This window comes from Mustela nivalis (genome assembly GCF_964662115.1).
Source record: "Mustela nivalis genome assembly, chromosome: 11".
NCBI classification, from domain to species: Eukaryota; Metazoa; Chordata; class Mammalia; order Carnivora; family Mustelidae; genus Mustela; species Mustela nivalis.
Window position 1 is genome coordinate 17,434,743 of NC_139030.1, and position 72,089 is coordinate 17,506,831.

At 36.8% G+C, this 72,089-nt stretch overlaps 1 protein-coding gene across 2 annotated transcripts; it reads left to right on the forward strand.

Moving 5' to 3' along the window:
- The first annotated feature begins 18,250 nt into the window (after positions 1–18,250).
- On the forward strand, positions 18,251–55,357 carry SLC35F5 (solute carrier family 35 member F5). 2 transcript variants are annotated; one of them, XM_082689266.1, is made up of 16 exons: positions 18,251–18,553; positions 19,440–19,530; positions 19,670–19,811; positions 22,921–23,064; positions 25,734–25,796; positions 27,878–27,959; positions 28,765–28,955; positions 33,063–33,144; positions 33,805–33,892; positions 36,858–36,922; positions 39,138–39,242; positions 42,492–42,651; positions 47,095–47,185; positions 51,559–51,713; positions 52,217–52,310; positions 54,537–55,357. In XM_082689266.1, the coding sequence occupies exons 1-15, from the start codon at positions 18,514–18,516 to the stop codon at positions 52,290–52,292; spliced, it is 1,575 nt and encodes a 524-aa protein (XP_082545392.1). In that variant the 5' UTR covers positions 18,251–18,513; the 3' UTR covers positions 52,293–52,310; positions 54,537–55,357. The 2 variants fall into 2 exon arrangements, with proteins under 2 accessions (XP_082545392.1, XP_082545393.1); XM_082689267.1 differs by lacking the exon at positions 19,440–19,530.
- The last annotated feature ends 16,732 nt before the right edge of the window (positions 55,358–72,089 follow it).

The following is a 72,089-nucleotide window of genomic DNA, read 5'->3' on the forward strand; positions in this document are numbered from 1 at the left end:
ACAGGTTGCCTCAGACTTGAAGCCAGGCATTCAACACTTGATTTTATAATAGATAGATCAAGTGAAGGAGGGTTAACTTCATTTTTAATATATTTGAAGGCAGTTTATTTTTAGTTGAAAGATTAAGTAATTTTGTGACCAGGAAAAATTGGGTATAAAATATGCTTTAAAAATTCAAATTTTTACATATGGTGGTGAGATTGTTTTCACTGTATTTCAGAAGGAAAGCCAAAAAGCCAAGCCATACTTGGTGAGCGTTGACTTCAGAGAGAATGAGGGAGGAAGATCACCACTGTATCTTACGTCAGCTTTATCCTCTCTTCAGAAATGAAACCAGGGCACAGAAGGTAACATCTTGCTATGTTTGGCTTTACCCAAACCTTTTAGATGGCACAGGTACATCTTCCTGTAGTCGAATATATTTAATTCATTAGTCAGTACAATTCAACAAGTACTAACTGAGCTCTAGCATTGTGTAAAAGCAACCAGCTGGGCTCTGTGTACAATGCAGAAGAAATACATGAGAAATACAAAATATATTCCCTGCTTACACAGTCAAGCTGGAGGGACAAGATAAATGCAGGAAGAATTAGATTACGATCCAGGATAATATGCAATTACATGTTCAAACAAGTGACACTAATACTTATTGCTGTAGGATTTCAGAGGACAGAGAAAATAATCAGCTTAGCATGGTCTGAGATGGATTTATGGAGGGCTCATTCCTTAATACAAACCCTGAGATGGATTTATGGAGGAGTTTTTCCTTGATCCAAACCCTGAAAGATGAGTGTCATTTCCATGGGTTGAAGTAGAGTGGGGGTGGACATGGACACAGTTTATAAAGATGAGAGTAAAAATGGCCTGGAAGACAGTGGGGGTGCTGGTGACCTTGCAGGAGAAGGCTCAGGCTGGGAAGTTGGGCAAATACATTTGGAAGACAGGGGCCAGGATCAGTCTCCTGTCAAGTTTGAATGCCAGGCAGAAAAGCTCAGATGTCAGTTAAGTATTTGTGCCTTTCATCTCAACTGCCAAGATGTTCACTGTTAACTAGTAGCTAGCATATTTATTTCTAGAAAAAATCCAGGTGTATGATTAAAGTAAGAAAAGATCTATCAGAGTTTGAAGTGGAAATAGAGTATGCAGAATAGAGACTTAAGTGAATGGCAAGGAAAATGAGGTAGTAAATTCAAAGAGCAGAGTCAGTCCATTTATTTAACAAATATTTATTGAATACATACATAGTTAATGCTGCAAGTCATGTAGAGACATTGAGGATGGAGAAGAGTATCATTCATTGAAAACCTATTAATGGTCTGAATAATCGGAGAAGAATCAACATCTTAATGTAGATGACTTAATAATATAATTCTTAGTAGTAGAATTTCAGGCTATGTCCTCGTCCAGTAGAGGAGGTGTTTTTTGTCATACTTGCCTTTCCTGTCATCTCAGATGATCCCACATGTTCACACCTATACTACACCCATGTGTTCTGTCACACTTGAAAAGTGAGTTGATCTCCTCCGAACTGTTAATCTCTTCCTTTATCCTCTCATAATCCTGGTTTTTAAGAGCTCCTAGGAGGAACAGGGAGCAGTAACAGCAAGGGTTCTGGAAAGCTGAAGACAACGCCAGTGACTCCAACAACCTTAACTGTAGGCTAGCTGCTGTGGGAGCGGGGAGCTTCTTTAGGAAACTTTGTCAAAGAGCATTTGACATGCATTCATTCCATTAGTTAATAATAATTTAGCTCTTTTCACGTTTTAGACAGTGATCCAGAGGCTGGGGATGCTGTGGTGAACAAGACAGAAGAATTTCCTTGACTCATGGGGTTGGTCATCTGATGGAAAACAAAGAAAATAATAAATCATATGGCATTTTCAGCTAGTGCTAAGTGCTACAAAGGAAAGGATATGGTGAGGTAGGATAATGGAAAGTGATGGAGGTGTGTAGGTGTGCAGTGATGGTAGGACAGTGGATTAGGGAAAATGTTTCTGAGGAGTTGACTTAGAATTTTTCAGGAATAGAGTTCCAAGGAAAGGAAATGGTGGATGCAAAGGCCCTAAGGCAGGAAGGGCTAAGGATAATGGAGCGACTGACCGCTAGAAGGTGGTGTGGCTGAAACCTTCTGAGCTAGAGGATAAATGGCAGTAGAGGTGGGTAGGGGCACCTGTATTTAGGGCCTTGTAGGTTCCATAAGAATATTGGATTATTCAATGCAAAGAGAACTGTAGATGACTTTGAGAATGGGAATGATATGATTTGATTTACATTTTTAGAAGATCATTCTAAATGCAGCTTAGAGAAAAGGCTGTTAGGGTGCAAAGGCCTATCTATAGGACTTTATAGGCCTATATAGTGCAAAAGCCTATCTACAGGAAGTACTTTTCATAGTCAAGGTGAGTGAGAGGTGATGGTGGTTTGGACTAGGGTGTGGAGGTGGAGGCTGTGATAAGTGCCTAGACGTATTTTGAAAGTAGAGCTGGCAGAACTTGTTGATGTACTTGGGTGTGAGAAAAGAGGTGAATAAAGGCTAACACTCCCCAACCCCAGGGTGAATGATATGCCCATTTACTGAGATGGTGAAAGACTGGGAGAGGAGGAGGTTTGGCACTTATTAAATGTTTGTTGAATGATCCAGTGAATCAAACAATCAATGATGCTCCAAATCAGGGTGATGGGGATGATAAGTATTTTCCTTCTTCACTATGATGAGATGATAAGTGTATGCGATAGCTGGGAATCGTTCTAGATCATCATAGAATTTCAGGCATTGGGATATAGAAACTTTTGAAAACACACAGAGTATTTAGGAGTGTCAACCAGTCAGCCAATAGTCTACAAGAACTAGCGCCGAACTGAAGCTCAGAACATTTTCAGGGCTTGACATAAGGGATGGAAGAAAAAGAATGAGACATTTCCCTCTAAGGCCTCTGACTTTTACCTTGACCATTGATCTACCACTTGAGAAGTTCAAGGGGGAATGAGAATGTAAATTTTTTCTTGACTGTGTAGGAATAAGCAATTGGATGCCTCCCCTTCAGCGGGAACAGGGAGCTAGAGAATCTCTCCATCCAGGTTTTACAGGCTTTCATCCAAATGTAGCTTTGGCATATGTTGTCTAATAAGAAAAGCACAACACTTCCTGGATTGGCTGAACTCCCATCTCACACACCAACCTTGCTGTAGCCTCATAAGGAAATCATGCTTATAGCAGATGGCAAAGGTGTAATTTCCATTTGAGGAAATTGTCTTTCACTCTTCTTTGCTGGATGCTTTCAAGCAACGGCCAAGCGTATGCTTAATTTCCAAATTCTTTATTTTGAAGACTTTCAACTTACAGAACACAGCCAAGAATTGTACAATGAACTCTCATACACTCTTCCCCTCCAGTTTCTAATTGTTGGCATTCTGCCAATTACTTCTTAATCATCATTTCTTTATAGGTATACATTCATATAAATGCACACACATGCATTTATTATTATTCTTACTTTTTGTGCTGTGGAACCATTTAGGAGTAAATTCCAGATATCATAACCCTTTACCTTTTCCTGATGTATTTCCTGATATAGTCTCTTCTATAACCACAGAACAATGACCAAATTCAGCAAACTTAACTTTAATACCCGTTATTATCTAATGTATGGTCCACTCTATAGCTAAATTGTACAGGGTGTCCCGGGGATAGCCATTCTAGCATTTTTTTCTTCTGATTCATTGTACTGTATTTAGGTGTCATCTTATAACATATTTGATGTCCTCCCTCTTTTCCTATCTCTACAGTCAGAGCCTTTATGTTAAGATATCTTTCTTTCCTTCCCTTATTTAAGTCACTAGGCATCTGTTAAATGGTTACCATTATATTAGGCCAGGGGAGGACAAAAAAAAAAAAAAAAAGGAGAGAAGAAATTTCCTATTATGTCATTTCTTGAGAAGACAATATTTCTATTCATGAAATGACAAGACCATAGCTTCAAAGCTATGCATAGTCAAGTGTGAAATAAGGTATATGCAAGAGCTGAAGGAATTTAGAGAAGAAGAAGGAAGAAAGAAGGGACGGAAGAAGGTAAAAGAGAGGGAGTGTACGATCAAGGTTAGCCTCCACTTCTGTGAGTTGGGCTGGGCATTTTTCTCCTGGATGTGAAGTTGGAGTGTAACCCATCACCGAAGTCTTTACAGACACCTTGAGTAATTCTGCCTTGGTCCTTAGGTTGAGCATCATTGCAATAGAATTTGAAAACATCACAGTGAGCAAAGCAAACTGCTCGTCCTGTGCATTATTCTGATGTTGGCTGGACCTATTTCTGTTTGTTTCAGGTCTCGGATGTCTATATTAACTTCAAAACACTTCATTCTAAGTAAGGAGTCTCAGTAGGGGGACACCTCCATGAAAAATTGAGCTTACTCTCCAGTAAATCTGTGAGTAACATAATTCCATTCATTACACCAAGATAGCTCAAGCTCAGCACTATTGACATATTGGGATAGGACTCTTGGTGGTACTACTGACATGCTTGTTTAAGGGAGTATCCCAAGTATTAAAGGTGTTTAGCAACATTATTTGCCTGGACCCACTAGATACCAGTAGCACCTCCCCATTGGACAACTGAAAAAAATCTCCAGAGATTTGCCAAATATCCTTTGCAGGGATTTAAAAAAAAAAAAAATTGAGAACGACAACATTAGACTGAACTCCTCAGGGATAGGGGCCATTTCTGATTCACTTATTATTGTGTGGCATGCACTGTATCTGGCACAGAATAAGTACGTGATAAAGAGCAAGTTAATGAATTAAAGCACTAGATTTGTGTTCATTTGCTCAGTGTCCCGATTGTGTTTGTACTCAGTTGTCCCCACTGCAGATTTGCTCAGGGATTGGACAAGGAAGGGTTGGGTTGGCTCCATGTAATTGTTATGATGAAAGTACATTTGAATTAAAATTCAAAGCCCTGGTTGACCCATTGTAGAATACAGACAGGCAAATAGAACTCAGTATGTAATTTCAGATCTTCCTGAACTTATAATGGAGTAATAGCCTGGTAAATCCATCATACATTGAGACTATAGTAAGACGAAAATGCAAGCGAAACGCCAAGCCCGCCAAACATCGTCACTTACGCTTGCTCAGAACGCTTGCCTTAGCCCATGGTGCTATGTGCCTTAGCCCATGTGCTCAGAACGCTTGCCTTAGCCCATGGTGAACAATATTATCTAGCACAAAGCTTGTTTTATAATGAAGTGCTCACTATCTAATGGAATTGACTGACTGAAAGTGAAAACCAGAATGGCTGTATGGGTACAGACTGGTTTTGAGGATACTGGTTATTTGCCCTTGTGATTGGCTGGCGGGGGGCTGAAGCCTAATGCCTGGCATCACATGAGAGGAGCCTACCGCCTATCACTAGCCTGGGAAAAAATCCAAATTCAAAATTCGAAGTATAGTTTCAACTGAATGCCTATTACTTTTGCCTCAACATAAGAAAAATTTTAAAATGATGTATCAAAAAACCCAACCATGTTAAGTGGGGGACCATCTATAGTTTCAGATTTATTCATCTCATTTATTTAAAAGAAAAGACCATTGACAATTTAAGTCTGGCAGGGAAGGTGGTGGGATGAAGGCAGCTGATATCTCCCACTGAAAATTCCTGTGTGGAATACAGAGGGGTAGGTTTTCATGCCCTTGGCCGGGGGAGGTGATCAACTTGGTCTATGAAGAAAACTGAAAGGTCAGTTACCTAGACCATCAGAAACTCCCTTTTAGCTGAAGCAGATGCACGTTGTGAAAAGAACCTTTTGTTTTTGTCAGATGGGAGCGTCAAGCAGAAATGGCTTGTATATGTAAAATCACCACATTTAAAATACTACCTTAATCTGATTCAGAATGCTGGTAGAGGGTAGGGGAAGGGCTTATATGAGAACCCTCTACCTCCCACTCAGTTTTGCTGTGAACCTAAAACTGCTTTAAAAAAAATAAAGTCCATTGGGAAAAAAAGATCCTGACCTTTGCTAAGACACTAATGCTAAATCTAGTGGGTTCTAACGACATTTTTCCTGTTTTCCTAAATTTCCTGCGTCCTATCTCATACTTCGTGATCTCAAAAATCATACCATTTCAGTGATAACAGCTGCTTAATGATGCTTACTCCTGGCAAGGGGAGAAGCTGAAGTGAATGAAGGTCATTCTAAGATGAGGATTTTCCCACAGCTTTGGCTGCCTGGTTTGCTCACCTCCCACTCCTTCCTGAATTTCAAAGCACCTATCTTATACTCTTTATTGCACTGCAGTTCAAAACCCTTGAAAGCACAACACAGAGGATTTTGGAAGGTGAAGCAGTGCTCTAGGTATTTTAGGTTTTGCAAAGTTCAGCTTTTAAAATCTAACCTAACAAGAACCATATACACAATCGTTTGCTACTTAAAAACAAAAACAAAAACAAAAACAACAGGAGACTTAAGATTTAAATGCATCTTTTAGGAGCCAAATTCAGGGTATTTACAACAGAATTTATACTCCCCTGCCTCCTGCGACACAGTTTTCTGGTTAGTACCCTCTATCATTGGTTCTTGACTCCTCTGGTTCGCAGCTTGGAGCACCTGTCTGTCTGTTTTGCCACATATCCCTCCCTCCCTTCCTTCCTTCTTCCTTCCTTCCGATTTTATTCATTTTTGAGAGAAAGAGCATGCATGCATGAGCAGGGGGAGGGATGAGGGAGGGAGAGGCAGAGTTCCCACTGAGCAGGGAGCTGGCCAGGACTCAACCCCAGGACCCTAGGATCATGACCCGAGCTGAAGGCAGATACATAACTGCCTGAGCCACAAAGGCGCCCCTATTTATCTCATTTCATGCCTGGATAGTTGACCACTAGTTTTATCTTTGATATTTTCTGGTGGCTATCATAGATATCACAGAATTGGATTTGATACAACTGTTCCATGGTTCTTGTTCAGTTCCTCTTTTTCTGCATGCTCAACCAGTTTCATTCACTCAAGAAATAGGTGCATGTTCCAGGTACTCTTTGAGCGACTAAAGATAAGCAGATCATCAGTGCTGTTGGGAAAACACTTAATATGCTTCATGTCAAGCCCACATCCAATTCATCGACAAGTTCTATTTTCAAAATCTATCTCGAGGCTGTTCATTTAGCTACATTTTAATGCCTTTTCATCAAGCCATAGACACCATCATCTTTCAGGACTCCCACAGTGACCTTCTGATCTCTCCGTTTGCTCTTGATCCACCCCTAGTCACTCCTTGGTTTTTGAAAAACCAAAGCAATTTCTTTTTTACCATCACCCAAAATATTGTCACTTCCTTGCTTAAAACTGATCAATCGCTTACCACTGCTCTAAAAAGGGAATCTTAACTTTATCACCAGCCTCAGGACCCTGCACATTGGCTGCCATCTGCCTCTCCATTCCCATCTCATACCTTTTCTTGTCCACCAAGGCTTAGGAACACCTGGTCTTCTTTCTTAAACCCACCTGTTTTTCCTCCATGGGGTTATTTCCCCACGGCCCACAGTTCTCCTTCACTGGGTTGGTCTGTCTTTGGAACCAAAGCCACCTGCTTTAGAGAAGCCCTTCCTTGATACATCTGTTGGAAACCAGCCTATCCTACTTACTAACACATCTCCATGTTTACTTCCTTCAGAATATTTATCACTTTCCATATTAATGTTTTTAGGTATTTGTTTGCTTATTTATTGTCTACTTCTCCCCTTTAGAAAATACGCTTCAGGGCGCCTGGGTGGCTCAGTGGTTAAGCCGCTGCCTTCGGCTCAGGTCATGATCTCAGAGTCCTGGGATCGAGTCCCGCATCGGGCTCTCTGCTCAGCAGGGAGCCTGCTTCCCTCTCTCTCTGCCTGCCTCTCTGTCTACTGTGATCTCTCTCTGCCAAATAAATAAATAAAATCTTAAAAAAAAAAAAAGAAAAAAAAAAGAAAATACGCTTCAGAATATAAGGGCCTTGTTTGTTTTGTTTATTGCTATATCTCTAGGTGCCTTGGGGTTTAGGTCATTCTTAGATGGTCCACTATCTTGAAGAGAGCACGGAACACTTAATAGTAGACACTTAATATTGAGCACACTCAATAAATATTTGTGGAGTTGATGGATATATCCCCCATACTGTCTAGCAATGGTCATACAAGAGACCATCAATAAATACTTTTGCTCAATTTTCCTATGAGGGTCTGTGATAGGAAAAGCATCTTTGCAAAACTATATAATTTTTTAAAAATTTTTATTTATTTGAGAAAGAGAGAGCACAAGCGGGGGGAGGGGAAGAGAGAGAGGGAAAGCAGATTCCCTGATGAGCAGGGAACCTAAGGCAGATGCTTAAGGGACTGAGACATCCAGGTGCCCCAAATTATACTATGTTTTAAGTTAGAGTTCTAGATCTTGTTCTTCAGAGTTACTAGGAATTACAATGTCATAAACCTATGATATACAATATTTAGTATAAGTAAAAATAGATACATACACACAGTTGTACGAACCTGTATTGCAATACTTTCAAAGAATGTCCTATACATGGGGAACCTGGGTGCCTCAGTGGGTTGGGCCTCTGCCTTTGGCTCAGCTCAGGTCATGATCTCAGGGTCCTGGGATCGAGCCTCCAGTTGGGTTCTTTGCTTAGCAGGGAGCCTGGTTCCCCCTCTCTCTCCCTATCTGCCAAATTGTGATATCTCTGTCAAATAAATAAAAAATTAAAAAAAAAAAAAAAAAGAATGTCCTATACATGGGGCACCTGCATGGCTCAGTTGGTTAAGCATCTGCCTTCCGCTCAGGTCTTGATCTCTGGGTCCTGAGATGGAGCCTCAAGTAGGCTATGTGCTCAGCTGAGAGTCTGCTTCTCTCTCTTCCTCTGTACCTACCCCCAACACCCTGCCCTAAGCCCTACCCCACCCTGCTCATGCTCTCTTTTTCAAATAAACTCTTTTTAAAAAGAGAATGTTCTATGCATGAAAAGGCACATTTAAATATTTAAAATTATAACATCATGGATAAACTTCACTTACTAATGTGTCCTTTTGTGAACTCCAGGAGCAAAACCAGGTCTGTGAATGCCTGGCCAAAGCGAAAGTCCCAGAGATAGCTTAAGGTTTCTCAGAAATGTAACTTTGGCCACAAAAGCAATTCTCCTTCAACAGAATTGCTACCTAGAAAACACTCTCTATTACCTAGAAAATCTACTCTAAGGAGTAACTTAGAGAAGTGAGATGGTTGTATTCTGTGACACCCCCCCCCCCCAAACACTCTTGCAAATTAGCCAGGGAAATGAAAGTGGTGGACAACACGGCTGATGGAAAAGAGCTGCTGTTAAGGAATGGACTCAGTCATTTTAGGTCACTAAGCATGGAAGTCTCCCTTTTTTGGAGTTTCTAATATTCGTAGGTTGAATATTTTTATGAATTACTTAAGCCAAAGTAAAGAGGGACTCTTTCATGTTTCCAAAACATAAGCCTGCCTCCACCTGACAGATGGTTCTTAAAAGCCAAATGGAGCCTGGGCAGACTGAGCTTCTGTGACACGAACTACTGAGCATGGACAGCTTGCAGAAGGACACCATTCTTGGGGCTTTCGGCTTATAACCGGAATTCACCCAAGCTTTCAAATGGGTACAAGTACATAATAGCCCCTAGACCCCTGGTTTTACCTGCTGATCTGCATACACACATAATGCTGCGTCTCATGCCCTGAAAATTTTCCTGTACCCCTCTAGTGATATCTGTAGTTTGAGATTCTCTGAATACATGCACATGCATGAGGTTTTTCTCTTTTTTAAAAATTACTTAGAAGTGAGAGTCATTCCTTATAAAATGAACTGTTTTAAATTGAACATTCACTACCTCCACCATGTTTTGCAACCACCATTCACATCTATTTCCAAAATATTTTCATCATCCCCAAAACCCTACACCCATTAAGCAGTTGCTCCCTATTCTTCCTCCTCCAAGCCTCTGACAACCATCGTTATATGCTCTGTCTCTATATGGATTTACCTATTTTGGATATTTTTATATAAATGGAATCATACAATATGTGACTTCTTGTGTTTGGCTACTTTTACCGTAGAGCAATGTTGCGAAGGTACATCCATGCATTATTCCTTTGTATGGTTGAACATTCCATTATGTATATGGACCTCAATTTGTTTATCCATTCATTCATTTGTGGACATTTGGGTTGTGCTATAGAATGAATGCTTGTGTCCCTGCCCCCATTCCTATGTTGAAACACTAATACCCAATGCGCTGGTATTAGTATTTGGGGTCTTTTGATGATGCTTAATTCATGAGGATGAAACAAACCACCATGAACGGGAATCACGCCTTACAAAAGAGGCTCCAGAGAGATCCCCTGCCCTTCCCTAGCACATGAGGGCACAGAGAGAAGGTGCTGGCTGTGAACTAGGAAAAGGGCCCTCACCAAATTACAGCAACGTCAGTGCCTTCATTTTGAACTTGGCAGCCTCCAGAGCTATGAGAAATGAATTTCTGTTATTTAAAAGCCACTCAGTTTGTAGTATTTCGCTATAGCAGCCTGAAGGGATTAAGGTTGCTTTCCCTTTGGGCCACTGTGAGTAGTGCTACCAAGAACATGTGTGTACCCATACCCAAGCTTTCTCTTCCTCGGGGAAACCATTACATGTGGCGTACTGCAGAGGGCTTCCACCTGTCGACATCATTGTTGTGCTGCTCTGTACCCACTTCCATGACCTTGATGGCATCAAGTTTGTGTGGCTCTCATTTTCTCTTTTGAGGTATATCCTTTTCGAATGCTGCTTGTTTCTCAATTTCTTACAGAATTTTGAAAGGTAGAAGCCCTTTCTTTGTTACTTCTCTCCAGTAGTCTTTAGTGAGGCTGAGATGCTAGAAATGAGACAAATACAAGGTTTTACTTAATATTGCTCCTCTTTTCTGCAGACCAAGTCTTTCTTACTGGGCCACAGTTGTGTTCCCTGATTATTTGTTTCTTAGGATGAACCATTTCCCAGGAAAGCCTCAGTCTTCATGTACCTGTCACTGATTCCCAGATAATCCTGAATGCCTCTTAGACTCAAGCTAGAGCTCCTGTTACATAGAGAGAAAAAGATTCACAGTTAAGTCTTCATTAATAGGAACATAATGTTCTGAGATAACTTGACTATATCAAACACACGTGGCTGTTTATTCAGATATGCCTACTGGTCATGGTCACAAATTTGACAGTTTTATAAAAGATGGAGCCTAAGTCCCATACATTCTATCCACTCCACTTCCCCACCTCTCTGGTATATGAGCTAGACTTGGTGATTTTTTTCTAATGAGTAGACAATGGTAAAATGATGATGTGGCTTCCAAAACTAGGTCATAGAAGATGTTGTGATTTCTTCCTTGCTCTCCCTCCTACTGCTTGTTCTGGGGGAAGCCAGCAAGCCACCATGTCAGGAGGACACTTAAGTAGCCTGAGGAGAGGTTCACCAAGGGAGAAAGTGAGGCCTACTACTAAGTAGCAAGGAACTGGGGCCTCCTACTCTCAGCCATGTGAATTAGCTTTCTTAGAAACATAGCCACCGGCCCCATTACAGCTGTCAGGTGATGGCAGCCCAGCCACCATCTTCTGGACTGCAATCTTACGAAGAAACCTTGAGCCAGAACCACTGAGCTAAGCCACTCCCAAATTGCTGACCCAGAGAAATTGTGAAGTAAATTTTAAACTATTAAGTTTTGTTACACAATAATATATAATTACTATGTTTATTGAAAGAGCTGGACTTTGCAGGATACAAACAGAAAATAACATTATTCTTTCTTGCCTTTTCCCCTAATAAACATGCTTTCTTGCTTTGTTCTTTGCTGTCCACGATGAAATAATAGGCATGTTGCTTAGCTTTTCTGGATACTTTGATATTAAAAAGACCACTTTTGTTTAATAATCATATTATTTGAGCTAACATTCAATTTAAGTTTCACTCTGCTGCCAACTCAGGGATATATTTCAAGCCTGAAAGCCTGTCATCAGGAGGGAAGTGTGGCTGGTTTCTTTATTTTCCATCTTGTTCTACTTCCTCTCCCTCGCTCCCTAGTCTGGCCTTAGGATGCCTCTGCAAATAGGGGATGGGGTAGAGGAAGGAAGCTCAGTAAGGAAGAGAAAAGGTTTTACTTGATTGGTTTGGCTGTAATAGGACATCATGACATTTGTTACTTCTGGGAATGGTATAGTAGTACACTAGAGTCTGCCTGTGCCAACTTGCAAGAGCTAATTGTTCAATGTTAAGCCTAGCTGTCATTAAAAATTAAATTATATATTAACTTGTAATTAAATAAATGTTTTAAAATAAGATAAATACTCATCATCTCTTAGTTAATTAACTACATTTTACTATCATCTATGTTCTTGTCTTGAATTTACTTATGTCTACTGCATCTGTTTGGTAGAAGTACTTTATAATGATGTTCTACAGTGCGTCCTTCCCTAACATCACATAGATGTCATATGGTTAGCCTGTTCGGTGTGCTGGGAGTCTGGAGCCCTGGAATCATACATGGAAGTCAGAAATGCTATAAATCTCGACCCTTTTTCTGAAGATCTATTTGTTAAACCTTTACCAGAACATCACTGCTGTAGTATATTCCAAATGCAGGTCTGCATCCTCATGGAATGCCTCTGTTGGGAAACGTGTTTCCTATAGTTACTTTGGCATGGTCCCGTCTCATCCACCCTACCACTCGTGATCTTCCCCTGAGCAGTTCTCTGTTAGGGATACCTTATCCCTATAAGCAGCCCTAGTAAATAGTCATCCTGGCCCAGGAGAAACTCACCTTCTTTTGCTCCACCTCAAAATATAGGCTGTTCCCATTTCCCCATTATCTTGCAGTCAGAGCAGCAAGACTTCTGCAGGCTCCAGTGCCTCCTGTCACTCTGACACCAGTCCGTGTGTTTTGTGTTCCTTAAACTTCAGTGAACATGTGAGAGGACCTTTGAATGATCCCTTGAAGTGCCTGCCCTCCACTCTTCCCTTGGTGTGCTAGAAGAGGAGAGAAGCATACCTCCCAATTCCCGTGGAGATGCTGATGGGGTTGTTGAGATCACGTGACAACTCTCTTCAAGCAATTATTTTCCCGTCTTTTGAATCCTCTCATAGATTCTTAGTCTACATATACAGCCTGGCTACAAGTGGTGTGCTGATGGTAAACTGGAATAGGACACCCTCTTTATCAGTCCCCCATAGACCGGTAGTCTGAGACCTCACCTTCAAACTTGACTCTCTTTTGCTACCTATTGTTTATTCTGTGTTTGGGAGCCTCTGCTCAATGCAAGAGAAAACAAGAATAGTCACATCTGTTACATGTGTCTTAGCCTCAGTCTGTTTTTTCTTTCAAATATTCTCCATGGGGAGTTGAGGCAACCTAGGCTGTACATGGGCCACATGGGCAGAGGAAGGGTTCCAGGGACTACGATGTTCAGGTTGGGTGGTTTACTTAATGTCTAAACAGCAGATGGGAGCCCAGGTGTTGGTGCAAATGATAAGAGAAGAAGCCAAGGCTGTCCTGGATGAGTGGTATCAGATATTAAGTATCAGGAACAGAATATAAGCCAAAGATGGGAGATAAAAGAACAAGTTAGAAGCTGAGGAGGTCAAGATCATGTTGGGAAGTGAGTTCTCATGAGCTCCTCATTACCATGCTCTAGCCTGTTGGCATGGGTCACTCAGCTGGCCTGGGCCTGGCCAGCTGGTTGAAGGTACAGGATGGGCATGAACAGTGCCATTTTAAATTCCTCAGGATTAGTTAGATCGTCTTGAGTTTCTTGTCTAATACCTTGTCAATTATGGAAAGATATTAAAGGAAGTAATATTCAAGTAAGGCCCTCTTCAAAATGAGCATCAGTTTGGTGGCCACCACAGTACACATTCCTAATGGGATAATAGAGAAGTACATTTAGATTCAGTATCTTCTAGCCTAGCAAATGCCTGCTGTAATTACATAATCAATTTTGCCTATAATATGAATTCCTTGAAGGCAGGCTCCTCACCTTATGCAGTGTCTCCATTATATGACCATACTAGTAAATGCAGAATGGACAGTAATTTCTGATCTACTAAAAGTGTTTCTTATTTGTAATTCTTAGGTTCTGTCTTAAACAAAATAAAAGTCCAAAGTCTCTGGCCTGGTTTCCAGAGCATGGTACAACTCCAGAACTCACCTGATCTGTCTCCTTTCCCATTGCTTCTTTACATATATGCTCAATCAGTTTTATAACTTGCTTCTGGACATACCTTTTCCAGATGCTCATGTAGGGGACCAGAATATGCCACCCCCAAATATGCTACTTTGGCATATGGACTATTTTGAGCAAATGAGAGTTAATAGATACAGAAAGAAGCCTTCCTGAGGTCTCCTTTATCTGACTAAAAGCTGAAACTTATGAAAAATGAGGACTGCTAGAAATCCCCCTGCCCAGGGCAGTTTCACGGCCTTGAAGAATATCTTCAGGTCACTGTGAAGGTGGACCTGCACAAACATTTATTCCCTCACATGTTTACTTTCCAATTTTCTAGTGCTTTTGAAAGTTTAAAACTTTTTTCTGTTGTTTTGTTATTTCTCCTTAAAATGGTTGTTTTGTTAAGATGCTATATTAGCCCAAGTTCTAGGCACTCCTTTGAGTTTCGCTTCACTGAGTTTTTCCTGAGTGATGTGTGCTATCCATGTTAATAAACTTGCTTTTGTCAATCTGTCTTTTGTCAGTCTAATTTTACAGGGTCCCAGCAGGAGAATCTAGGAGGGTAAAAGGAAAAATAATTTTCTTCCCCTACACTCACATTCTTTTACTCTCTTAGAAATCATTCCTCTCCCTACTCCCTCATCAAAAGATGGAAGTTCAGAATAGGTGCAAGTTCAGATTCTACCTGTTCCTAAAGCCTTCTCTATCTAGATCTGCTTGAGGCCATCATGCCTCCAGAGCTCAAGCCCATGCCTTCAAGGACGTGGCAATAAATGAGTATCAGTCAAGCATTGTCTTGGCATGCCTATTCTATGGGTCTTTAAAACTTTTACTCAAATTTCTGTTGATATCTTGCTCCTCTAACCTGCCTTGAAATGCTTTAAAATCTAAGACTTTGTTGTGTTCAATAAACCTTCAGACCTGAGCTATCTCAGAACCTCTCAAGTTTATGACTCCCTGTAGCATATGATTTACCCCATAAAATGCAGGAAGGGACACATTCAAAAGCAGTCTTTTATATACAATTTTTAAAATTGTAAACCTCAATCTATTAAACTATACCTTGGAAGCAAATAAAATCAAATATTTATTAAACTATGTGCCCAGCATTCCAGTAGGTACTGCAGAGAATAGGATACGTAATAGACTTTTGTGAGAGACTGAAAATACAAAAGGACAATGACCAGAGCATATATAAAAATAGAACTCTGGCCCACAACCTCTGCAGCAGTCTGTCCAGAAAGGCAACCACAGTCTCTGTGGCAATTGGCTGAAATGGTCAGGACTTACAATATTTTTGCCCATTCCAATCTAGGGCCAACTAGAGAAAGGCATTCACTCACTCCTAAACAATCACATAGAATGTCTTGCTTCTCATTAGCTTTTTTTTTTTTTTTTAAGATTTTATTTATTTATTTGACAGACTGAGATCACAAGTAGGGAGAGACGCAGGTGGCGTGGGGGCGGGGGTAGCAGGCTCTTTGCTGAGCAGAGGGCCCGATGTGGGACTTGATCCCAGGACCCTGAGATCATGACCTGAGCCGAAGCCAGAGGCTTAACCCACTGAGCCACCCAGGCGCCCGCACTAGCCTTTCTTGTGCCAAAAACCTATCAGCATGTACCCAAAGCAGTTTCCTACTGTAAAGCTTTACCCTCCGTGACTGCTTCTGGGTCTTGGCCCAATTCAAGTGAGAGTGGCTGACCACTTGCTATGGCAAGTTCTGAATAAATAAAAATATCCTTTGCTTGTTCTCATTTGGGTGTTCTTATTTCCCTTTTTGGAATTTATAGGTGATTTCAATTCTTAACTAGAGGCCCCAGACATTCATGATATAATTATTTATAATTTTACTAGAGATTGAATTTTGAGGCTGGTATACAGGAGAGTTAGGTAGTGACTGTTTTGTACACAGACAATTTTGCTTTCATATTCAAATGTGGCATATATTCTTTACAGAAGAAATTATATTCTCTGTATTTCAGGTGTTTTGTTTTGTTTTGTTTTTGTGTCAGACTCAATAGCTGATGAATCTTAAGGGTCTACTACTGAGAGAGCTCAGTGAGGAGTAATCAACTTTGAAGACTGAAAAGGGAATTAGTACAAATAAAAGATCAACCTTTTAAGCCTGTGATACCAGAATAAAGGTGGTGCCAACTAACAGAAATGGAGACTTGGGAAAGGAATTAGGTATAAAGGTCAAGAGACAGTGGGAAGTTCAAGCTCATTCAACAAATATTGACTGCCAGCTCCATGCTAGGTACTATTCTAGATGGTGAGGATATAGTGGAGAATGATATTGACAAAAATCCTTGCTTTTGTGGAACTTATATTTGAAAATGCAGACAGCTGGCATCTGGTGCCAAGACTTTAAAGTTACAGAGGACTTATCCTTAAGTACTTGGGGTCCAAAGAAAGGAATGCCTGAGATGAGGATGGTGTCACAGCACAGAAACCACACCAGAGTCTGCTGTCACACAGCAGTACAGTAGAATTTCCTTCTGAGGGTAGTGGGAAAAAATGTTAATGGAAGATTAACCTAGGGTTGGAGACTACTTGAAGAAAGCTGGTCTAAAATTACCTTATCTTCATTGTCACAAGAATATCACAGCATTTGTCCTTTAGCAGATGCTCTGGCAGTAGGTGGTAATAATGGTAACTTGCATTTACATACATTTATAAAGTACTATCATTTACATTATTTAATTAAGAAAAAGCTAACAATATCTCTATAATTAGAAATGGAGAACTGAGGCAAAATTGAGAGTAGAATAATTCTCAAGATTACATAACAAATAGTGGTCAGATTAAGAATTCGAACATAGTTCTCCTGACCCTTTGATCTTGAGAGGTATTTATACTGCTATTATTTTTTCAGTCTATAGATCATAAATGTAGCATACTATGAGCTTAACACTCTAAAGAACATTAAAAAAAAAAAAAGAATAAAAAGGGTGCTGGCAAATGTATGCAACCAAATTTTCCCAGAGTAGTAATTTCAAGTACATGGTTAAGACTTTTCTAATTCTGAATGATAGGCTTCTGAATGATTCATTAGAGGTGCTTGATGCTGATCATTTATTAGAAACTGACTGAATCGATACGAAAAATGTGCATTGGTATTTTCTCATTACTTGAATATGTATTTAATTTTAGTCAAACAAGAGAAGATTTAAGAGAATTAAGAAATGCACTACATTGCCACTATGGAAGTAGTAAAATTTCTTTGTGCCGTCTGAAGAAGTGAAAAATGCGATGGTGGTGGATAACTCCAGTTAAATAACAGAACCCTTTAGTCTTGTTTTTGTCTTCTGAGTATCAGGGAGGACTTTGGCCAAGCATTTCTTCTTATGGGATATGGATATTCAAAAGATAGGAAAATATCTATACAGCTTACTATTTTCATTTGCGTTCTCTCTATGTGCCATGAATTGATCTAAGCCCTTCACATTTGTAAACTAATGTAATCCTGGCATATATTTATATAGGTGTATATACATAGGAGTGTATATAACAGACAGATGAGGCAGGTACTATCAGTTCCGTCTATGAGGAACCCGAGGGCCGGGAAGGTGCAGCAGCTTTCCCCAAGGGACACAACTAACTCCGAGAGCTGGGATCTAGTTTACAAACAAAAGGTTCCAGAAAATAAAAATCTCCCATGCCACTTTGGTTTTCGTTCCTCTCCTCGAGAAAGGGATATGGAGAGCTTCCTGGCCGAACTTTGTAGGAAATGGAGTTGTCAGCTTTCTTCCTAGGGCGGGGCCCTTTACAGGCCCGGCCACCTCCCTCGTCCTTCATTCCGCCCCAGCCACCCACTCCCGCTTCCCTCTTCTTCCACCACGCCCTGCTTTACTTCCATCTCCGCTCCTCCCAGTGTCATTGCCTTGCCTTGGAGCTCCGCGCCCACTGCCTGACAGCGCTCCACTCCACGCCGCCGAGTCACCCTGGAGACGCGCACACGCGCAGTCCGCCGTCGCGCCGCCGTGACGTAACCCCGCGCGGCCGACGTCGGGCTAGGGGGCGGGGCCGCGGGGCTGGCTGGCCGGCTGGGGGCGGGGCCGGGGTCCAGCTCCGGGCCTCCGCGGCCATCGCTGCCTGCGCGGTCCCTTCCACTCGCCGGCTCCCCGCCCTCCCGGGTCGTGTGGGGCCGCGCGGCGTCCGCAGCCTCGCCCCGAGGGACACCGCGGCTTCAGGGGCTGGACCTCCCTCCAGCGCAATGTCAGGCACCGCGACAGTTCTGTGAGTCCGAGGCCGCGGCCGTGGCGCTGGGCGGCGGCGGGTCCGGGCCGAGGCCGCTCATGGTGCCGCCACGACACCATCGCGGGGCAGGAAGGCCAGGTAAGCAGGCAGGGGAGGGCCCGAAATTCCCCGGAACCCCAACTGGGACCGAGCGCCCATGAATGGTCCCACCCCCCGCTCTGGAGTCGGTGGAAGCTCCCTGGCCGAAGTGGCATTGGTCTCCAAGGGGCGCGTGAGGGGAAGGCTGACAGGGGCGTGTGAGCCTGGTCTGGACTCCCGACACTAGTGGGAGCTGCTCGAGCGCCGCCTCCGTGCTTTTTCTCACTCCCTGGAGGAGTGTCACCGGCTTAACTTCTTTTTCCCCCCCATCAAAAGAAGAGAAGGATTCCATTTAACAGCTGTTTTCTCACTGGTCTCCGGGGAGTTGCTCTTTCGATCTAAAGAGACTAGATGCAGTGACAGGCAAGGGTGGGTGGGGAAGCATGAAGTATTCCCGCACTCTACCACGTGAGACGATTGGTAACGCGCCCCCAAGACTCACAGCAAATCGCTTCCTGTCAATCAATCAAACTCCCCTCCAAGAGATCGAAGACAGGAAAAGCAGAAACGGGCGCCAGTCTAGACAGTGTGTCTTGGGGTGGATTCCTGTCTAGCGAGAGGCGAATGGAGTTTCTTGATTTACGAAACTCGAAACTCGAAGGAGCTTTGCCTTTTTTTTTTTTTTTTAAACCAGTAGCTGACTACTCTTACCTATTGCCGTTTATTAAAGATTGCTTTTTTTTTTTTTCTTGGACCACGTACTTTTCGGAGTATAATTTGAAACATACAGAGAATAAGGAAGCTAGAGAAGAGTGTCAGTTATATTTAATGCATTTGGTGTTTTTCTTTCATTTGTTCATTTTGAATTTTAAGAGAAAAAAGATGTGATGAACCTTTTTTTGAGTGGTTGATGTTTGCATAAGCCTCATTTTATGGCTGTTTTTAGGTGCGCTGAGTTCTTCACCTCCTTATAGGCTCAGATCTGCCAGGTGTTCAGGCATTGCCCTTGAAGATCTTAGAAAGGCCTTTAAAGTAAGGTAAGCCCCACTTTTAATCTGCTGTGTGACTTTCCAACAACATTGGCTAACAAATGTCAAATGTTTCTCTTATACTAATTTTCTCATTTTTACATTTAAAAAATCTTCTCTATTGTGATTTGTATTTTCTAAAAAACAGACTGCAAATGGTGTGTGTATTTATCATGAACCGGGTGAATTCCCAGAGCAGTGGTTTCACTCAGCGCCGGCGAATGGCTCTTGGGATTGTTATTCTCCTACTTGTTGATGTGATATGGGTCGCATCCTCTGAACTTACTTCGGTAGGTAATTTTTGTCTAGGAATGATATTGCATTATATTAATACTGCTGCTCATCTGGGGTATCTTGATAATCATTTCTATCATGCTGACTTAAAGCAATAATTTGAATGTGGTTGAATTATTTTCTTTGATAAGTGAGTTGATGTCAGTTCTAGTTGAAACAAAAGATACTGTTTTTGTTTCAGTTTTCTTAAGTCTTTTAGGGAGGGTTATTTTAAAAAATGAGGATTATTTAAAAAATTCGATTATCTTATTTTCTTTCTAAATTCAATTTCTTTGTTTATAAGTAATATTTTCTAGTGGAACAAGTATCTAGGATGTACAGCCTTTTGTCACCATTTAGTGGAAAGTAAGAATGCTTTTGAACAGGTGGGTGAAAGTGATCAGAGATTCCATGTACAGGTCACTATAATGCATTTGCATGGGTGCATACACATTTATACATCTGCTGATTCAAATATTGTGAAATACAAGGTATACGGTGATTGCATTCAGTTAAATTTTACTTTTATCAGTGTCCTCTTGATAGTAATGTGTTACTTTGAGTGCACAAAGTCGTTTTTCTTTCTAATTATATATGTAGATTTTTTATTCTATTTGGCTAATGATCTCTATAAAAAGATGTGAAATTTTATTTTCAGAAGTTACTGCTTTTCAACTTACATGTTGTAGTCTTAAGGCTAATATACAAAAGGAAATAGTATTTATAAAATGAATTTAAATGTCAAAAGAAGCAGTTTGCTACTGCTGGTCATCTCACATCATAGTTAAGTAAATAGTTGACTTAACTATGTCATTGTAGCCAATGAGTAAATGCTTTTTTCACCAGTTTGGAAGTAGGTTCTGGAATACAACAATCCATTTATTATTTTTCAATTTTCTGTAACCTTTTTTTTTTCTTTAGATGAACATTCTGTAGTTTAACCACAAAAAAATCTCTGTAATGTTGAAGGGGAAATAAGCTTATCTATAAAACTTTATTTTAATTTTAAATGAATAGCTTGTTTTTTATTTGTCAGGTAATAAAATTTAGGACAGAGAGGATCTGGTCAAATTAAAATTTAGCAATCTGTATCTCTTAGTAAGAGGATATTTTTTAATTTTGTTACCCAAGAGTATATGTAATATGTCTAATTCTTCAGCCAAATATGCGCATCAAACTTTTGAGATAACATTGTGTATTTCAACAAGTAGATCAACCTTTTCATTAAAGAAATTTTCTAACGTATACGAAGTAGAAAGAATGGTATAATGGATTTTCATATACCTAACAACTATTAAATTTTGCCCATCTTCTCTTATTAACCCTTCTCCAGACATGTTTTCCTGAAGTATTTTAAAGTCTATTCTAGCCCTTGTCAGTTCACCTGTAAATTCGTTCATACTCAATTCAAACTGAAAAGGTCCTAATTTTTAAAAATAGAATCACCATTTTATTAACAAAATTATATTCTAATAAAATTAATTATAATTTTTAAGATCATCTGTTACTTGGTCCGTATTCAAATTTATGTTGCTTTCATTCCTTAACTATATTCCCCCAACCCCACCTTTTTTTTTAAACCATGCTAATGATTTGTTGAAAAAACTGGATCATTTTTCCTATAGGATATATCACACTGTATTAGTCCGTTTGGGGTGCCACAGTAAGACTGCCATTAGCCTGGTTGGCTCAGGACAACAAACATTTATTTCTTAGAGTTCTGGGGGCTGGAGAGTTCAAGATTAAGGCACTGGCAGATTAGGTATCTGCTGAGGATCCACTTCCTGGTTCTTGGGTGGCCGTCTTTGTAAATATGTTCTCAAAAGGCCAGAAGGTCAGGAAAGCTCTCTGTGGTATCTTTATAAGGCACTAATTCCTTTCGTGAGGGCTCTGCACTAGACCTAATCACTTCCCAAAGGCCCGACCTCCTAATATCATCGCATTGGGAGTTAGAATTTTAACATATTAATTTTGGGGGGACACACAGATTCACTGCATAGAACGCATTTCAAATTTGGCTTATTTCTTTGGGGTATCACTTAACTTGCTCCTCCTTTTCCCTTATTTCCTGTAAAATGGTAGTTAAGTGTAAAGTCCTGGTTTGATTCAGGTTCAGTTTTTAGGAAAAAAATACCTTAGTCATTAAAAAAAAATACCTTGATGGTACTGGATCCTGTAGAGTATCATCATACATTCATGGATTTTTGTGTATTTCATATGTTTCAGACAATTGTAGTTACTCCTTTTGGTACTTAAACTTTACTATCTTTGACCAGTGGAGCCTCTTCAAATTGTCCTTTCAGTATGACCCTATTAATCTTTAACATCCTTTCTGGTGCAAGATGCCCCAGGTTCATCTGATAATTTTCTTCCCCATATTTAGATTTGATCATTTCTTTAAGAACCCATGGTTTCTTTTATTCCAAGATGATACAGAACACCTCTGGATTCTATAGGTGCTCATTTCTTTTGGGTTATTTTTTTAGGTCTTTCAGTGTACGTAACTAGGAAATTTTTTTTTTTAATGAAACAAAAAAATCATGAATTCTAAGCTAAATGAAGATTATAGGTTTTATATAACTTCCTAGTAATGTTAACCTTCATGCAGTTTTATTCATATGCCATTCTGCTTCATTGCCTTTCTTTATGCTGTTTCCTCTGGGCTATTATTCAGCCTTACACATGCAGTTCAAAAATAGCTTCTCTTAGGAATCTTCCACAATCCTCAAAATGGTCTGTCTCCCTTTGGTAATCCCATGGTACCGGTACACCCCTGTTGTGGTACTTAGCATATTATGCTGTGTACTTTTCATATATATATGAAAGGAAAGGCTGTCTTATTTTTCCTTAGCTCCTAGCACAAGTACTCGTGCATAGTAGAATTTTAATGAAGGTGGAACAAAATTTTTTTTGGAAGTTGATGCTGCTTTGTTTGGGAATATTATCCTTTGTATACAAGCAAATATAATATTTAGAAATGAGTATAAAGTATTTTTGTAATCTCTTCTGATCTTCCCTTCCACAGGAACTTCTAGAGTCAAAAATCATGTAATAGCCTTATTTTGTTGAAGATAAGTAATAAGATTTAAGGTCATCTCATAATTTATGTACACTTTTCCTCTCCAGTATGTTTTTACTCAGTACAACAAGCCATTCTTCAGCACCTTTGCAAAAACATCTATGTTTGTTTTATACCTTTTGGGCTTTATTATTTGGAAGCCATGGAGACAACAGTGTACAAGAGGATTTCGAGGAAAGCATGCTGCTTTTGTAAGTTTTAAATTTTAAGTATTTGTGGGAGAGGGGATTTAGTTTTACAAAGTTTAAAGTTACTAGTTTCTTGAAGGACAGTCAGATTCTGAGTGGTTCAGTTAATTGAGGATAGCATGATATAAGAAAAACGTACTTTTGTCCAAAGTTTTAAATTTATTCTTTTAATCAACTTGGTATCATAATATCTTGTGAGAAATCGAAGATATATAATCATTTTCTTTCCCTTATCCCAATATCCTCTGGATTGTTAAAAATATTGAACTAGCCCAAGTCATTAATGTGGAGAGAAAAGATAAAAGTGAAGAAGATGATGACTGTCTGGAGTCTTTGGTGATTTGCATACTAGATGAGTAGCATCTAAATAGTTGTAAAGTTGCTGGTTAGAAGTAAAGTAAAGCAAGGTTTTGTTTATTAAAATGAATATAGGCTATTTCAAGCCATCTTTCAGATGTTTGGCTAACCAAATTATATTCTTTCCTTGATGTAACATAACATGCTGATTGACACTGTTTACAGAAATGGCAGTGTATATAGTGATATATCTTCTAGAAGTAGAAACTAAATTTTTGAGAGTGAAGACTATAGAACTGACTCTTAAATTATTTTCTTTTTCAATTCTTTCCCCTTTTTAAAAAGAATTTTGATAGGATATACATTACCATTTTAGCCCTTTTTTTCTTGCCCCTCATTTTTTACTGTAGTAAAGTATATATGATATAAAATTTACAACTTTAACCATTTTTAAATGTATAGTGGCAGATAGTGAACATTTTAAATGTTTATTGGCATTAACTACATTCATTTTGCTATGCAGCCATTACCACTGTCCATCTCCAGAACTTTTTCATGATCCCAAACAGAAACTCTGTGCCCATTAAGTAATAACTACTATTCCCCATTCCTCCCAAATACTTTCTTTCTCTATTAATTATTTTCTTTTATGTGTACTTTTCTGTGCATTAACTAGTAGTATTTCTCGTCTTTTCTAATGAAAACTTTTGTTTTTTACTTTGCAAAAGCAATACATACATATTATAGAAATGCATGTACATTACTGAACATTTAGAAAATACAGAGGAACAAAAAGAAGAAAATAGTAATTCTACCATTCTCAAGGAATAACTCCAGAGTATTTTGACCTATATCCTGTTATTCTTTTTCATGTGTGTATTTTTATTTTATTTTTTACAAAAGTGTAACTATACTATTATGTCCTGTTTTACAGTTGGCTTTCTGTTCTTAGTGGTATATCATGAACAACTTTCTGTGTAATTTAGTATTCCTAGAACATTTTTTAATATTAAGTTTTTTTTTTTAAATTGTAGTAGTTGATGCATGTTCATTGTTGAAGAGAAATTTATGGTAACATGAAGAATAAGAATAGTCTGTCCATAATCTCACCATTCTGCAACCACTGTATATATATATGATACTTCTGTAGCTATGTGTTTACATGCATATATTTAAAATTATAGTAGAAGTCAAGTTAGGCTATATCATTGTCTAACTTGATTTTACTTTCTACTTAACAGTATATCATTAATACCTCTCCAGGCTAATAAATAAACATCTGCTACTATGTTTTCTATTTTATTTAACTGTTCCTTGATAGTTTGATTATTTCCACTTTTTCTTTTGATGCAAGTAAATAGGAATATCTTTATACACATCTGTAGTTATTTACTTAAGAGAAATCCCCAAAGTTTAATTGCTGGATAAACAGTAATGCCATTTTTCAGGCTTTTGCTTCCTATTGCTAAATTATAGTCTGTAATTCATATCTCTGTTAACAGTACATGAGATCAAATCCTTATCACAATCCCTATGTTTACCAGTTTGATAGGTGAATAATGATATTTTGTTTACTCTGCATGCTTTTGGTGTTTTTTAATATATTTATTGCACAGTAGAATTCTTTTTGGAGTTGTCTATATCTTGTCCATTTTTCTACATTGACTCCTTATTGTTTTTTAATATATTTGTTGCACAGTAGAATTCTTTTTGGAGTTGTCTATATCTTGTTCATTTTTCTACAGTGACTCTTTATTGACACAGGAATTCTTTTAAGAGCATGGGCTCTGGTGTTTGAGTTTTGTTCTTTCATTTGTTGATTTTATGACCTTGAGCAAGTTATTTAACCTTTTCAGACTTTAAACAAGGATAATAATAGGGTAGCTGTGGGTAAATAAAAACATGCTTGTACAGCAGTAGCACTAGCGTAGGGTTCTCCAAGTGCAATCCAGTCCATTAATCTTTTAGGGAGTTCTTGATGTTATTACTATTATCATGATAACACTAAGAAGTTATTTCTCTTTTTCACAAACCCTCCCATCCTTTACCTTCTTATCTGAAATGCTACAATAAATGGTATTATGCAGAGGTCATAAATTTTGTATTTAGATTGACTTTGGTTTTAATCCTGGCTCTGTTACTTAGATGAGATCTCTCAGCCTATTTCTTCATCAGTAAAAAGAAGATGATAATACCTACTTTGCGTAATTGAATACTTGGCCTTAGCTGCTATTATGATTAATAATAAGTATATCCGTATAATACTATGGATTTTTTATTCTGTTCCTTTGAGTGTGACTGACAACACAAAATTTTAAAATGAGCCTTACTTTATACCATGAATTTAATTGAATTTTATGTCCTGTTATTTGTAGTTTGCAGATGCTGAGGGTTACTTTGCTGCTTGCACAACAGATACAACTATGAATAGTTCTTTGGTAAGTGCTTTTTTTCTCATCAGGATTGGAACGGGTGGAGTTGAGCCCTGATAGGAAGGACTGAAATAGCTTTATAACACCACTATATTAGGATGTAGATATATCCTAATATTGGGTGCCCGCCATAAGAATTGTAATATGGTACTTTGTTTCTTGGGACCCAGAAGTAAGCAATTCAGCCCTGTAGGAGAGAGGGGAAGGGGGCATTGATTAAGGAGTGAAAATCCTAAGGGATAGTCCTTTGTCCTTTGTTTCTTACTAGGTTCATCACTTTGTGTTCATTATTATCATCACTTAGAAGCAAATACATTTGTTTGACACTGAGAATATATAAGCCAGTTGTTCATTTGTTCCATAGATTTTTTCCACAAAATTTTAAGAGCATTTTTTTTTAGATTTATTTATTTATTTTAGAGGAAGAGGGAGAGCACGAGGAGGAGGAGCCAAGGGAGAGGGACAAAGAATCTCCAGCAGGGCTCTGGCTCATGACCCTGAGATCATGACCTGAGTCTAAAGCAAGAGTTGGATATTCAACCAACTGCACCTTCCTGGCATTCTAAGTGTTACACACTTGTTCTAGGCTCTAGAAATATGCAGCTTATGTCCTAGTATTTGAGAGTGTGTGTGTGTTCAGGGAGGGCAGAAGAGACAGATAATAAGTAGTGTGTAAGTAAAGTAATTAACATATTTACTTATTTTAAGCATTTATAATCCAGTTTGAGAGAAAGTATTTAGAAATCTTTTTTTTTTTTTTTAGACCATACTTAAGGCTTCTCTTTTAAGATGTATTGTTCCAAATGTGGCATTCTATCTGAGAAAAATTTTAAAGTTACTCTAAAGTTTAACATCAGTTTATTAAACCATTAGCTTTGTGGCCTTATTGTCAGTGCAATTTTTTGCTTGTCTGGCTTTTAGAACTATAGTTGCATGCAAGGTAGGTTACCAGGTATTGTAAAGGTATTCTGAAGCTTAGAGAAAATATCATTCCATTTCTCTGGTATCTTAAGAATCAGAAAAATTAATATCAGTTGTTTCTATCAGGGTAGAAGGCAGAGTTGAGGTGATAGACTATTCTTCTACCTACTCTAATACTAATTTTTGCTGTTATCAGTAATACGGGTATGTCACATCTTTCTGGGCCAAATGCTATAATGAAAAGTTCAGTGTAACAAAGAGACTGTCAATTTTCAGATCCTATTGCCTCTTCACTTACTGCATAGTTTTTATTGGCAGAGTTCTATACCAAGAACTAAAAGAGAATTAAATAGAAAACATTTTCTGTTAATTTAAGAAACAGCTTAGTTGGACAATCATGCCTTAAATATAGATCGTTTAAAGAACATATGTAAAAACAGTAGAGGAATTCAGAAACACTTAAAAACATAGACCTTTAGAGCATGGTTAGATAAACCTGGCAATGCTGTTGTCTACCACTTGATCATTTTATATCTCTGTTTCTAGGAAAGTTTTTAAAAAATGAGGTTGTTATGAGGACTAATGAGAAAGACATGTTTAACTGCTCTGGACTTCGTAACTGGTACATTGTAAGAACTGATAAGTGGTAGCTGTTTTTTCTTGTCTGTTAATCCTCTAATGGTTTTCAGGAATCTTAATTTTTAGTTGAATCTTTAGTTGAATAAGATAAAACATTTGGCAAATACACATACATATTAGATCTTGTTTATCTTTTCATTGTCTACCTTCCCCTTTAAACTGTATGATCATTGAGGACAGAGACTTTGTCTTTTTTCAGTCTTATATCCCCAGGATCTAGAACAGTTTCTGACGTAGTAGAACCTCACCATGTATTTGTTAAAAGAATAAATGAAAAGGAATTAGAGCTAATCTGTTAGCTTGAGAAGGAAATCTGCTTTTATGACATTTAAATGTTAAATATAATGTGCCAGTGCTCTTCCAAAACGTTTCAAGAATATTCTGCTGTGGTGAACAGCAGAATATGGTGGTGAACAGCTGTGTTTTGAGTGGTATTTATGTCTACATTCCATCAACTTAAATTTTAGCCAATGTATCCGCCATTTTACTTACTGTTTATATTTATTTCTGTTTTTGTTACATTCTAGAGTGAACCTCTTTATGTTCCTGTGAAATTTCATGATATTCCAAGTGAAAAACCTGAGAACACAAACATTGATACTGAAGAAAGTAAGCAAAACTTAGAATTTTATAACTTAGAAATGGGAGGAGATTTTAGCTTCATGTAAGCCATCCCTAGACTTAGTGATTTTGTGGGGTGGACTCGGATCAACTGGCATTTCTTCTTTTCCATGTGGTATTGGCTTGGCCTCTAATCTTCCAGAGTTTGACTGGAAGTTTTTATTTAAACCGGAAATAATTTCCAAATACTAGAAATCTCTGTGGTTTCATCATACATATCTATACATATAAATACATAAAATATATATATTTAAATGAGTAAGATCCTCTTCAACCATGCCATTTGAGACTCCTAATAGCAAATTGTATGGGTTTTGTTGGTTCTGTGAATTGAGTAAAGAATACCAGCTCCAGCATAAGTGCAGTATTCATCCATAATACTCTCTTGCAAAGAATAGACCTCTAGAGGAGTGTTCTGCATGCTTGACCAGGAACATAATTCTCATAAGTTGGCTTTCTATGAAGAAAAATCCAAATAAAGTTTTACCATAAATGCTAAAATAATAACCATACTATAATTCTGATCTAGGCAGTTGTTTATGTATACAGTTGCAGAACCCTTGTTTGAATATTGGTCTCATTTTAAAACCTTTTGATAGATGAAAATGTTCTTCCTGTTAACTCTTTGAGTAGAACTGCCTCAGGTAATAATATAAGTCTGGTTTTCTTTGCTGTGCAAGTCTGATCATATGTCGATTAAAGAATATGCATTTATCAGTAAATTAAAACTTGTGACTTTCATTGGACGTGAGGGGAGATGTTAATGATTTTGTACTATACTTTTCCTTTTAAGCTCCCAAAAAGTCTCGTGTAAGGTTCAGTAATATCATGGAGATTCGACAGCTTCCATCAAGCCATGCATTGGAAGCTAAGTTGTCTCGCATGTCACATCCTACTGTGAAAGAACAAGAATCCTTATTCAAAACTGTGGGAAAACTTACTGCAACTCAAGTAGCAAAAATTAGCTTTTTTTTTTGCTTTGTGGTAGGTCTTCTCTTTTTTATATGTTTAGAACTTGAATTTTAAGACAATATATGTGCCAGCAGTATGCTATTGAAATGTAACACTGTTAGGTTGCTTAATTGTGACTTTAAAAAATACTGTGGACTTTGTGTATCAAAGTCATTGTTTGCTTATCATACCTCAAAGAAGCCAACCAATACTCTTAACACAACAACTACTTATATATATTCAGAATTTGGCATTGCTTCATGGTCAGGATAACTAATAGTTGTTTTGCACTATGATATATACAAAGGCTAGTAAATATCCAAGTAAGAGTTTACTGTATGCATTGATTTTGTCAAATAAGTGGTTTTGTAATTGTATAAATGACAGGATTTATAATTAATTTAATTAATTACTTTAATTATAATTAACTAATTTGTAATTTGTGGTCAGTTTAATTAATAATTTAATTGTGATTAAATTTGTATAAAGGTGGTCAAATATTTTAGCAAGTACTCATAGTAAACATTTCTACAGAATTCCTTATATTGTTAATACCTTTCCTGTTGTATTGATAAACTGAAAATGTGCTGAAGATTTCACATAGAATAATCATACAGGAAATATTTTGCAATAAGCTGGGATTAGACTTGTCTGAGTTTGTGAAAACTGAAATTTAGAATTTGATAATGGATTTCAGGGCTCTTTTCTATATATGTCATTGGAAGCAGTCTATTCCAAGGTTGTTTAGTATGATCCTTTAAGATTTAAATTTGTACTGAGCTCTTATTTAAACACTAGATAATGCAGTGCTTATGTCAATATCATTAACCTGATTATAAGATTTTTTTACTTCTCAGTTTTGCCTCATTGCTGAGCCCATTTTTCTCCATCCTCTTCCTGAGTAACATCTAGTTGAGTGATACCTTGATTAATATATTTACCAGTACAAGTAAAAAATCATTGTGAGTTAGAATGATATATATACTAAAATTAATTTAAAGGCTCATGGATTTGGATTATGCTGTTAATTATTTTTTTTGTTTGCTTGTTCTAAGTGAATGTGAGGCAAGACTAAGACTTACCATTTGTTACCTAATTTTTTTTTCTTTTAAATTTTTTCTTTTTTATTTTTTTATAAACATATAATATATTTTTATCCCCTGGGGTACAGGTCTGTGAATCACCAGGTTTACACACTTCACAGTGTTACCTAATTTTTGAATGACACTTGAGGTGAAGAATAATAAAAGCATCTATATAGTGAAAGTTAAAGACAAAGGGGGAAAGATAAGAGATTAAATGAGTAGTGTGTGTGTGTGGTTGAAAGAACTTGGGTGTGGAATGGGATGATTATATCAGGAACTCCGATTAAGAGGAAGAAAGCTACTTTGAATGAGCACACAATTCATCTCTAGGCAAATCGGTAAAAGGAAAGGCAAAAAGAAAAACCTCCTGAATTACACAACTTATTGCCTATTTAAAAGGAAATACTTCCCTTCATTGGATAAAGCAAACTTTTTTCCAACTCACAACTCTGAGAATGTTACATAAATACATAGGTACTATTCCATATAGCATGCTGATTTACAGATACATATGTGCATATAAAAAGCCTTTTTAAAAATTGTGGTAAAATATACATGATATAAAATTTGCCATTTTAACCTTTTTTTAAATTTTAACCATTTTTAAATGTATAGTTCAGTAGCATTAGGTAAGATCACAACCACCTATCAAGAGAACATTTTTTCATCCTGCAAAACTGAAATTCTATATCCATTAAATAACTCCCCTTTCTTACCTCTCCCAGCCTCTGACAACCACCATTCTACTTTCTTTCTCTATGAATTTGATTACTCTTTTTTTTTTTTTTTAAAGATTTTATTTATTTATTTGAAAGACGGAGATCACAAGTAGGCAGAGAGTCAGGCAGAGAGAGAGAGAGAGGGAAGCAGGCTTCCTGCGGAGCAGGGAGCCCGATGCGGGGCTCGATCCCAGGACCCTGAGATCATGACCCAAGCCAAAGGCAGCAGCCCAAACCACTGAGCCACCCAGGGGCCCCGAATTTGATTACTCTTGAGTACCTCGTGTGCATGGGCTCATACATTGTTTTTCTTTTCTTTTTTTTTTAGATTTTATTTATTTATTTGTCAGAGCAGGCAGAGGGAGAAGCAGGCTCTCTGCTTAACTGACTGGGCCACCCCCGCACCCCACTGTTTTTCATTTTATGACTGACTTATCTCAGCATAAAGTCTTCATCCTTGTAGCATGTGTCAGAACTTTCTTCTCTTTCAAAGGGTGAATACCATATCACTATATGGATATCCCATATTTTGTTTATTCATTGTTGGTGTGCACTTGGATGGTTCCACCTTCAGTAGTCTTTAAAAAAAAAAACCTTTAGTAAGTTACAAGAGTAGGAAATGATGTTAGTCTTTATTAAAGGCACTTCTGTAGAAAGTCAGGTATATAGCTTTTTGGAAACCCAACTTAAGAGTGATAAGCTTTGATAAGGTTTAGAACAGTGCTGTTCAACAGAAATACAAGCCTCAAATGCAGGGGTCATAGGTATTTTTTAAATTTTCTACAATTAGAAAAACATTAATTAAATTTTTAAAATGTTTAAAAGAGAAATCAAGAGAAACAAGTGAAGTTAATTTTAATACTATGTTTTTTTTAACCCACTGTATGTAAAATACTTCAGTATGTTATCAATATAAAAATTATTGATGAGATAGTTTTTATTTTTTTAGTACTAAATATTCTAAACATTTCCTCTCTACTTTAGTTTCCATTTCATTTCAGTTTCAGTTATAATTTCAATTTTAGTCACTAAACATTTCAATTCATTCTAGCCACATTTCAGTTCTTTAGTAGCTACATGTAGCTAGTGGCTAGTTTATTGTGCAGTGCAGGGCAGGAGTTAATATTTCCTGTATTTGCCAGTCCTCCTTGAATATATTTTATCTCATGAGGGCTTATGATGTTTTAATTTTTCTCTGTAGAATATAATTTAGGTCATAGAATGTTTACCTAGAATATTTTTAATGATAATTTTAAAATAACTTACCACTCATGAAATAAATATATAAATTATTTGTGATGTATTATTTATTACTAAGTGGTTTTCTCAACTGTGGAATAGTGAAGGGAAACATTGTAAGGTTAATTTTTATTGGAAGGTAATTGGGATGGGTCTAATTTTGTCATGAGAGTGCCTTGGGTTTGAGAACCAGAGAATGGGGAGAAGTGTAGGATAGGAAGATCTTTCTAGGAAGAGTTTCTAAATAATGATGTTTTCTTATGATTTTTGAATGACTGCTACCTGAATGATCTGTCTTTATTTCTTTATCGTGCATTAGCTGAGACCAGTGAGATTGTTTTGAAAATGAACCCAGTATTTATGTGTTAAAGTGGTAAGGAAAGTGAGTCAAGAAAGCTAATTATCACCTTGTAACTATTGTCTGTTCTTGTAGATAGATCTCCAAAAGATAATTAAAAGCAGAATCTTCTACCTTTTTTCTAGCACTTCATATATGTTTGATATTGCTCATCTTAGCAACTGCTACCTCATTTTCTTATTTAGAAAGTCCAGTGAAGTTATCTGGGAAGTCGAAAGATTACAGGTGCCATTAAAATCACTTTGCTATAGTTTTACTCTGGCTTTTGCCTTGAGTACTGTGTAGACTAAATGGAATCTATTAAACTCAGCTATCTGCTACCTTTTAGTAATGCTCTAAGATCATATTTCTTTGTTGCTTCGTTGAAGTGTCTGTACATATTTTAATATTTGAGAACTCCAAATTTAAATTTTGTTTAAATAAACTTTAGTAGAATGCTAGAAATTCTTGGATAAAGCAAATTTTAAAGTTGAGTTGATTCAGTTTTACCCTTATTTTTTAAAAAACTGAATGCTAATTTTAACAAACTGTTGTTAATTTCTTAAGGGACATTGAATAGCAAAGATCTTAAATCTAATTATAAATGCCCTCTTTTTAAGTCAGTGACTTTTCAATAGAAGACGACTTCTAGAAGCTCTTATGATAAAATACTTAGGGGGGTAAAAGAGGGACCTATAAATTATGACAGATATAAGCATGTCATTCATTAGGTTTCACTTTGTTTTCTTTTTTTTTTTAGTGGTTTCTGGCAAATTTGTCATATCAAGAAGCACTTTCAGACACACAAGTTGCTATAGTTAATATTTTGTCCTCAACTTCTGGTAAGAAACTTGTCTTTAAAATCTACATTATAAATTAAAATCTATTTCTGTTATATCTATCTATCTATATTCGGCTATATATATATTATATATACACTCTGTTTTTAATATATATATACACACACACATATACACATTTTTATCTTATAAATTATTACATTCATTCTGATGTACATTAGTGTATTGTAACTACATAATATCGGTGGTTTTATGCTGCAGCTTTGTGCTATTTATATTCCTTTAGTTATTTTACTTTTTTTTAATATAAAAACATATTAAAGTTTTATAGGCTAGTTCTTTATATTATAGCCATTCCTTTCACATTCTTTCTGAAGATCTTTTTCTAGACCCTTTGACTAAAGGTAATTGCTTATTTCAGAGCCATAATTTACCTTATGAAAGGTGTTTTATTTTAAAAAATTGAATTACCTTCCAAATCTGGGAGAGGAAAAGTATTTTTGAAGCTATAAAACTAACCTGAGCACATATGCTTGACTATGATGAGGTCATAATGTTACTCTGAGTGCCCAATTTCACTCTCTTACTAGTTTAAAGTAAACGGGGCTATATTGTTAAAATAAGCGTGGTTAAAATAAGCATGGTTTAGTTTAAAGGCTATTTTTGACAGTATTTAAACTCATGTATCTTTTTTCCTTGTAGGACTTTTTACCTTAATTCTTGCTGCAATGTTTCCAAGTAACAGTGGAGATAGATTTACTCTTTCTAAACTATTAGCTGTAATTTTAAGGTAAGAATATAGTGTAATAGCTAGTTAATTCTGCTTAAAAATGTAATGTTTAAAAAATTTCTGATAGTGACATAGGATAGTTTGTATTATAGTGTACTGTATAGGCAGAGAAAGATAAAAATAAAAGAAGGTTTTATATGGACAGCATGCTACTCAGCCTGTGTCACATCTTTGACTAGTTTTCTAGGTGTTCCTGGGGAGAGTAACTGGAGGGAAGGATCCCAAGGCGCTCCCATTCATGGGAGGACAGATGGTATAATACTATGTATTGTACTGGTGCTTACATTTAACTTAATGTGGCAGTTTGATCCTCATTACCTCCAAGTTCCTTTTTCCTTTTCCTAAAACAAGTTACCTTTTTGTTTTTGTTTTGGGTTTTACTTCTACTTCTGAAAGTCAAATATGCAGTCTTTCTTGATTGGCTCAGCCTCAAGTGATCTTTCAGTTATTTTCTATATAAATCATTTGGCAACTTTGCATTACTGTATATCATCAGTATCGTCAATAACTGTATTTAAGTCTTTTATTTTTATGTAACTTTGTGTTTGTCTTGCTTTTCTGTGGATTATAAACCTTTAAAGGCCACTGCCTTGTTTTATACTTATTTTTGCCACCAACAGTTTAGCCTAGGGCTTTGCTTACCAGCAGTACTCAAAAAAGATGTGTCAGTTTGGTAAAGCTGTTGTTTTACTGAGGAAAAAAATCAGGAATCAGAGAAGGTAGTAGAATGATTTAATAGAGAAAGTAATGTTTCCTAGCTGTCAGAGCGGGGTTTGAATCAGAGCTTTGTTCTTTGTTTCTGTCAGTTCCCTTAAATTCTCCAAGAGGGTTCCTTAGGTGAGAAAATGTTGATAATATCTACTTTCCAGACTTGTTTTTAAGTTCAGAGGGAATGTATGTAAAAAATAATTATAATGGGGACTGAGGTACTCTTATTTTGATGTGTTTCTCCTTTGTTGATATAATCATGGTAGTTTCCAAGGTTAGACTGGTTGACTAATTTACTATAACTAATTTATTATTTAGATTTTATGACCAATAGAAGTTTATCATATTGCATGATTGACTAATTGTTTTAGCCAAACGTATTTGTGTATTAGGGAAATGTAATAGATTTATATTGGGGAAGTAAATGAGGTTTTATTCAACTTTATTAAAAATTCATGCCAATTTTTAACTTTTCTTTTTACTGTATTAATATAAAGTTTTAAAAAAGAAGGAAATAGTTTTAAAATGTTGACTTTGTAAATTTTGACAGAGTTCATTAAAGTAGATCTAGAACTGGGGTCAGCAGTGTAAGGCTAGCTTGATTCCTATTTTCTTAAAGTTTTATTGGAATATCCGTTCTCATTTGTTGGCGTATTATTTATGGCTCCTTAAGCACCATAATGATAGTTCCGTTGCAACAGACTACATGGTCTGCAAACCGAAAATATTTACTGTTTTTTCCTTTGAGGAAGTTTGCTTGACCTGTGGTCTAGAAAAATTATTACTTAGAATATTTAATATATTTATTACATGTTCTTAATACTATATTGAACATTAATTATACTTTGTTTTGAAGTAGTCTTGTGCAATGAGATTCAGTTTCTGAGGTTATAAAAGGAATTTGACATAGCAACAATTTTGAAGGAAATCTGATAAGCTAAAAAGTCTCACATTATCAGTCTAGAGACAAAAAAGCGGGTGTTCCCCATCTAAGCTCTCTGGAATTCAGTCCTGTCTCCATCATTACTAGTTTTGTGGTTTGGGGCAAGTTTCTTGCCTCACTGTGTCACAGTTTCCTCACCTGTAAGTTGGGAATACTAGTGAGTTGTCTCAGAGGATTCTTACGAGTGTTAAATGAGTTAAACCTTTAAAAGTGCTAGCAACAGGGTCTGATGTATAGTAGGTACTCAATATAGTTAGTCATTGTGATTATTATTATTATCTAAATGGAATTGAAACCTCTAGTTTCTAGGATGTTGTGGGTGCTCAATAAATAATAGTTGAATTTAAACAATGATTGTTTAACAGAAAATTAAAATATTTAATTGAGAGACACGAATACTTAATGTAAGCACTAGATTTGACTTAGGATGATATAATTCCATAAGGCAAAAAAAAAAAAATGTTTTTAATATTCCTTTCCTGTGTCACTTAGTTTTTTTGCATCAGTAGTTAAAGAATTAGAATGGCTTTTAAAAAAGTTAACACTATTTTATCTGCTTTAAAAATATGTACAATTACAAGAGCCATAGAAATAGACAATAGTTATAAGCTCCCTGAGAACAGGAACTACATCTGTTCTGTTTGCTCCTGTAACACAGTGATTAGCTCAGTAAATAATAACTTGAAAATTTTTTTCAGTAAATAACAACTGAGTGAATGAATGATCTCGGATTTCTCTACATCTTTAATTCAGCCTTTTATCATCCATTAATTAATTAATCATTTAAACATTTAAGGAGAATTTTATTGCTAATTTAGGTTTTATCAGTAGGCAAGATTTAGTGCTATTGCAAGATGTGCATGGATATACTATATGTATATCTTCAAAAAAAAGTTTGGAAGAGGGTAGACAAGTTGGTTAACTGAAAAGAGCAGGTAGCATAGGAAGTCAAAGTACTTACCTAGAAGCAGACTGGCTGAGTTTCAGTCCCAGCTATGTGATTTTGGTCAGGTTACTTTGTATATTTGTGCATTTGTTTTCTGAAGTGTAAAATGGTAATGGTAGTAGCAATAATACCTTTATTATAAAGTAATTTCTACATTTTGTGAGAATTAAATGAATACAAGTATAGCACTTATTCTATCCTGTTCATATTGTTCGAATATTAATTAAATCACTAAATTCTTTGGCAGTTGTAGTTTTGCCCAGTTTTGAGAGTAGTCTAGATCACTTGTAAATAGTTTTTATCTTTATTATTATCCCTTTTTAAGGAGTTTATTGTTTTGCTCATCAGTAATCCTATTATTCCCATAGCATTGGAGGTGTTGTCCTGGTAAACTTGTCGGGGTCTGAAAAATCTGCTGGAAGAGATACAATAGGTAAATATGTGACTCTGCATTCTTTTTGTTAAGAGTATACAAGAAAGTTTTGTGCATGTCATTATGTCTTTATGTGCATGTGTGTGCAGACACACACATACAGAGGTCAGGCGCTAACATGGTCTTTTTTTAACTTTTCCTTTGGAAATAATGTAAAAAATTTCAAAAATAGTTTACAGAATTTTCATATAGCCTTCACTCACATTCTCTGCTAACTATGTACATAACTGAAGTATAGTTATAAAAGTCAGGAATTAACATTGACTATCATATATATATATATATGTATGTGTGTGTGTGTATATATATATATATATATAATTTTTTTTTTTTTTTTAAAGATTATAGAGAGACGGGGCCTGGGGAGGGACAGAGGGAGAGGAAGGAAGGGAATCTGAGGCTCCATGCCCAATGCTGAGTCTGATGTGGGCTCAGTTTCACAACCGTAAGATCCTGACCTGAACCCAAACTGATATTATTATCCCTATGCAAATACTATGCAAATACTCTGCTGTTTAACCAACTGAGCTATCCAAGCACTCCAAAATTGATTATAATTAAATTACCTGGTCTGTATGTATATCCTTTTTAACTCTCAGCATTTTTCTCACTAATGTCTGGTACAGTATCACTTGTTGCATTTAGTTTTCATGTCTCCTTAGTTTCCTTTAGTCTGGAACTGCCCCTCAGTCTTTTTTGGTGGTGGTGGTGGTGGTCCTTTATAACCTTAACACTTTTGAAGGATACTGTCTAGTTGTTTTGTGGAATGTTCCTCACTTTGGTTTGTGTGATACGTCTTTATGGTTAAATTTATGTTGTGTATTTTTGGTAAGAATGCCATGGAAGTAATATTAGAATTGTCCTGATCCACATACCATATCAGAAGGCACATGGTGTTGTCCCGGTACTAGTGACTAGTTAATTTTAAGGTAGTGTATGCTAGGTTGCTCCAGTGTAAAGTTACACATTTTTTTCTTTGTAAGTAATAAGCATCTTGTGGGGAGATACATTGAGACTATGCAAATACTCTGTTTCTGTTACACTTACACTCACTAATTTTGTGATTCACTCATGTTTCTTGTCTAAAACATTTACTTCTAAGGTGAACACTCAGTTTTGATCCATTGTTTAGGTTAAGCAAAAGCAAAGATAATCAGAACCCATCTTAATGGTTTCCCTCTGGATACTTTGTTTAGACATTTGAAGTTCATTGAATGGAACGGTGCTTTCTAAATCATCCCTGGTCACTGCCCAGTGAGCCATGCCTTGAACTGTATCACTTCTTTCTCGGCCAGAGCTACTTTGTATATGTAAAACAATACACGTATTTGTTGTATATGTGTGAGATTTTTATTGATAGGCTTTCTTTTTGCTTTTTAAAAATGCTTTAGAATAATTTTTAAAAATAGATTTAATAAAACATTGGACTTTTGGATAATTAAAGTATTAAATGTGGTCACTTTTGCCATACGGCACATTAATTTAGCTATTTTTAAGGACTTACCAAAATGTTTTTGAGAATGAGTTAATTATTAAGAGAACCAATATTTATTATGCCTATACTACCTTCTATTATGTTAGATATTTTAGAACAATAGAAAGTATAAGTAATGTGTTTGCAGTTTTCAAGGAGTTCTTGATTTTAATCATTAGATTTATAAAATGAAACCACTAGAGAATAAATAATCCTATACTAACCATGTAAGTATTAAGTGGTCTAAAATAGAAGACAAGGAGGATGGAAGTTCATGGAGGAGAAGGAGATGCTTTGTGGCAGAAGTGGGAATTTTAACTGGGCTTTGAAGATGGTAGTGGAATATGTAATAAAGATGATAGGTCACAGTGGGGAGGACTGTATAAGCAGTGGCTTAGAGATGGAAGGAAACATTGTTATGCCAGACAGTGTCAGGTGAAATTGTTTATGTAGGGGAAAATATGAAGTTGCGTTTCAGAATTTAGAAACAAAGTGTTGCTTATATGAGTTTTAATATTATATCATGCATGTTTGGCTAGATCATTGGATGTTTTTGCATGCATTTGTTCACTCTTTAAACTTCTTCCTCTACTCTTGAAGGGCATGAGGGAGGTGGGATTACTTTTATTTTTTCATATTTGTGTACTTCTTGAAATCACATCTGACACATAGGTTTTAAATAAGTGTGTGTTGAATGAGTTAATGAACAAATGCATTAATTCATTATGTTGATTTTTACAGGTTCCATTTGGTCTCTTGTTGGAGCTATGCTCTATGCTGTCTATATTGTTATGATTAAGAGAAAAGTAGACAGAGAAGACAAGTTGGATATTCCAATGTTCTTTGGTAAGAATATGTCTACCTGTGAGGCTACTTTCTTTGAATGATTAACTTAGGGTTTTGTTTTTGGAGGGAATAAAGAAGCCTTTCTCTTCTTCTCCATATAATTCTTTAAAACCATCAGATTTTAAAGATTATGAAGTCCAGTCTCAGTGTTACTCTCATACCTTGCCCTGCATTATTTTGCACCTGTGATGGAATGCTCGTTTCCTCAGTGTGAGGTAAAGAAAGAAATTCCTCCTAATGCCTTTTTTGCTTTCATGTCTTTAGCCTTTGAATCAGATATTTTCTTCATTGCTATGATAGAATTACACTGTTTTAGGCATGTAAGAATATACTTGCTGTATTACACCTTTTGCTATTTTTGAATTCTTAGAAGCTTTAGATTGGAGAAACTGCTCCCAATTATATATATAATACCATTCTAGTCTATGTACTGTTCATTTAAAGTCAAGGGCCATTTAAAGGCTTCCCACTGCACTTTAAGATACAGATTCTTTTATGATAAAGATTTTCAAATTACCCAATTGTAGTTTCTAGCATCAGTTCTTAATTTCGGTAAATAAAATACCTAATATGATTTATAAGCTCTTCCCTTGCCTTGTATTAGCTCAGTAAAAAACTTGTGCTCTCTGATAGATATCTGTAGATGTCTTCCTAAAGATACCTGAGTATCACTAGATAAAAAAGCCTGGTGATGAAAGTTCGAAGTACAGCTAATAGGGAATCAGGAGACCAGGAATATGGCTGTTCTAATTTCATTTATTTCATACTCATCTGCAAAATGAGGAAATTGGACTGGATAAGTAGCTTTCAAACTGATTTGCAGAGGATCCTGTGAAGGGTGAGAGGAAGTGGAGTTGCATGCATGGTTCTGGTTCTTAGACTCTTTTGCTGCTTCAGCTGAAACAGTTCTGTTTTGGGGGCTTTTGCATTATAATTTAATTTGTAGAAAATATTTTTCTGCTAAAAACTGTTTGAATATCTTCACCTGATGATTAACAGAAACAAAACATTTGGAAAGCTACCAGACCAAGTGATCATTCAAGTTTAAATATGGAATTCAATTAATATACCTTAAGTATGAAGGTAACTTTAGTGATGCCTTATTTTAGAGTCATAGAAAATTCCACTTGGAATGGAACAAAATGCTAATATTTTTTGAGGTTTTTTTTTTTAAGACTGACAATCTTCAGGAAAAATTGTTCAATTTATTGTTACTACAGTACACACAGTCATGTAACTTGATTGGTCTTCTTCATATATAATGTAACACAGTATTATTTTGACCTGGACCTTACAATAGGCAGGACAGAAAAGACATTAGGATTGGGTTGTGCAGGGTTCTTTAGGCATGGGGATAGAGCAGAGCATAACAGGGAACAATGTGTAGATCTATGTGATTGGACTAGAGGCTCACTTTAGGGAGAATAGGAGGATATGCAGGCCAGATTCTGAAGAATCTGGAGAATAGGTGGAAGCAATTGGGACCTTTGTCTTTAGGTCTAAAGGTTGTTAATTTATGTGGGATTCTGTGGACTTAATTTAGCTCAGGGACCCCAAACTAGATTTGGTTTTTGGTAATGCCAAATTTTGGTGTTTTAATTATAGCTTTTTAATGTTGTGTAAGCTTGGTCCCTTTTGTATGTGTCATTTGATTTGTTTTTATTTTTATCGCTAGTTATCTTAAATTGGGTATCTTAGAAGCAGGATATGATTGCTCCCCCCCCTCATTTACATTTATTTATTTATTATGTTAATCACAGGAATTTCTAGTGGGTGATTTATTGAGGGGCACTCTGCAGGGAAAACTGACAAGGAAGTAAGAAAAGCAGGATAGAGAATCAGAAAGAGCCATGTGGGCTCATGTATAACTGAGGTTTGGCCCAGTTTGGGGCATGTCGGGGCAACAGGAAGAGGGGAGGGTGAAGGAGCAGGTAACACTTCAGGAGGGTGAAGAAGAAGGTACTCCTCAGAGACCTTCTGGGCTTGAGCCATTAGGATTTCAGCCATGAGCATGGCCTTGTGCATCCTTCATGAGTTAGTTGTGGGCTGTAGAGGGGGTGGGCTGATCAGGGTGGGAACTTCATGGGAAAGACAAGCTTGTTTGCTCTCCAAGACAGTTCTTCAGAGATGGTGGGTGGTTCTAAGTCCTTAGCAGCAGATAGAGAATGGACGCTCCAGTCCTGTTTAGATTTAACTAGGCATCCTAAATTCTAGTTTATTATTTAGGAACAAATACAAAATACATATTTACTGTGATTTAAGTTTCTTTTAAGTAAGCTCTATAGTTACCTAATGGATCTATGATGTTCAACTGTAGAGGAAGTGCAATAAAAATTACTATAGAATTGTAAATTTTTCCTTTATAGTCTTTGTATTCACATGTAGTAACATTAAACTTACATTTCTTTAATAGTAATAGTTTACCTTTACTAACTTTTTATGCCAGGTACTGTGTTATATTGTATAAGTGTTTCATCTAATTTTCCCAGTAACCAAATTAAATGTGATTTTATGGTTATGGGTTGGAAAACTGAGGCTTAAGAGAGGTTTTGCATCTTGTATAAGGTTTACAGTACTGGTGAATGGTGGAGCTGGGATTGGAACTCAGGGCAGTCCGACTGCAGAGCACACACTTTCGCACTAAATGTTACAGCCTTCCTTTACAGATAGTCTGCATGTAGTTCATAAGTTGAGGAGCTGTTTGTGTATATATGTTATCTCACCAGTTAGCTTATGAGCTCCCTGGAAGGCAAGGACCAAGAATATATCTGGTTTGGAAACTTCTCCATTATTCCCAGCAATACCACAGGTGCTTTAAACATAAATATGTGTTAAATCAGAGAGCAGACTGTCTACTTTCCCATAATTAATTTGGGCTGCATATCCATACACACAGATATACCAGTTATTTCATTAAGTTTGAAGTCACTAACTTATTAGTAGCTAAGGTTAACAACCTTTCTTTTTGAATTAGTGGTTTATTCTGTAGTAGTTGCTCTGTGCAGTGTGAATAGCGGAATCTTGAAGACTCAGTGACCACAGTTGCTAGTACAGTTTTTTCCGATGTTGAGCTGCCCATATGTCTGACTGATGCCCATATGTCTGACTGAAAGAAAGAGAAGTTCCAGTTAAGGAAACCTGTTGGAGCTCTTTGTGCAAAATCTAATGTTTTCTAATTACAGCATTATAAGTTTGAAAAACTTAAATGAATCTCAGTTACTAACTGTTGTCTCTTTTATACATATTTAGGTTTTGTAGGTCTGTTTAATCTGCTGCTCTTATGGCCAGGTTTCTTTTTACTTCATTATACTGGATTTGAGGACTTTGAGTTCCCCAATAAAGTAGTATTAATGTGCATTATCATTAACGGCCTTATTGGAACAGTTCTCTCAGAGTTCCTGTGGTTGTGGTATGTACTATTTATACCCTATGATTTATTAGATACCAGCTCATGGACTTTTGGATAGTTTAAGCATTTGTTTTCTTTTGTCTTCTGATGGCTTCTTCTGTGCACCTTCTCCCCCTACACACTTCACACTTTAATAAATTAACTCCACTAGAGCAGGAACTTTGTTTTTTAACTTCTGTACACTGACTGTATAGAGTAATACCTTATACGTAGAAGGAGCTCAATAAATATTTGTTGAATACATATTTGAATGAATGAATACATATAAATGATCTAAATTTATAGAAGTGTTTTAAAAGTAGAATGTTATATAGATGAAAGGTGTCATTATCTAATGGAGGTTTATATTCTGAATATGAATAACATGAGTTCTGAGTGAGAATCTAGGGAACTTAAGAGACTTTGGAATGGTTGTTCATAGACTTTTTTTGTTTTATTCTTAGCACTTTTCATATAAGTGAGCTAGATATGTAACCCTGATTAATTTGAGATGTTAACATATTTTGAAATGTTGTATCAAATATATTGATGTGTGGTAATGACCCTAAAATAGTTTGAAGACAATATCATGTATGGAATTTAAGAAATCTTTCAAATACAGAGCTTTAAAGTTAGTCATGTTACTATCTAATAGGAAACGAAAAAACACCACAAATTGTACTCTTAAGCTCCTAAATGGATTTTACGATACGCCAATTAAGACCACTGACTAGTTTTCCCTTGCAAAAGACTGAGACAAAATAGCCTTTTCCATGAAGACTTCCTTAATGCTCTACCTGTACTTTTCCCTCTCCTCAATTAGCGAAATTTCGGTTTTCTTGATATTCTTCCACGCTTACTCCCTTTCACGTAGCACTTAAAGATAGACTTTATTTTATAGTTAATTTATGTCCTTAAGTTTCTTTACTGATCTAAAACACTTTGATGTCAGAATCCATTTATTCATTCAATCTTCCATCTTTCATTATGTGTATTTTATGTGCTATGTTTTTTTAAGCCAAGAGATTTACATATTTTATTTTCTGTATTAATATATATTGTATCTCTCTCATCCTATTGCTTCTTTTCTATCAATTTTGGTATTTCTTTTGTTCTCTGGTTTCTCTTGCCTCTCTCTACTCTTGATTCTGAACAGATAGAACTACTTATTGGTAGTTTTTTGATTGAACTCTGTTGAATCATGAGGGATTATTGATATTCCACCATTTTTTACTACAGTTTAATTATGTACTCACTGTATTTTAATACAGGTTCATGTTTTCTAGGAATTTTAGTTTAAATTAGATAATTTCAAGGCAAAGTAATAGATTTGAAAGCAATTATTAAATTTTTCTTTGGACGTTAGACTAGAGAAGGGTTAAGTATGATGCCTATTACATTATTACATTAAGACTCATAATAAACAGATTATGTCGCTACAAATATTAAAATGCTCATTCTTTATTGAGAGCTCCAGTTTTAATTAAACATACAGTAGAGAGTTTTATTATGTTTAGCAGAATTTAATATAGGCTTTAGGGGATGATCAAGTAGGAGTTGTGACATGTAGTCTCTCTATGTGAGCTTTTTTTTGCTCCTTTAGAAAACTTTACATTTAAATAAATAACATGTTTTAGAATTTTTTTAATTTAACTTTTTTAGAATGAAAAGAATAATACGTACAAAAGTTTACAAAAGGATATACAATGAAAAGGAAATGTTTTCTCTCTTTCACTTTAAATCTCCATTCCTTTTTCCCAGAGGCAACCACTATTAACTTCTAAACCTTCTACAAAATTTTTTACCCATGTAGAAGTGTGTATCAGTCTCCTGATCCACCCCCAATCTGTCTTACTTTTAACACACAAATGAGGACTTGCTATGGATATTGTTTTGTACTTGCTTTTTTTCCCTGATTGTTTTGTAAATCTTTACATATCAGCAGTTAGGTTCAATTCATTTTTTAAAACCTATGTAGTGTTCTAGTATATTATGTTCCAATCCATTATGTTACATACCAGGTAGAATATAATGTGTTTTACCTGTTCCTTATATCAGCAGTTAGGTTCAATTCATTTTTTAAAGCCTACGTAGTGTTCTAGTATATTATGTTCCAATCCATTATGTTACATACCAGGTAGAATATAATGTGTTTTACCTTTTCCTTATTGGTAGACATTTTAAGTTCCCAGTGCTTTGCTTTGTAAATAAAGTAGCATTGAATATCCTCCTGTTTATCTTTGCATGTATACTTAAGTAAGCTGCAGGTTAAATGCCTGTAATTGGAAAAGACTAAGTCAGTCATACGGATTTTAGATTTTGATAGAGAATTGCATTATCAATCCCCATGGAGGGAACACTATTTATTTTCCCAAATGTGTATATGAGTATGTATTGTTGAATGATAAATTGGACATTCATAGTCTTATATTATGATAAAAGCTATGTTTATCCTTACCTAGAATGGATTTTTCAGGATCTCAAGAAAGTTTATTTTTCATATATACTTTGACACTCGAGTGATTAAGAGTACTAATGGTAACGGCTCAGTAGCAGCAAACCAATCAGTAATGAAACAAACACATCCCTTAAATTCTGGGTGTTCTTGGCAACCGAGCAAGTTTAAGAAGCTTATCTCTATATATTTTACATCTTTTTTTTTTCTTAAAGATTTTATTTATTTATTTGACAGACAGAGATCACAGGTAGGCAGAGAGGCAGGCAGAGAGAGAGAGGGGGAAGCAGGCTCCCCGCTGAGCAGAGAGCCCGATGTGGGGCTTGATCCCAGAACCCTGGGATCATGACCTGAGCTGAAGGCAGAGGCTGTAACCCACTGAGCCACCCAGGTGCCCCTTACATCTTTTTAAATCATAAGAAACTATACATTTAAATCAACTCATAATCTGCATGTAGGATGATTCCCTTTTTTTGGCGGGGGGGGGGGGATCAGGGTTATTATTGTATGTTTAACTATAAAAAGAACAGTAAACTTCATCTTACATAATCCAAGTGCTGAGTAGTAAACTACAGATTTCAAAGTGTGGTTGTGAGCTTTTTTTTTTTGTAAATTTAAAGATACAGAATTGTCACTGATTTTTTTATTTAAAACAAACAAACTGAGGTGCATTGTTAAGCCCAAATCCTGTACCATTTGTATAGATGTTGAATGATAGTACCTAGTTCTTTGTCTCAGCATTTCCTAAAGTAAGTCCCTGAAATGATAATAGATGACAAAAGGATTCAACCATCAGCTAAATTGGGAAAAGCTGGTGTAAGTCAAACAGTTTTCTTGTTAATACTTTGTTTCAGATTCTTCATGATTGTACTTGGTGTTATAAATCTCTAAAAACATATGCCACATTAAAAATTTTTTTGACCTCTTGAACTGTCTTTTCACAGAGCAGCTCATGTGTGGTAGGAACTACTAGTGCTTGAGTTCTCTTTACTGCAGTGATAAGAACTGATGGTATAGCCTCTGTTGAAATGTTGAGTGACACTTTATCAAGAGATAGGCTCTTTTTTTGCAGGGCAGTATTAATTTTGTCATATACTGAGCTAGAATTTAGTAGTTTAGAATTTCTGTGAGTCTCTTAATTATATACATTATGGTTTTATCTTGGCTTATAATTAATTAATCTATCTATCTTTCTTTCCGTAAGTAACCTCTGCCTGCAATGTGGGGCTCAAACTCATGACCCTGAGAGCAGGAATGCTCTCAGCCAGACACCCCTATTTTCTTTTTATACATCCACATTATTAGTCTGTATAAATGGCTTACCTATTTGGTATAATGCTTCCTTTCATTTTTTCCCTTCAACTAAATAAAACTTGCCAGAGTGGTAATTCAAAATTTGATACCAACATTGAAAATTCAAGGTGAAAAGAAAATGAAGAACTTATATTTTGGTTAGAACAATTACCACAAAAAAGGAAAACAGGAAGGAAGTATACTTTAAAAATTGTCAGCTCTTTTCATTGCTAACCTAAACCAAAAGAGCAACACAAATCTGAAGACTATTTTAATTTTCATGAGAGTGAGATATTTTTGCTTTGCTGACAGATTCATAAGTTGGGCTATCTTCTTTCTTAAAAGTCTGTGTTGTGAAGTAATATCCTGAAGTTTAATTAAGCTATTTTCTTTGTTAGCTAGGTATTACAAAACAATAAGAGTTCTTTTGACAGTTGTATAAAAAATGTTAGTGAAATAGAAGCTGTACATCCAATGTTGAATAGTATGTGTAAGCAAATTTTGAAAATAGTATGAAATACTTGAAAATTTTATTCTTATATATTTGGATTTTTTAATATTTGAAGGTAAACTTTAAAAAATCATCCTAGTTGCTTTATGGCTTCTCAATCTGCCCTAAGCTTTTGTCTTTATTCCTGATATTTCATGCCTATATTTTCTTTGGTGGTTTTACTTTTTTCATATGGAAATGTTTATTTTCTTTTTTTCCTTTTTAGGGGCTGCTTTCTTACCTCATCATTGATAGGCACACTTGCACTAAGCCTTACAATACCTCTGTCTATAATAGCTGACATGTGTATGCAAAAGGTAAGGCAAACTGTTCATTAAATATTTTAGATGAATTTTTTTTGAGAGAACGTGCACAAGAGAGCATGAGTGGGGAAGAGAGGCAGAGGAGAGAGAATCTCAAGCAGACTCCCTGCTGAGAGCAGGGAGCCCCTTTGGGACTCGAGCTCATGACACTGACATCGTGACCTGAGCTGAAATAAAAAATCTGACACTTAACCAACTGAGTCACCCAGGTACCCCCATTTTAGATGGATTTTTTAAATGGAGTAGTGAAAGTTAGGACATATGATTAAATTATAAGCCATACAACCATGATTAATAGTTGGTGCCTGCTCTGCCTCTCTAAGGTGCTTTACTATATAGAGATATAAAAAGTACCAAAGAAATGGATAATCTCATACATTTTTAACTTTTATTTTTTCTTAATTTCTAAGTTAAGGACAATATCTTAAATATAGTTCTGGTCCAGTTTGGGAGCTGGTTATTCCACATTTTGTTGGTAAGTCAGTGGTATAGAATAGGGGATGGGATATATTTTATTATATAAGTAGTAGTGTTTTGATTTCTAAGATAAATTCCAAAGATTCCTTAATACTGCAGTAACATTATAGATATGAGCAACATAGAATTATGTTTCTCAGCAAATGCTCATTTCTGTCAGGACTCAGGAGGGCAGGTGCTCTGTCCCTCTTCTGTGATGTCCTGGTATGGATGCAGGGATTTTTATGGCAAACATTGGCAATGGTAACATCACAGAAAAGAAAATCTCTCCCCACAGCATGAAGCAAGGAATTTCTTTACTGCTTCTAGGAGTAACAAGGAGAAAAGAGGCATAGTATATATATAGTACTAAAAGATGTAGTGTAGTCATTTATCACTCAGTTCAAAGTTTACAAACTTTGTTTTTTTGTTTTTTGTTTTGTTGTTGTTGTTGTTTTTTAAAGATCTTATTTATTTGACAGAGAGATCACAAGTAGGCAGAGAGGCAGGCAGAGAGGGGGAAGCAGGCTACCCAGTGAGCAGAGAGCCCGATGTGGGGCTCGATCCCAGGATGCTGAGATCATGACCAGAGCCGAAGGGAGAGGCTTTAACCCACTGAGCCACCCAAGTGCCCCTGATTTTTTGTTTTTGTTTTTTTTTAAAGATTTTATTTATTTATTTGACAGAGATCACAAATAGGCAGAGAGGCGGGCAGAGAGAGAGAGGGGGAAGCAGGCTCCTCACCGAGCAGGGAGCCCGATGCAGGGCTCAATCCCAGGACCCTGGGATCATGACCTGAGCCAAAGGCAGAAGCTTTAACCCACTGAGCCACCCAGGCGCCCATTGTTTTGTTTTTTTAAGAGAGAAAGAGTATGAGCAGGGAGAGGCAGAGAGAGAGAGAATCTTAAGTAGGTTCCATGCCCAACTGGGGCCTAACAGAGGGCTTGATCTCAACACAGGGCTCAGTAACACACCCCTGATATCATGATCTGAGCCAAAATCAAGAGTCAGATGCTTAACTGACTGACCCGCCCAGGCTCCCCTGAACTCCCAAGTATTCAGTAACAAAATGGTGTGTGTGTGTGTGTGTGTGTGTGTGTGCACGTGCGCTTTGGTTTAATAAAATTTGAAGAGGAAATACTTAAAAGCCCAAAGGCTTATAATATATTGAAGTTAGAATCAGATTTTTAAAGTGATTTTTCTTTAGATCTTTGTGCAGTTCATAGGATAAATGCAAAATACTCCAAGTGATATATATTCTAAACAATTCTGTGCTGATATTTACTTTGTTTCATGACTCAGTGAATTCTTATTTATTTGTCATGGTTAAAAACAGCTTCTCCTTAGTTGAGAATTATCTTATGTACCATGCATTTTAAAAGAATGTGAATATTATAAAATATACATAACACTAAAGTTACACATCATTAGGTTCTTTACAGATTTGAATAATAGCGAGATCCTTCCACATCTCAGGATCTTGAATATCAACCAAACTTGCTCTAGTGAAACTGGGGAAGTATTGTTATTAGAGGATTTTGGTAGACTACTATGTAAATGAATTTTTCTGTACTATATTTTGAAAACATCAGCTTTTGCAGATTTGAAAAATAAAAATTGAAGGTTAATTTTAGGATTAAAAAAGAACTGTCACAGGGGATCTAATTTTATTAAATGATTATGTAATTTGTTTAATCAAATACTTCAAGATAGGACAAAGCAGAAGAAAAGGGAAAATGAAAATAAATAAACAAATAATTGTTTGCATAATTAGAAAAACATAACCAGTCCTTTCTTGATTGTCTTCACATCTAGAATTAGCCAGTTAAATGAGTAGGGGGTGGGCCTTTTGGTGCGTGGGAATTGAGGGTAAGAGGATACCTTCTAGAAAAAGTGGCAGGGTGTGCCCCAGAGCTGTAGAAACAGGAGGGGCTACTGGATGGCTCAGTCCGTTTACATTTTAGCTTCCTTAGGTTCAGGTCATGATCCAGGTCCTGAGATTCAGCCTGGTCTCAGGGACCCTGCTTGGCTACCTCTCCCTCTGCTCCTCCCCTGCTCATGCTCTCTGTCTCTCTCTTATATAAACCAGGAGGAAAAAAAATAAATAAATAAAAAACAGGAAAATCTACTTTCACGGGGTTTTTGATTTTCATAGCCAACTGTATTTATATATAGTTTCTGAAATTAGCAGTTATCAATATCTTTTATCATGCCTAAAATAAATCATTACCTATTTAATATAATTGGTATTTTGTGTAATAGGAAGCATCTCTGATTGTATTCAGATTTGTATTCACATATATTCAGGTTTTTAGATATTTTTTGTAATGTAGACAATATTTTGTTATAATAAATGTCTTCATTTGAAAAATTGTCTTCATAGCTTGTTGGGAATCAAATTATAAGTTTTTTATTATGTGGTGACATAAATAACTTGCGTTGTTACAAGGGAACTTGGTCTTTAAAAGTCAACTAGGGTTTTACCTACCTTACAAAGTTTGCTTTTACTCAGTTATAAAATAGGCTGAATATTTATGAAGCCACTCTTATCAATTCTGTCTACATTTTTAACTCATTAGTCTTCAGTTTTCATACTTTTTCTGGTCTGGGGTCATGTAAGTGTATCATGGTTTTTCTTGATTATGTATATTCTTGCAAATATTCCTGGAATATGTTATAACAGTAATTTGATAACAGCATGAAGGCTTTTTAGTTTCTCTTACTGAATGCTCTTTTCCGGGTCTTAGACTGAAAGCCCATGTGTGTATCAGTCAAGCAGGACATGCATGTTAAAAGTTGTCAGTGATTATTCTTGTGTTACGCATTGTGAGTCCCTCATAAAAAATATTCTCATAAAACCCCATTACTCTGACTAATGGTCCTATGAAATGAAGTAGTATCCACCAGAGGGAGTCTTGCCTGTGATCCTAAACCTCACTTTTTTTTTTTTTTTTTAACACTTAAAGAGGGCAAACACAGTTTTTCTGATCTATTTTAAAGACAGGAGTTACTATTTTCATCATTATTTGAAGGAGATCACACCAGTGGGTTGCAGTAAGTCTCAGTCCGTGCAGCCTTCTTTGACAATTGTTTTTGATCTTTGTTGTATCTAGATGGCGTTTCTTCACTTTATGACATCTCATTATTTTTAATTTTCTTGAGAACCCTGATAAGATGATGTACTGGGGGCTCAGCTTTGATGATATCTGAGGGGCTTTTCATCAGCTCTGCTTGCTGCTTGTCTTTCCTGGCTCACATTTTAGTAAAAGTATTCCTATTTGTCATCTTTATTTTACTTAGCCATGATTTCCTTTTGAAATTTTTCATTTGTTTCTACAGAAACAAACTAGTTTTAAGAGTCAGGATTAGAATTTTTTGCAAATTGTTAATAAAAGGTTTGCAAAAGTTGCACTTAAGTGTTTATGTTTTTGGTGCCATCTTTAAGACACTGTCACATAGCACAACATATCCCAGCATACTGTAACATAGTTTTTAAAAATGTGAGTTTTTGAAGGTGACTTTAGACACAGAAGGGGAGGATCTACTTGGAAGTCAGCAGTAATCAGTTAAAAAAAAAAGAAAAAGGGCATCATAATGTAGAAGACAAAGTTTAACGTTTTGTAATTCTGCTCCCGGATGTATTACACTTAATAAATAAAAGTGTGCCTTCTGGCTTTCCTTTAGACCCTTTCCCAAACAGGACATAATTTTGTTGGTAATTTAAGCAAGAATCATACGTTGATTTCTGAATCCTCATATTTGATAATAACATACTTAATAACATACTGTCAGTGCTTAGTATTCTTGGTGTTTTAAATTATTCCTGCAAATTTTCATAAATGGAAAACTTATATTAAAGGAGAAAATTATCTTAATGATAATTTTGGGGGTTTTTTTGTTTTTATTTTTAGGTGCAGTTTTCTTGGTTATTTTTTGCAGGCGCTATCCCTGTATTTTTCTCATTTTTTATTGTGACTCTCTTATGCCATTATAATAATTGGGATCCTGTGATGGTGGGAATCAGAAGAATTTTTGCCTTTATATGCAGAAAACATCGAATTCAGAGGTAGGTTTGGTTCTAATATAAGTTTTAAAAATTATATTCCTTGCTAAATAAACTGGAAATCATATGCTGGCCTAGTATGAAGAATTATTGAAAGATTATTGTTTATATATGTATTATGTCAGGTAAAATAAGTTGTTGAGATACTTTGGGTGGTAAGATAGTTTCTTCACAACTACTTTTAAAAAATGTTTTGATTTACAGGTAAAACCTAAGTGCTTATTGTTTTGGTGTAATGAATTTAAATGTAGAAAAAATGTTCACTGGTGTGAATAAGGTTTATAATAAAACATGATAACACTGCCTCAGATTTTTTCAGTTTTTTCTTTTTTAAAAGATTTTTATTTTTGCATCATACTATAATCAGAACTTGTGGCAAGTTGTTGAGAAATCTTGCCCTAATTTTAGTTCTGATCTCACAGCATCAAACAATGGAATAGATCATTTTTAAGAGCTCTTTTCAGTTTTAAAGCTTTCCTTAACTATTACCATAATTTTTTTTTAAGGGTTCCTGAAGACAGTGAACAGTGCGAGAGTCTCATTCCTATGCATGGTGTTTCTCAGGAGGATGGAGCTAGCTAGCTGTTGTCTGTAGTCCAGGTTTGTATAAGCTTCTTTATTCCTGTAATGCTCAAATACAGAATTGGTTTTCCGTAATTAGCTTTTTCAGGGAAGCATAGTCTAGAAGGTAAAAGACGAGCTCTAGAGTCACACTGCCCGGGTTCCAATTCTAGCTTCTCCATGTACTTAGCTGTGTGATCTTATGCAAGGTTATTAACCTGTCTGTGCCTCAGTTTTCTTATTTGTGGAATGGGGTTACAGTAGTCCCTCTCTCATTAGATTATTGCAAATATTAAATACTTGGTAAGTTGAAACTATGCAAATGAAGTGATCCAACGTTTAACTATTACTTTTATTCATACTAAGAATATCTTTTTATGTAACAGTACACTTTAGAAAGATATTTTTCCTGTAGTATAAAAGTAAAAAAAAAAGGGTATTATTTTGGTGTATATCCAGTCTTTTCTCTATACATGTGTGTGTGTTTTCCCTAACTAGCATAGTGTATATCCTGATTGACTAGGATTTTTCACTTACTGTTTCAAGAACATTTCTCCATTCCTAAAAAATTTTAAGAAATACTATCTTTCCTTATATTTATGACATGAAAAATGAGTACATGATATTTTATGTATTTTTATGTATTTTTATCTTTCACTGAATGAATGCCTGAAATACATCCAACATACATTTTTGGCATGTATAAAAGTGATTATATATTCATTTAGAGTGAGAGATCACAGTAAATTATTGAAATTTGAGAGCTTCAGGTCCCTTTTATATTGAAATGTTTCCTGATTGCACTGAGCTTCCCTGGCTCACCTAGAACACTGAACAGCTACTGTCAACTCCCTGCACTCAAATTGGACTTTGAAGCTTAATTGTTATTGTCTGCATGGTAAATTTACCTCTGACCTAGGGCTAATTGTCTTGGTTCTGGGTTTCTTTGGTCAACCAGTTTTTTATTCTAGCTTTTATTGTTATGATGGTTATACATGCACATAGTTCACAGAGTTAGAATTCTACAAGATTTCTTGTACAAAGCAGCTGCCACCCACTCTGCACTGCCTGTTCTGCTTTCGCTCTTGTCCTACTCTGAGGAATCACTTTAAACTCGTAGTCTCTTGTTTTGATCCCTGTTTCCTGCTTTCCCACCCATGCCACACACAGTCTCTCTAAGTATCCTGCTTATACTTTTATTTCTTGATTTCTCCATTTTAGGCATCATCAGTCTATTTTCCCACTTTGGTAGATGAGGATAGATTACTTTCAAGTTTCCCCCTCCTTTGTCTCCACCCAATTTACCTGCCTTCTCACCTCCTGATCTCAGTGTAGTTATTGTATAATTCTGGATAGATCTATAAGCAGTGTTTACAATGTTATGATTATATAAGTGTTATTCGGGTAACTGAGTCATGTTGGATTGTGCCTGGCATTTCCCCAGTCCAGAGACCCTCTCTCTATTTACTCCTTATAGAAAATAAACCTCACATCTTCTCCTGGGTTGGAGAAGAGGCACTTGACAAGCTGTGAAAAGTTAGGCAGGGTAACTGAATGTGTAGCTTTTTCTAAAAACCATGCTAATTTTCTTGTTCTTTGGTGTTCCTTCAACCCTCTTTTTAGAGAGATCTGGCTGGCTGTTGTTTTCTTGTCTCTGCTCTGCTCTTTGTTCATGTGATTTATTCCTTAAAAAAAAAAAAAATCCCTTTATTGTTCGTCTCCTGAGCTTTTGGGGACAGAGTGGAACTAAATATGTTTACTTGCCATCTTCAAGCTAAAAAAAAAAATCCATACAGTCATTCTTTAAAGCGTTTTAGTACTATAATTTATGCACGCTCTCCCTAGTATGCTGTTCATTATTCCCACGTTCACACTCATGCCCACCCCACCCAGGCAAGGATTCAGTATTTTTGGAAGTGAGAGTTGGATAAAGGGGAGATTGTGAAGATGGACTGCAGTAGTGTTTAAAGGACAGGTGTGGCAGGAGTCTTGTCTCCATGGGGTAATGATGGGGTATGCCATGAACAAAACTGTTACTATGCTGTCTTACTAAGCAGTGTTGGCTGTCAGCCTTCAACAGTAGTATGGAACTTCCTTCTGTGAGTTCTTAGTACTCACCTCCAGTTCCAGTATCCAGTTATTAAGTACATAAACTGTTTGATATATATTTCAATGTTAAGATAATTTGCTTTTTGCTGTAACTAGAAAATTAAAGCTGTGACGGTTATAAACTAATGACGATTTTATGTTTGTTTTTATTTTTAGCTTGATAATGGAACATTATGCAGCAAAGAGACAATCTCTGGCAAGTTTTTGTAGAAAATGTTTCAGTGCCTAGTCTGAAAAATAACAGTTTCAGTTGTTTGGAACTCTAAAATATATTTTCCTCATATCTGTTTTCTTCATTTCATAATGAAGTACTTTGCTATGTAGCTCTGTACATATCACTACAGTTATAGGAAGTTCCAATCCACAGTCCCTCTAAAGGACCAACCTGCCTTACACATCTCAAGGAATTCAGCTGATGAAATAATTTGAACTAATCAAGGAATAGAATTCTAATGTTCTGGACACTTTATTTTCACATATTATTTGTTAAATGCTGGCCTATATTATGAAAATGTTTTCAAGAAATCATTTAAGTATATAGATCAGTATTTCTTAACAGATAAAGTGATGAAGTAAGCTGCCTATAATAGGTACGGATTATATTTTTGAGTTTAGTAGAATATTGCAAATTAACAACACAGAAAAAATGCTTAATTTTATGCAAGTGTGTCCATGTTAACTTAGTGGGACTTTAAAGATCACACTACATAAACTGTATTATCCTTTCCTAGCATTAGGTGCCTTGTATTTTAAATCTGTGACAAACTATGACAGATTTTTAAAGGGGAAATATTATTGTAAAATGAAGAGTTAAGTATTTCTAAAGGCTCTATTGCTGTAAATTTAATGGTTAAAGCTCTGCTTAATTTAGAGTTTTGAAGAAATATTCTGTCTTCAATTAAGACATTTTCATAATGGAATGATTTAAATTGAAGTGATAAAGAGTATTATTAAAATAAAATGTTTATATATATGTATTTGTGTATGACAGATCTATTAATTGGTTTATGATTATTTTTCATATATAAATGTGCCCAATTACTCCAGACCTGGATGCCTCTACTTTTCCTAAATAAATAATTAATGACTAAAATACCAAAGAAGGCAAAAAAAGGTTCTACTTTAAAAATTTCATTTGAATTTTTCCTCTACCAAGCTTCAATATAAAGTACTCTTAATTACAACTCTTATTAAACTTAGGTTTTATGGTGTACTTCTTGTGCTACTGCCCCTGTTCACTGTGGAACATCAGTGGATGAACATGTCTCAGGTTTCATCTAGACCCATTTCCTTTTCAAGTCGTGTGAGAATAGTTCATTTCTCTTCAAAGTTTCTTAACAGTTCTGACTTTTAAAATTCCCTCTACAGTATTTAGCTTCAGTTCATCTTATTCACAATCTTAAAGTTGCTTTGGTGTTACCATGAGTTGAAAATGGAATTTAGCCATCTTTTTGCTTGTCCTGAGAACTTTTGTGTTAAAAGATTGTTTATGATAATCTGTTTAAAAAACAAACAGCTCTTCTCCTATTTGGTGCAAGCAGTAATTCTTATTAAGTTGAAATTAATACTGATTTTGTTACCTTGACTGGGAAAAGGCATGTAAAAAGTGCAATTCTAATGAATTTTTTTTTTTTTTTTAAAGAACTTAAGTAACATTTCAATTCCTCAAAGACTAATTTCAGTTGTGGTTTATTATCTAGATACCTTTACTTCCTGTTTGTGCTGTTCGACAGCTCACCAATACCTTCAGCAAGTTACAAGCTAAGATAGCTGAAACGGTAAAGGCAGAATTCAACTTTTAAATTATTCTGCAAAAATGGTAGGACATGAGGTTGAACTTAGAGACTTTTGGTTGGTCATGTGCTGTGTTCACGTGTCATACAGACCCGGTGTTGTCACTCAGGACTCATTCAGCTTGGTTAACATGCTGGATGGATCATGCAGAGGACTTCCTCCACCAGGCTGCTGGGACTTTTTGTTGGTTTGTTTTTGTGTTTGTGTGTATGTGTGTGTTTAACAACAACCTCTGTAGAAGAAAGCATCATTAAATCGGTTAACTGCAAGTATGAATTATTGCTGCTTTGCTTACCTACCTATTATCTTTTCTCCCAGGCTTTATTTGTCTGAATAATTTTATATATATATATAATTTGAATACTGCAGCCATAAGAGTAAGCAATTGAGGACTTCCTTTTTGCACCTTTGTAATTAAGGGTTCATCTTCTCAAGAAATGAAGTTGTGGATTACTTCCATTCTGTGGTTTCCCAGAAATGTAGGTGTCAGGGCCCTCAGATCACAGCAACCATATTGCCAACCATTGGAAATGTTGGGAGGGAGGGTTACATTCTGGTGACTGCTCATATCCTTCCTCTGTTTAAGCAAGTGTTAGCCTACAGTCATATTTTCTGAATCTAAAGACCAAATACTGATTTCTGATACCTTTTTGCAGTCTTCTACTTTTCTTTCTATATATGTAATTTAAATTCCACTGTTGGATAATGCTTCAAATTATGACCTTAATTGAAGGGAGTTTGCTGTTTTGTCAGACTTGATGTTTGATGAACATCAGATTCTACTGAAACAAAACTGAGAAATGAAGTAGCCTTATAGGTGCTTAGATGAATGCTTTTTGGAGTTCAGAAAAGCCCTTAGGTGTATGCAGTGCACCTGTACATACTCCTTTAAATAAAAAAAAGAAATTAACATATGGGCTTCTATCTGCCTGGTGTAATTAATTACTTACATTAAACTGATTTTTCCCTAGTAGCTGATAAATAAAGTTTACTGTTTTTGTAGAAGTAAGCTCACAAGATTAAATGTGAATGTTCTCAAAGGTATTCAGCCTCGTTTCAGGAAGAATGCTAATATCCCCATCACAGTCAATCATGCAGAGCCAGTTTGGGGTTGCAAGGTATGACTTCTCTGAAAGCCAAAGATTTTCATAAGTCAGGATACTAAGGTATGTAGCACTAATCCTCAGTGTGCTGGTTGAAGAAACAAAATATCTTTAAAGAAGGATAAAGTAGGACTTAATTAGAAGATATTTTCTCCAGAATAATACTAGCAAATAAATGAAACATTTTTTTTTTTAAGATTTTATTTATTTATTTGACAGAGATCCCAAGTAGGCAGAGAGGCAGGCAGAGAGAGAGAGAGGAGGAAGCAGGCTCCCTGCTGAGCAGAGAGCCCGATGCGGGACTCGATCCCAGGACCCTGAGATCATGACCTGAGCCGAAGGCAGCAGCTTAACCCACTGAGTACCCAGGTGCCCTGAAACATTATTTTTATTTTAAGCAATTCTAAAATTGCTCTCTTCATGTCTCCCTCCTTTTCTTTTGAAATATTCTCTATTACTAGATAATATTTTAGGAAGAATTCACAGAAATACATAAATAGTATTTGAGATATCTGCAGATTTAATTTTTGTAGCTAAGTTTGTGTGATTTTTTTTTTTAAATGGTGACATGGCTAACAGAAGATTTTCAGTATACAGAATTTGAAGTTAGGTTTCTGTTCTAGTATGTACGTTGTGTACCAAAATTTCACTTAGACAAATTGAGGTACATCTTTTCATAGACTTGCAATTTTTAGACTGCCCCCCATTTCCTTTTTTAAGTAGTACCAGCCTTATCTGTCTCTACAAAACTCTTGTTTTGTATTTCAAGTACTGTATGTACACAGGAAATTTTCCTTTAAATCTTAAGAGCCTTTAATAAGCAGGATAGACAAGGAGTTCATTACAGATTAGAAGCAGATAACGACTTGTGAATTTACTGTTACATTTACATGAAGCTTTACTGTTTTGCCTCCAGGCATAAAGATTGCGTGATGATGGAAATGTTGATTAACTTGAACTCTTTAGATCACCTTATTTTCATCCTGATTTTTGGTTATTTAGAAAAATTGTGATTTATATATTTTTAAAACTAAGCATCATATTAATGTCATTGTATTTTATTTATGTATTTTTAAAGATCTGTTCATTTGAGAGAGAGCCCAACGACAGGGAGGTTGGGGAGCGGTGGGCAGAGGGAGAAGGAGAGTCTCAAGCAGACTCTTTTGAGTGCAGAGCCTGAGTGGGGCTTAATCTGAAGATCTGAGATCACAATGCACCCTCAGTCTCTTAACCAGTTGTGCCACCCAGGTGCTCCATGTCATTGCATTTAAAACAATGCTTTCCTATAAAATTTCTCATGTGTAATATACATTAACTACTAAAGTGTCAAACAAGGAAATCATGGATGTAGAGTTAAGGAAAAATTAAGGAAAGTAATTAGTGGGATCCTTGTCAGGTTTTGGGATCAAGGTGATGCTGGCCTCATAAAATGAGTTTGGAAGTTTTCCTTCCATTTCTATTTTTTGGAACAGTTTCAGGAGAATAGGAATTAGTTCTTCTTTAAATGTTTGGTAGAATTCCCCCGGGAAGCCGTCTGGCCCTGGGCTTTTGTTTGTTTGGAGATTTTTAATGACTGTTTCAATCTCCTTACTGGTTATGGGTCTGTTCAGGCTTTCTATTTCTTCCTGGTTCAGTTGTGGTAGTTTATATGTTTCTAGGAATGCATCCATTTCTTCCAGATTGTCAAATTTATTGCCGTAGAGTTGCTCATAGTATGTTCTTATAATAGTTTGTATTTCTTTGGTGTTAGTTGTGATCTCTCCTCTTTCGTTCATGATTTTATTTATTTGGGTCCTTTCTCTTTTCTTTTTGATAAGTCGGGCCAGGGGTTTATCAATTTTATTAATTCTTTCAAAGAACCAGCTCCTAGTTTCGTTGATTTGTTCTATTGTTTTTTTTTTTGTTTCTATTTCATTGATTTCTGCTCTGATCTTTATGATTTCTCTTCTCCTGCTGGGCTTAGGGTTTCTTTCTTGTTCTTTCTCCAGCTCCTTTAGGTGTAGGGTTAGGTTGTGTACCTGAGACCTTTCTTGTTTCTTGAGAAAGGCTTGAACCGCTATATATTTTCCTCTCAGGACTGCCTTTGTTGTGTCCCACAGATTTTGAACCATTGTATTTTCATTATCATTTGTTTCCATGATTTTTTTCAATTCTTCTTTAATTTCCCGGTTGACCCATTCATTCTTTAGAAGGATGCTGTTTAGTCTCCCATGTATTTGGGTTCTTTTCAAACTTCCTTTTGTGGTTGAGTTCTAGCTTTAGAGCATTGTGGTCTGAAAATATGCAGGGAATGATCCCAATCTTTTGATACCGGTTGAGTCCTGATTTAGGACCGAGGATGTGATCTATTCTGGAGAATGTTCCATGTGCACTAGAGAAGTATGTGTATTCTGTTGCTTTGGGATGAAATGTTCTGAATATATCTGTAATGTCCATCTGGTCCAGTGTGTCGTCAAAGGCCTTTATTTCCTTGCTAATCTTTTGCTTGGATGATCTGTCCATTTCAGTGAGGGGAGTGTTAAAGTCCCCTACTATTATTGTATTATTGTTGATGTGTTTCTTTGATTTTGTTATTAATTGGTTTATATAGTTGGCTGCTCCCACGTTGGGGGCATAGATATTTAAAATTGTTAGATCTTCTTGTTGGACAGACCCTTTGAGTATGATATAGTGTCCTTCCTCATCTCTTATTATAGTCTTTGGCTTAAAATCTAATTGATCTGATATAAGGATTCCCACTCCTGCTTTCTTCTGATGTCCATTAGCATTGGTAAATTCTTTTCCACCCCCTCACTTTAAATCTGGAGGTGTCTTCGGGCTTAAAATGAGTTTCTTGGAGGCAACACATAGATGGGTTTTGTTTTTTTATCCATTCTGATACCCTGTGTCTTTTGACAGGGGCATTTAGCCCATTAACATTCAGGGTAACTATTGAGAGATATGAATTTAGTGCCATTGTATTGCCTGTAAGGTGACTGTTACTGTATATGGTCTCTATTCCTTTCTGATCTACCACTTGTAGGCTCTTTCTTTGCTTAGAGGACCCCTTTCAATATTTCCTGTAGAGCTGGTTTGGTGTTTGCAAATTCTTTCAGTTTTTGTTTGTCCTGGAAGCTTTTAATCTCTCCTTCTATTTTCAATGATAGCCTAGCTGGATATAGTATTCTTGGCTGCATGTTTTTCTCGTTTAGTGCTCTGAAAATATCATGCCAGCTCTTTCTGGCCCGCCAGGTCTCTGTGGATAAGTCAGCTGCCAATCTAATATTTTTACCATTGTATGTTACAGACTTCTTTTCCCGGGCTGCTTTCAGGGTTTTCTCTTTGTCACTGAGACTTGTAAATTTTACTATTAGGTGACGGGGTGTGGGCCTATTCTTATTGATTTTGAGGGGCGTTCTCTGAACCTCCTGAATTTTGATGCTCGTTCCCTTTGCCATATTGGGGAAATTCTCCCCAATAATTCTCTCCAGTATACCTTCTGCTCCCCTCTCTCTTTCTTCTTCTTCTGGAATCCCAATTATTCTAAATTGTTTCGTCTTATGGTGTCACTTATCTCGAATTCTCCCCTCGTGGTCCAGTAGCTGTTTGTCCCTCTTTTGCTCAGCTTCTTTATTCTCTGTCATTTGGTCTTCTATATCACTAATTCTTTCTTCTGCCTCATTTATTCTAGCAGTGAGAGCCTCCATTTTTGATTGCAACTCATTAATAGCTTTTTTTATTTCAACTTGGTTAGATTTTAGTTCTTTTATTTCTCCAGAAAGGGCTTTTATATCTCTCGAGAGGGTTTCTCTAATATCTTCCATGCCTTTTTCGAGCCCGGCTAGAACCTTGAGAATTGTCATTCTGAACTCTAGATCTGACATATTACCAATGTCTGTATTGATTAGGTCCCTAGCCTTCGGTACTGCCTCTTGTTCTTTTTTTGTGTGTTGAATTTTTCCTTCTTGTCATTTTGTCCAGATAAGAGTATATGAAGGAGCAAGTAAAATACTAAAAGGGTGGCAACAAGCCCAGGAAAATATGCTTTAACCAAATTAGAAGAGATCCCAAATCGTGAGGGGGGGAGAAAGGGGATAAAAAGAGGTTCAAAAAGGAAGAAAGAAAAAAAAAAGAAAAAAGAAAAAAAAAGAAAAGAATTTTAAAAAAAAGAAAACAAATAAGAAAAATATAAAAAAGAAAAAATATATATATTAGATAAACTGGTTAAAAAATGTTAAAAAAGAAAAAGGTAAAAGTTAAAAAAACATTTACCAGAAGGCAAGAAAAAAAACAAAAAATGAAAAAAAAAAATTAAATTAACTGCAAGACTAAAAAATATCACAGGGAAAAAGCCATGAGTTCGTGCTTTGCTTTCTCCTCCTCTGAACTTCTGCTGTTCTCCTTGGTATTGAAACCGCACTCCTTGGTAGGTGAACTTGGTCTGGGCTGGATTTCTTGTTGATCTTCTGGGGGAGGGGCCTGTTGTAGTGATTCTCAAGTGTCTTTGCCCCAGGCGGAATTGCACTGCCCTTAGCAGGGGCTGGGGTGAGTAATCCGCTCGGGTTTGCATTCAGGAGCTTTTGTTCCCTGAGCGCTTTCCTTAGAGTTCCGGAGGACGGGAATACAAATGGCAGCCTCCTGGTCTCCGGTGGGCCGAGAGCCCAGGGCCCCACTCCTCAGTGCGCCCTCAGAGAACAGCGCCAGTTACTCCCGTCTGCCTGACCTCCGGCCGCGCTCCGAGCTCACCGAGCCTGCGACCGGTTCAAGGTAACCCCGAGCTGTGAGCTTACTGTCGGCTCTGTCTCTGTAGCCGGCTTTCCCGTTCCAATACCCGCAAGCTCTGCGACACTCAGACACCCCCGGTCCTTCTGTGACCCTGCGGGACCTGAGGCCACGCTGACCCCGCGTGGGCTTCGCTCCGGTTTAGCCTCTGGAGCGATGTCCCTCAGCGGAACAGACTTTTAAAAGTCCTGATTTTGTGCTCTGTTGCTCCGCCGCTTGCCCGGAGCCGGCCCCTCCCCGGGGTCTATCTTCCCGTCGCTTTGGATTCACTTCTCCACCGGTCCTACCTTTCAGAAAGTGGTTGTTTTTCTGTTTCCAGAATTGCTGTTCTTCTCTTTGATCTGCGGATGGATTTTCAGGTGTTTGCAATCTTTAGATAAGCTATCTAGCTGATCTCCGGCTAGCTGAAGCAGTCTCAGCCTGCTACTTCTCCGTCATCTTGACTCCTCCCAAGGAAAGTAATTAGTACTCTCTGGTTAGGGGTATATGTTGAAATGCTAAAAATATCTAATTGAGAACATTTTGAGTTTTTGGTAAGATGAATGGGAATTTGTTTTTGAGTTGGGAATTTGCAGTGGAGAAGTACTCAGATAAAGACAACATTTCCTTCATGATACTTCAAAGTTGGAAAAGAAAAATTTCCAACATGGAAGTTCTAAAGTGAAACTTTTTAAAATTGAAACTTTAACAAGGCACTTCATGAAATTTTTAGTTTTTAATTTTATATATGATTTTATTCTTCATAGCTTCTTTTATTAACTATAACTTAGATCCTTACATACTAAGCCTTCAGTATTTCTCTACTTGGTTTTTCTATACCTAGTTTTAATTATAGCAAGTAATAAAGTCAGTCGGGCAGGCAGGAGTATTTATTAATTTTGGTGAGTCCTTGAAAGGCAGACAGATTTCTGTTTCAAAAATCTTTTGATATAAGGTGAAAACCGTTCTTTAGAATCTTATTACCAATATTTAATCTTTATTACCAGTATTTGCTTTTCTTGGGAAAAAATTCAGTGTCAGTTAAACCATATAACATCAAAACAAAATTCTGTTGAAGGCTATCTTTGTCTTAATTACTCTGGTATAAAGTATAATAATCCATTTGTAGTAGCTTAGTAAAGATTATGCTTTAATATTCTCCAAATTAACTTTAGCCGCTGCTGAAGAGCAGTGTCCGCTAAAGACGCATGTGTCAGCATCGCCTGCAGGGCTTGCTGTCCTCCCCACAACCCCCAGTTAGTAGGTCTGGCAGGGCTTGCTGTCCCCCTGACCCCCCAGTTAGTAGGTCTAGAGGGAGGCCTGGGAATTTGCATTTCTAACAAGTTCCTTAGGAATGCCCCTGATGGTGGTCCCATGGCCACACTTTATGAATGAATACTTATCCTGAGGAGGCAGCACTGACTTTGATGCTGGGATTCCCCCTTTTACCCTTTAACAAAACTGATTGAGGAGAATTATTTAATCTGAAATAAAATAGTGAAATCAATAGTGCCCAGCCCCTTGTGCCTGGGTGCTTTATAAATTCTGACTTCCTTGATGAGTGCCCCATCACTATTCTCAAGCAGAAAGTGAAGAGTTCTCTCAGTGCCTTCTAATTTTCTCCCAGCTCTCAAATCCTGTGATTCTCTAAGTTTTCTAGTTCAGGAGAGAATGCCAAACACCATGTATATGTGTGGTGCTTAATAGAATAGTAATAACAGTGATTCTACATAGACCGTAGTTCCATTTTGCTTTTGTTAGGGCTTAGCATCTGGACTCCAAAAAGCTTTCAGTCCGATTTATAAAGCAGCATTGCAGAAGTTAAATTCCAGCACAGCCTGCATCCGTGACCGTTTTATGGAGCCTGAGTATATCAGATAAATGCGCTAACTTTTCTAAGTGACTGGCCTTATTAGAGTCTCACTACATTGCCTCCTATAATGCATGTTCAAAATACGTAGTTTTCATTACCTGCTTGATTTTTAGACAGCATTAAATAAGCTGCGAAACAAATCCAAGCTGAAATTGTGAGCATATGATTTTTATAGCACATAATTATTCAGTATTTTATTTAAAAGTAGTCACTATTGTATTCACTATTGTGAATCTATAATCTTAAAAACTGGGACGCTTAATAGTACCTGACTAAAATACTATTAGATTTTCTCATCTTTTATTTCCATCTTGTTAAAGAAAATAATCACAACTAGGATCCTTTTGCCTTTCCTCTGCCATCTTAATCTGCTATACCATAAATACAGAGAAGAGCCCATATAATAAAAAGCTTGTGTAATTGGTTGGGGTTTGGAGACAGGTGGAACTTGAATACAGCATTTGCATCCATCCAGGATGGTCTTAAACTGTGGACTGCTGGGTATCTGCAGGATGAACCCCAGGGGCAAGGGTTGGGAAGGCTTTCCCAACACAGTGAATATTGCAACTGCATGTGAAATTCCTGTTCTTGAAAGTGGAGCTTAAGAGGACAGGAAGGGGCGCCTGAGTGGCTCAGTGGGTTAAGCTGCTGCCTTCGGCTCGGGTCATGATCTCAGGGGTCCTGGGATCGAGTCCCACATCGGGCTCTCTGCTCAGCAGGGAGCCTGCTTCCCTCTCTCTCTCTCTCTGCCTGCCTCTCCGTCTACTTGTGATTTCTCTCTGTCAAATAAATAAATAAAATCTTTAAAAAAAAAAAAAAAGAGGACAGGAAGAATGCAGTATGGACACTGAAGATGCTGGGCGCCTCTTTGGCTCAGTCTGGAAAAGCCTCTGTCTTCAGCTCCAGTCATGATCTCAGTCCTGGGAATCCCCCATCTGGCTCCCTGCTCAGCAGAGGGTCTGCTTCTCCCTCTACCACCTGCCCCCAGCTTGTGCTCTCTCTTTCAAATAAATAAAAGTCTTTTAAACAAGAAAGTGTGCTAATTCCTTTTCTTAGTATAACATGAAGTATGTGATAATGGCAAAAGTCCATCAAGATAGTGCAGAGTAAAGTTCAACTGGTAAACACTAAATGAGTCTTAATATTCAGATTAGTATTAATATTCAGATACTTGTGTGGGGCCAGGTATGTATATTTATTTAGTTTTCATTTCTTTACAGTCATTCTGGTAAGTTCTTAAGCAGGTTTGTTTTACATCTATGATATTTCCCGTACTAAAATTTTATAGTATCTTCTTAATCCCCTTAGGCTAGTAAATTAAAGCTGGAGTTACTGAGTGTCGGCATACTGTGATTTGTATTTTTATGTAAGGCAAGAGTGCATCATTCTGATCAAGTTGCAGCATTTTAGTTTTATATGATAGGTCTGTATTGAGCAATCAGGAGCTATGTGTGGACAGTCCCAGGAGAAAATAGTAGTTGGTATAGCAGTAATTTTCTAGAAAAGCTTCACTCACCAGAACCAGAAGGCCAAATATAATGAAAGAGAACTTTAGAAAGATGAAATGTTTATAATAGACTAAGGAAACACTTTCTTTTTTTCTTTTTTTTTTTTTTAAGATTTTTAATTTATTTATTTGACAGAGAGAGATCACAAGTAGACAGAGAGGCAGGCAGAGAGAGAGGAGGAAGCAGGCTCCCTACTGAGCAGAGAGCCCGATGCAGGACTCGATCCCAGGACCGTGAGATCATGACCTGAGCCGAAGGCAGTGGCTTAACCCACTGAGCCACCCAGGGCACCCTGGAAACACTTTCTTAAATGTATTTTTCTTGGTGTGGATAATTTAATGCAGAATTTTTACCTGAAATTTGTTATTATAAACTTGGTGATTTTATCCCTCTATTTAATAAAATGAATATTTTAAGATCCTGGAGTATTTGAAATTTAAACATAATTATAAAATCAACTCAAATTACTACTTACATTACTAATTATGATATAATTTGGGGCCCAAATTATCCTGCCTTTGAAGGCCATTTGCAACATTGCTTTTATTTTTATACTGTATTATTTGGGAGAGATTACAAACTCCGAATAGCCTAATGGAAAATATATGTGATTTCTTTCAATGCATTTTTTGTGTAAAATCATTTGTGTACTCCACTTACAGTATGCCTTTTCTATTTCAATAAAAATACATAAAGCATTGGGATCTATCTTTATACAAACAAATACTTGATTTCTAAAGCTTCCTTTTATTAGAACGTTTCTACTCATTCTTTCATACCTAAATCTCTACATGTATCTCAGTTGTTTGATAAAGTAGATCTTACTGTGGAAAAACATGGTTCAGCTCTACACATTAAGTAGAGTAAGTTGCATCTTATGCATGGTCAGGTCTAAATCCAACATCAAAGGTGAAATTTTTGAATAATGACATTACCCTGGGGAAGGTTCCATGTAGGAGATCTACATTCCATCCATAAAGCCCTTCCAGAGTGAGTTCTTCCTCCACAGTTGGAACAGCTTACTATTTTATTGACTGTAATAGCAGTCAGGGTTCCACCAATAAAACAAAAACAACGTAAAACAGAATTGATAGCTCAGGTATTAAAAGAGCTGTGAGGACGAGCGAAGACTGAGGCAACTCAACTCAGCAAGAGCAGCATTTCCAGTGCTGTCCCTAGACTGATGGGGCAAAGGGAGGAAGTGTGGGGCAAAGCCCAAGGCCAGGATCACCCAGAGGAAGCTGAATCACAGCAAAGAACAGGAGCCTTGTAGGTGATGCAGCTGGAGGCAAAGAAGGAAAAAAAAAAAAAAAATTCTCTGGTTTTTCTTTGCTTTCTGCCATTCACTGCCGTTGGCAGGACCTGACTGGAAGCCAGCAACCAAAGAAGTTGGAAAACAGAGCCTTCAGGTGTCCACTCCTCAGAGTTGAGAGAGGATTGGTATAAGCACTGAGTGGCTAGCTTGCATTTGGAGGCCAGATTTTATGTAAAACGCCTGTCTTCAAGCAATAGTATCAGAGTGTGTGTGTGTAAAGACGGCATAGTGCAGGAAATACCCAGGAGCTACTGTTGGTTTTGTGCATCTGAAGCCCACTCCGCAAAAAGAAATTGAGGGAAGATGCCTGCCCTGGACTTGCATTTCTCATTCCCGTCCCTCTTCTTCCACTTTCCACCTCCCACCCTTTCCTTTTCCTCCTTCCCTCAGACTGGGCTAAATTAGGGAGAGGTGAGCCATAGGATTGTTTTTAAAAAATCAAATGCAGGGGCACCTGGGTGGCTCAACGGTTAAGCCTCTGCCTTCGGCTCAGGTCAGGATCTCAGAGTCCTGGGATCAAGCCCCACGTTGGGGGCTCTGCTTGGCGGGGAGCCTGCTTTCCCCCTCTCTCTCTGCCTCTCTGCCTACTTGTAATCCCTCTCTCTCTCTCTCTGTCAAGTAAATAAATAAATACAAATCTTTAAAAACCAAATACAAAAATAGAATACTTTTTTTTTTTTGGTGCTTGAGGAGAAAAGCTAAAGCACTCAAAACAGTGTATTCATGAAAGTGTTGGGAAAGAAAAACAATAATTTATCAGAAGACTCATGAAAGACTGATAAATGGAATCTTAGGGAGATGGTGTTCTAAACCTTGTTTTTAGTTTTTAAAACTTCTGTTTTAAATCAACCTAATTTTGAAATGTTACTTAATTATCTGCCAACTCTAACCTTTTGAGATAAAAATTTAAAACTAGTTTGCTAACATGGGATCATTGTTTTACAACTCAAAGTGTCTCTAGAGAGTATCTAGGGGCAGAATTTGGATGACCATGTGTCCCAATTTGCTAAGGACAGTCCTAGTTTGCAGCTGCTGTCCTGGTATAGTCATTAACAGTGTCTCCTATCACTCAAGTGTCACAGTGACCACCCTAATACACCTTACATATCCTGACAACCAAGCTGCCGACAAATTTTATATTTTCTGACTCCTGATTTGGTGTTCTTTATATTAGATTTGTGTGCTTGTATAATGGAATTTGTATTGGCCAACAATCTTGGGTCTTTGGCTCAGGATGTTGAATCCTACCTTGAATCCATTTTCCTCCTGGAGTGGGTTTCGAGGGTACTTCATGGATGTAAGTGAAGAATCAGATTATCCAGCTTGCTGTATTGGCCTGAGTTTTCCCTCCTAAAGAAGGCCATACACCAGTTGTTATTTTCAGGAAACAAAGTTAACAAGAAAATTATTTTTTATTTTTCCAGTATAATTGACAAAATAAATGTTAATATATTTAAAGTGTAGAACATAATGACTTGATATATATGTACATGGTCAAAGGATTTCCACCATCAAGTGAATTAACACATCTAACACCTCACATACTTTTTTTTTTTTTTTTGGGAGAATGCTTAAGATTTATTCTCACCAAATTTCAATTATACAATGAAATTCTAACTACAGTCACTATGCCATACATTAGATCATTAACACTTATTCCTTTTATAACTGAAAGCTTATACCCTTTAACCCTTCCTTGTTTTCCCGGTCCCTCACCCTTGGAAATTACCACTCTACTCTCTGTTTCTGTAAGTTTGACTTTTTTTTTTCTTTTTTAAAGATTCCACATAAAAATGATACCATGAGATATTTGTGTTCTGTCTGGCTTATTGCACTTAGCATAGTGTCCTACAGCTTCATCTGTGTTGTCACAAATGATAGAATTTCCTTTTGTAAAAAGTCTGAATAATATTCCATCATATGTGTGTGTGTATGTGTATATACACACAGATATCACAACTTCTTTATCGATTCATATGTTGATATTTATGAAGTTTCCACACCTTATCTATTATAAATAAAGCTCTAGTGGACATGGGAGTACAGATACCTCTTGGAGGCAGATTTTTTTCCTTACCATGTATACCCAGAAGCAGGATTACTGGGTCATATGGTAGTTCTATTTTTAATTTCTTGAGGAACCTCCTTACTGTTTTCTGTAGTGTCTGTGTGAGTTTACATTCCAACCAACAGTGTTACAAGGGTTCTCTTCTGCACGTACCAGCTTTTGTTTAGTCTTTTTGAGAATAACCTTTCTAACAGGTCTGATTGTAAGCGGCATACCAGGGGTTTGTGGCAAGAGTGTGTATCAGCCTTTCCTGCTCATTTTCTTTTTTTTTTTTTTTTTAAAGATCTTATTTGTTTGACAGAGAGAGATCAGAAGTAGGCAGAGCAACAGGCAGAGTGAGAGGGGGAAGCAGGCTCCCTGCTGAGCAGAGAGCATGATGCAGGGCTCAATTCAGGACCTTGAAATCATGACCTGAGCTGATGGCAGAGGCTTAACCCACTGAGCCACCTAGGTGCCCCTCCTACTCATTTAGATGTAGGTATTTTCTCAGTCACCAAGTGTGCGGGGGCCACTCAATTAATTAGTTTATGGATCTCTTTTCAGAGAGAATTGATCTTTGTGTAGCTGTATATTTGGGGCATGATAGGAGGAGGGAAAATGAGGAGTCTCCTTTCTAGTCGCCTTGGTGATGTCTTCTAAAGTGGTAAATATCTCTTCTTTTGGGCAGTGCAGTCTGCCCATGTGAATCTTCTGGACACCACAAATGCTTGGTGTTAAATTTATATTGAGGAGAAACAACTAGAATCAAATCTAGCCACATAGACACAAATCACCCCAAGAGCTAAGAGAATCCAAATTACACAATGGATACTGCTTTCATATAGGAAAAGGAAAAAGTCCTAACAGGTACCTTAACACTGTACCTTCAAACAGAAAATAGCAGGGATCCACATGATTTCATCAAATGACCCACTACAGCACCATCTCAAAAGTGTCTTGCATTATTCCAGAATGACCTGAGATGTAATCAAAGTGACAAGTCCTTAAAGTGACTTTGGTAGATGCATTTGAAAATTGTTTCAATGCAGGAGCAGTAATCACTTCCTGGTCCAGAAAACATGTCTGGTGTGTACCCCCAAATAATGAAAATAGGTAGGCCTATGTAGGGAGTGACAAATTAGACACAGGTAAAGAGTCTGACAAGGAACGTACTCAGTGAACAGTGTGGAGAATGGGATCAGGTGCTTTAAGAAACAATTATGAAATTCTATAAATCTGAGGGAGAGAAAAAGAAGAGGCTGGCCTCCACACTGAACCCAGTCGGAAGCAGTCCCTGAAGTTCAAGGGAGAGTGCAGGGAAGCCCTTCAGCCACCAAAATAAGGTGAGAACTCTGCCACCTTTTCTTGTAGGTGCTCTTAATTCAGAATCGCTAAGCCTACTTTTGTTGAGAAGCCACTCGTCTTGAATGTACTTGTGTGATTCTGAATTTTCAACTCCAACCATTTTTTTCTTGGCATTTATTTTAAATGGATTCTTTGAGCATACCTGCATGAAACTATTTCTCACTTCAAGTCCTCCTGAATATTATTAGCAACACACAAGATTTAACTTGAGATGTCCCCCCCCCCCACCAAATTTTTAAAGGCTGATTCTGTGTTTGAATAAATCAGGGAAACGTGTACACATTCCAGCTTCACTGCAGGACCATGTGAACTATTTAATATCCTGTAGGAGGGGACGAAGTTCAACTTCCAGGTTTTTTTCAAACTTAGCTAATCGCTGATTCCCACCACCCTTCCATAAATTCTTGCTTTTTAAATTAAATCTCTATCCATATATGTGGAGAACCTTCCATGCCGCAGAATATGGTTTGGAAAATGCTAATATTAAGACAGCAAATGGCTGACAAAAGGTCAGGAATCCTTCTGGTTTTTTGCTGACTTTGAGTTTTTGGTGAAAGAAATGTTTCCCCTCCCGAGATAATGAGGACACTAAATGGATGACATGTTTTCCCAACATAGACAGCCGAGTTGAGGTGCTCTGGCAAGCAACTTTGTGTCCCTAATAAATACAAAGTATTTTTACCTTCAGCTTACATTAAAACACCACAAAGAATGAGATTGATAAGCAGTTAAAAAATAATGTCTCCTATCCTTTTAAAATCAGGTTCAAGGACGCCTGTGTGGCTCAGTGGGTTAAAACCTCTGCCTTTGGCTCAGGTCATGATCTCAGGGTCCTGGGATGGAGCCCTGAGTCGGGCTCGCTGCTCAGTGGGGAGCCTGCTCCCCACCACCCTGCCTGCCTCTCTGCCTACTTGTGATCTCTCTCTCTATGTCAAATAAATAAATAAATAATCTTTAAAAAATAAATAAATAAATAAAATTAGGTTCAGAAAAACCTAAAGAAGATTTGCAATTACTGCTAAAATGTTTCAGAGGGTGTTAGGTTAGGAGCTGGAGAGAGGCGGGAAGGGGGGCTGGTGCTCGTTATCAAGAATAAGGACCCTGTTTACTCTGAGGATTTGCAGCGGCAGCACTTTGCTACTGGGATTTGGTAAGTGCATTTGTTCTGAAATTGGAATTCTATTTTGTTGAATTTTAATCATAGGCAAGTACATTTTCCTTAATATAAGAATATACATTAGCTAACTTGGGCCACAAATGTAAAAATCATCCTTAGTATATGGAATGCAACAGGAGAAATTTAATTTTGTGATCCGTTGTTTTTCTTTGGAATTGTTGCTTCGAGACCTGTTGGGCTTAGCAAGGGATAGAAAGGGATGAAGGTCAAGACCTGGTTATTTTCCAGATGATTATACCATACACACACACACACACACACACACACACACACACTAAACTGTGAACTGTATTTCATCCAGCAGGAACCTTTGCTAATAGAAATAGTTCAAGTTGCATGTTCATTTTGCTTCCTCAATGAATATGGTGTGTGCTTTTTTTTAAGTCTACCTTTAAAACCATCACAGATATATTAAACAGCCGTTTTCTGATTGAGAATGCTAATTTAATTCAACAAGTACTTGTGTGGATAGCTACTGTTTACAAACCTTCAGTGAATACATTGATGAATAAAATAGTCTCTCATCTCAAGGAGTTTTGATCTTTTGGGGGGATATAAGAAAAGTAGAAAAAAAAAAAACAATGAAAATCAACAGGTTACAATGGTTACCATTATGGAGAGTTAAAAGGAAGGGTTATTTCTAGCCTATGGAGGAATGAGGAAAGGCTTTACACTAGAAGTGGCATTTGAGATGGACTTTGAAGGTTAAGGGGTATGGCAAGTTTCTGGATCAGAGCAAAATAATCAGGGAGGTTTTTATAATTTGTGTGTGAGTGTGTGTGTGTGC

Bases quoted from the DNA above. Each gene is read 5' to 3' on its own strand.
- SLC35F5 (XM_082689266.1), top strand. From the start codon at position 18,514: ATGGTGCCGCCACGACACCATCGCGGGGCAGGAAGGCCAG. The intron at 19,812-22,920 runs GTAGGTAATTTT...TTTCCTCTCCAG, and splicing joins CATCCTCTGAACTTACTTCG to TATGTTTTTACTCAGTACAA. The intron at 51,714-52,216 runs GTAGGTTTGGTT...TTTTTTTTTAAG, and splicing joins AGAAAACATCGAATTCAGAG to GGTTCCTGAAGACAGTGAAC.